The 72089-nt window shown below is 42.1% G+C and overlaps 3 protein-coding genes across 3 annotated transcripts in view; all 3 read right to left on the bottom strand.

Annotated features, from left to right (window-relative positions):
• Positions 1–26359: 26359 nt before the first annotated feature.
• Positions 26360–55318, bottom strand: LOC127696303 (PRAME family member 22-like). The gene is made up of 5 exons (XM_052198872.1): positions 55293–55318; positions 51310–51373; positions 50608–50897; positions 50020–50158; positions 26360–26410 (listed from the first exon to the last, which is right to left on the bottom strand). Exons 1-5 carry the CDS (start codon positions 55316–55318, stop codon positions 26360–26362), a joined length of 570 nt encoding a protein of 189 aa, XP_052054832.1.
• Positions 55319–59927: 4609 nt separating this feature from the next.
• Positions 59928–62617, bottom strand: LOC127696302 (PRAME family member 8-like). Its single transcript, XM_052198871.1, has 3 exons — positions 62331–62617; positions 61291–61881; positions 59928–60495 (listed from the first exon to the last, which is right to left on the bottom strand). Exons 1-3 carry the CDS (start codon positions 62615–62617, stop codon positions 59928–59930), a joined length of 1446 nt encoding a protein of 481 aa, XP_052054831.1.
• Positions 62618–71615: 8998 nt separating this feature from the next.
• The window catches only part of LOC127696301 (PRAME family member 12-like), a 17022-nt gene continuing 16548 nt past the window's right edge, over positions 71616–72089 (bottom strand). The window contains exon 2 of the mRNA XM_052198869.1: positions 71616–72089. This exon is cut by the window's right edge and continues 94 nt beyond it. Within this exon, the coding sequence (XP_052054829.1) occupies positions 71616–72089 (474 nt within the window).

Here is a 72089-nt window from a genome sequence, read left to right as displayed (position 1 = left end):
GAATACAATCTGCAGTATTTAAATAGCAATTTTAGCAAGGTTCCTTTTAGTGACTTTCAATCTGGCTCTTGTGGCATCTGATTTCTGATGTTTAACTAGCACTGTTTTTGATTAGGATGTAATTCCCTAGATTGGGAAAGAAGTAGCAATGATTGAGGCAGAAATGTGTACAATCAGCAATTGACAAACTGTCATCTGAAAGGACTTGGATAGTCCAAAATTTTGGGTCATTCCTTGTGTTTGTCTTACGAGAAAGTGAGTAGAACTTCCTGATAACCACACCTCCAAGAGTCCCATTCCTGCTTGCAGGCAGAAGGCCTGCAGGACCTGATTCAGCACATTTGTGTTCAGGACCAGATTGAGAGGATCCTTTTGAAATGAGGATTGGAGGGGGACTTCCAAATGCCTTGAAGTTGCTTGGTCTCCTAAGCTAATTATACCACCCTACCAAGCATGTAAAAGAGGAACTAAGCTCATGCAAAAAGAGTGGGATTCCCCTCTGGCTTGTGGTGGATTTCTTTGTCCTTTATTCTGAACATATCCTTTCTTCCTCAGTTCTTCTTTTCTATTAATCCTGTTGTCCCTTTCCCTATTTTAAAAATAAGCAATGCAAATGGTTAGGCTGTCCATCAACCATCCTGATGTATATACACTGTCTACTACTCCTGTTTGGCATACTGGAAAAGAGGCTGTAGTTTAGGATAAGGCATCCTGGGAGTTCTACTGAGAGAGCTCTATGACTCTGTAGAACTTCTTAGAGACAAATTGCTTCAGAGAGTTTCTGTGGACAGTGAACTAGTCGAAGTATCACACAGAGTATTCTATTGTCTTAAGGACAGTTAAAACCAAGTGAAAAATTTAAATGTAGAAGAATCTTGAGAGGGCTCAAGGAGCTTGCCTGAAGAAATCCAAGTAGCTCCTGAAACTCAGCAAGCAGCTTTTCCCATGCAAGTCCTTCTCTTGCATAATGCAAGCCTGTTTGTGTTTGGATGTTCCTATATTGTACCAGGTGACCTCTAGAGCAAATGGATGCATGGCCAAACAGAAAATTCTCAACTCATTTCTAGAATATCATCCCTACTCCAGTCTTCTGAGCACACTGACTAAGCGAAACTGAGTCAGGACCTTTGTATCATTCCTTTACATTTTTTCCCATTCCCATGAGTCAAATCTTTGGAGCAGAATTCTTTATGCCACAACAGGCTACTATGTGATATATATATATATACATAATTTATCTATTGGGGGTGGACAATTTGCTGAAATCAGTTCTCTTTTTCCACCATGTTTGCCGCAGAGTTGAAACTAATGTCAGCAGGTTGATAGGCTTGGTGGCAAGCACCTTTACCTGAAGAGCCACTTCTTCTATCCATAGTTAAAAAATGTTCTTATAAGAGAAAGTTTCCCAGCTGACATTAGACTGATCTTAACAGACTAATCCTGTATTCTCAGTCTTTGCTCCCCCCTCATTGTCTCCTGTCCCTATACCAGTCACTAGCCACAACAGGGCAACTAGCTGAAATGGGAGTCATCCCTTTGGCCTATTACAGAAGCATCTGCCCTTCAGTTTTTGAATAATTACTAATGTTGCTTTCCATCTGTCGTTATGCAAATTTATCTTCACAGAAATTGATCTTGACAGTTATTTTTTCTTGTTGAAAAAGACATTAATCTCTTCATCAATGGTTTCCTTATTTGTTTAAAAAGACAAGCAAACCAAAAAAGGACTCCTAGTAATGGTAAATATTGGCCATCTTCTGTAACCAAGCAAGGCTTCCAGTAGTGGGAATGGAACACCAACGTGACCATGAAACCTTCTACCTACTACAATCTGCCCTGCCTGCAAGATATGCTTGGGCAATAATGGTTCAAAACTAATGGGAATAGCCAACTGTTGACTGGTCTAACTTGAGGCCTATGCCATGATACGGAGCCCATACCCAACATGGTCTGGATAGCCCAAAAGCAGAAGCTAGATAGCCCAGAGACCTAGGTTAGAACTAAACACAACTAGCAAGAAAAATAAATGTCAGTGAAGTGATTCCTAATATTATTCTCCTATACTCATAGATCAGTGCCTAGTGCAATCATCATCAGAGAGGCTTCCTCTGGCAGCAGACAAGAACAGATGCAGAGACTCACAGCCAAACATGAGGTGAGGCTCAGGAAAGCCCACAGAAGAGAGGTATGAAGAGTTATAGAAGCCAGAGGTGCTGAGAACACCACAAGAACATGGTCTACAGAATCAACTAAGCAGGGCTCACAGGGGCTCACAGAGACTGAAACCTCATTCATGGAGCCTACGTGGGTCTGAGCTAGGTCCTTTACATATATGTCATGGTTGTTTAGCTTGGAGTTTTTATGTGATGCCTAACAGTAGGAATAGAGGTGTCTCTGACTTTTTACCTGCTCTTGGGACTCTTTTCCTCCTACTTCATTGCCTCATCCACACTTGATATGATGGTTTTTACCTAGTCTCATTGCATATTGTTATGGCATCTTCAGTTGATATGCTTGGGAAGCTCTTCTTCTCTGAAGGGAAATGGAGGAGCAATGGGTCTGTGGGAAGGGGGGGGGTGGAGAAGGGACTAGGAGTGGCTGGAGGGGAAACTGTGGTCAGGATGTATGGTATAAGAGAAGAATAAATACAGAGGGAAAAATAGAATGAGTTTTCCTGGTACCCAGCTGGAATTTCAAACCAAGAGATATTTCATTATAAAATCAGGATTCTGTCTGCTGCTTCACACTATCTTACTGCATCTAGATGATTGGATGGTCAGAATGTTTACCTCTAAAATATTTGTTTAAAGATAGTTATGATATTTAGTAAAAGATAATTTCAATTTATGAATGCTGTTAGCTGGTCATTTCCCAAACTGCATTTTTTTTTGCATTTTGTAGATTTTATGATTTCTGTGGTAACACCCTAACAGTCTGTCCCTGTGCTGGAGGACTCTCTGCTGGAGGAATTACCACCATCTCTGCTGTTGAGTCTAGTGTGGTTCTTCTCTTCCCTGTACCCATTCTCTGTCCAAACAGCCATCTTCTTTGTAACATATGCAAGAAACTTGTAGACCTTGGAATTGGCTTTCAATGCTTTTCACTTTCCATAATAACCATGTGACAGGAGAAAATGTGAACCTTAGACAAGGCTAGACTGAGATCTTGCTGCTGGACTTGGCAATCACTCAATATCCCTGTTACCCAGATCTGTGTAGAGCCACTCAATAGAAACCTCTGCTGAGCTCAATGCTGTGCATAGTGCTACCCAGCAGATAACTGTGCTGAGTCCATATCTGGGATGTCTTCATACCACGTGGCAGCATTTTCTCTTAGAACATTCTTTTCCCCAAGTTTTAGCAATGAGCTCCTGAAAGCTGAATTCACATCACAAAGTTATTTCCCATGACATTTTCACAGAGTTCCACCATTTTCTGATGCAGAAAAGATTCTACCTGATCTGAAAAGGACCAATCAGATATTCTCCAAGGAGGAAGCCTTGTCAGCACACTGGAGGACAGCATGAAATAGGGCATGTAGATGTAAGTGTGTGGTGGCTGTGTTCTGTCAATAGCCTGGGAGAGCAGAGGCAAATGGTCTGAATGTACAGAAACAGATGGGAAGGTTCTGGTAGTTTGCCAGAATCTAGTTCTTGTCGCTTTTTGAGGTCCAGCAGCTTGAGCATCCTTCTTCCTTTCTAAAAGAAAAAGAAAAAAGAATGGAAGAAGGAAGGAAGGAAAGACAGAAGGACAGAGGAAGAGAAAGAGAGAGGGAGAAAGAAAGAAAGAAAGAAAGAAAGAAAGAAAGAAAGAAAGAAAGAAAGAAAGAAAGAAAGAAAGAAAGAAAGAAAGAAAGAAAGAGAGGGGGGAGGGAGGCAAGGGAGGGAAGGAGGGAAGGGGGGAGGGAGGGAAGGGAGGGAAGGAGGGAAGGAGGGAGGGAGGGAGGAAGGAAGGAAGGAAGGAAGGAAGGAAGGAAGGAAGGAAGGAAGAAAGGAAGGAAGGAAGGAAAGAAAAATTCCTTTGGAGTTACTCTGCTTCACATTGGAGAGTCATAACTCATGGAGCCAGTTAGGTTTAGGCACAATTTTCCTCTTCATCTTTAATTTCCCATTGTCTTAGATTCCTGTCATCTTGCCAACTGCTGGAGTTGAAACCTTGAATGAAACTGATTTTTGCCCATTTGTTCACCCCAGTTTCCTTCTTGCCCTGCTTGCTTCCCCACCCTTTAAGATATAGTTTTGTCTAAAAATATTGCTCTGGTCACCATTTCTACTACCAGAGCAACTCCTTATATTTCTCTAAATAAAATTTTCTATGTATTTCATAACAAAATGAACCCTGACTGAATTTTCTTCCTTTGTTTGAACCAGAATGTGCTAATTTCTTGATTGCTCACTTGAGAAGAGCCTGTCCATTCTTCCAGAAGCCCTCAAGATTAAGAGTAAAGCTGTGTGGCCAACGCCAGGGTCTTTCCATATTGCCTGGCAGGCCATGAACCTTCGCCATCTTGAAATGCTTTTCCTAGGTCTTGTTACTCAAGGCCATCATTGCTCTCATCTTAAAACTACACTCACTCCAAGCTTAGTGGCTCTCACCTTTATTCCTAGCACTCAGGAGGCAGAGATGGGCAGATTTCTGAGTTCAAAGACAGCCTGGTCTAAAGAGTGAGTTCTAGGACAGTCAGGGCTACCTTGAGAAACCATGTCTTAGAAAATAAATAAATAAATAAATAAATAAATAAATAAATAAATAAATAAATAAATATCTCCTCCTCCTAACTCCTAAATATATTGAGGACTGGAGGACCCTAATTTGGCCATGACCTTTGACTCCAGTCATCTTAAGCATGTTCGGCATCTCACTGTCCTGTCTTCTAGTCCATCTGAGGGTTTTGTTTGCTTTCTATCCCCTGTGGCTTTCACTTGCACATTTGTGCCAAAATTCTCATTCATCTTTGAGGTAAATACTCTTCTCCCTCATTGTTTCACGATAGAAGCTGATCACACCAAATGTAGTTTCCCTACGTTTCTGCAAGCTAGCTTAAGGTAGCCAAGAAGATACAAAGAAAAGTATGGCAAATGTTTCCTTAACTGATAGAGAGAGGGCAATGAAGAGGCCCCACTCTATCGTCCCCACTACTGGATACCCTCATGTGAAGAAGTGGTTCTCCAAGCGCCAGAGATTCTCCTTTAGCTCTGTGTGATATCAAGATGTCCAAAGATGATAGAGGGATAGACAGTGTTCAGCCACTAAACAGTACTGTAGCTACCACCTCTGGGCTTCTTGAGGAAAGTATAACCTAAATGTCAATATCCTGATACTTGTAACTGGACATAAACTTGACATATAACACTGTCAATATAACAACAACCTCAATTAGAAATTAAAGATATGAGCTTTTGCCCTTAGTTTGCTGTAGTGAGAAACTAGCTGTCAAACTAACAGCCCATTGCCATATTGGATGGCATACTAGGCTGCTGGGTTCTGTGTAAGGAGGTTGCTAGCTGGTGTTACATCCCCAAAGCCTACGTCCATGCAAGCATGTAGTAGATGCTCAATAAAACAGAAAAAAAGAATGGCAGAGAGTGTGAGCTCAGCTCTTGAGTGTCTGAATGCAGAGGAGGGTGCACAAACTTTAGAAGGGTCATCAATTTTATGACTTATTTGTAACGTGAAATGTATAGTTATATTTAATTAGGAAATTAGCTTTCGGGTTGTTCTTTTGTGTTTTTTTTGTTTTTTTGTTTTTGCTTCTTTATGAAAAGCAGGTGTTTGTGAGTTACTATAAGTTTATGTGTATATGTAAGTGTGATTTTGTGTGTGTGTGTGTGTATGAGAGAGAGAGAGAGGGAGTGAGAGAGAGAGAGGGAGATGGAGGGAGAGGGGGAGGGATAGGGAGAGCAAGATAGAGAGGGACAGGGAGAAATAGACAGATAGAAACTCAGAATAATATCCTTAGTAACCAATTTCCACTGAATGAATGTCTGGTTTTCAAGATGTGATAAAAAAATTTCAATTAGAAATTAGCACATGTCATGAAGTTATTTTACACACATGTTACAAGATCTAGCATTTCCAGTAAAACTTTGAATTAAATGAAAACATCGCATATTTGTGATAACTCTATAAAACAGAAAGCTAAATCAAATTAATCCCCTATAGTGCTGGAATTCAATTGTTTAGCCAAATTACATACCAATGGTTTCAGCATTGGGAACATCTGGCTGCTGTGAGTGTTTAATGCTATTTGACTTCATTACACTAATGTGGTTAGATAATTCTTATTTTCTTTTGTTTACTTAACATTCACAGCAAACACTGAAATACCACTCTTTATCTAAATCTTAGGAAGAAAAACTGCTAGAGGAAAAGAGGTCTAAGTTGATCATTACTATGTTAACATTCTTGATGACACATGTTTGTGTCAAAGGATGAAGAAGACAGAAGTTGATGTCACATGTCACATGTCTGCTTCAATTGCCCCACCACCACCACCACCACCACCACTACTTTTTTTTTTTTTTGAGATGAGGTCTCTCACTGAATCTGGAACTCGCTGATTGTGCTAGACTGTCTGACCTGGCCAGCAAATCCCATGGATCTTTCTGTATCATCTTCTTCAACACTGAAATGACAGGCATGAACCAAAGTACCCAGGTTTTTTAAAACATAACTCAAACACAGGTCTTTGCACTTATGCAGCAAGTATTTTAATGACTGAGCCATTACCAGTTTTCCAAGATCTGAGCTTTCAAAACTATATAATATTCACAATAAAGTTGCAATTTCAAAATGCTGGCTGAGCAACAGCTCTCCTCAATGCTCCCTAATAACCAACTGCTTATGATAGACGTAGGATATATATGGGTTCATCCTACCAGGTCGTGGGTATAAGACATGGTGCATTTACATAGGCAGCAGCAACAACTGCACCAAGGGCCACAGAATCTCAAAGTAATATACATCAAAATATAAACATTGAGATGCTAATATCTTGATCATTTCCAAGACTAACTAACAAGATATATGAGCAGTGCAGCACAGAGAGCAGAGCATATCCACCTCTTTCCTGGCTGTCTGCAAACTGCCAGGTACAAAAGTGATTAGAAAACATCTGAGGACAGGTGACACACAGACATGTGAGGTATCACTTTGAGGTTTGTCTTTGATCTAGATAGAACACTTAACTTCAGAGGTATCTATTGACTGATTGGCCCCAGGATTCCACCACACTCCACTTTTATGTGGGTCGTACCTACTGATGCTTGCTGTACCAAAACTGAAACAGCCCTCCTTGCTACATATAACACATGCTCAAAGAAAGGAAGAAATATTGCATCCTTTCTCTCATTTGTACAATCTAGGTTTTAATATTTATGTGACAAGAACTCACAAGAGGGACTATTTAGAAGGCAGTAAGGAGCCCTGTCAGTGCTGAGCAAGAGAGATTGAGAGTAAGTGTGAGCATAGGACAGTGATATATAGGCATGTTGATGTAATAATGAAACCCATTATTTAGCTAACATTCTTATTCTAACTAAAACATAGAAAGGCAAGGTTATACTTCCCCTGATCCAAATTCAACAGTCTCTTCCAGCATATCCTTAAAATTAAAGGCTTCTCTCGGGGTGCAGGGAAAAGAAATACTTCCAACAGTCTCTAAGTGAAGGGCATTGTTACATGTTTAAAAGGAATTCTATAACTGTCCTCTGTAAGTTGGCACATGAATTCTGAGTTTTAAAATATCTAAGCACCCCATGGTCTTAGACTGTTATTTCACCAGTAGCATGCACAAACGAGCTCTCCTCCCTGTCCTGCTTCCATGTGAAGAGCTGGTAACCAAAGGAGAGAATAACTATTGACTTCAAACTGCATGCGGCCACCAAAATGTGTAAATGGCTTAGCCCAAGGGACACAGATTCTGTGACATGTGATTAGAAGTCACAGTTCGAGGGCAGCATGAGTGAAGGAAAGGAAAATGAATCCAGGGACTGGGAAGCATACACAAAGCCAACAGCCACTTGGTAAATTCCAGAAGCTGCTGCTTTGATAGAGAAGATGCCTCTGCAAAGGCCATTTGAGTGGTACTACTAGGCCTTGGAGGAACAGGAAGGGCCTGGAGCTTTCATCTCTCCTTCCCTTGTATCATGTTGCCTGACCCATCTTTGTACTATGGAGTAGAAGCATCACATGTCTGGTTGGGTTCATCTCTGGCCTTAGGGGCTATTGTGGCTGCTGCTCTGATGTTGGCCTAGGAGCTGGGTCCCTGGTGAGAATGAGACAACAGAGCCATTTCCATGGAAATTGCAATGGTGACAGGCAGTGAGAATTCACACCTCCAAAGATGTTCAGCTGAGGCTGGGAAAATATCATTCGATTAAAGGGAGAGTTCACACATGAACCTTGTGTCTGCAGAACATAGTGACTCCACTTATGTGCATCTAGGCATTTTCTACTTATCTTAAAAATACATAGAGATGAGGAGCTTAGATGAACTAACTAGGAGCCCATCTCAGTGCTATCTTTCCAGCAGCCTCCTTCAAAAGCTACGCTATTTTATTTTCTTTATCAAGAAACCTCCATTATACATTTTTGAAGTTTGGTGACAATAAGGATAAAAATGGATCATCATTTCCTTGAGTTTCTCTTACTATTTTTTTCAATAATTGGTATACTTAGGCCATTGTAGGACTCAAGAAAGGTTCTAAAGTTGGATGCACTCTGCATGGTGATTACTGGTCAAGAGACTCTGTCTCCCCCGTTGGTGGTCCATGAAACATCTTTGCTTTGTTGGATGCTTCATAACAGTGTTGACATTTAACTTAATAAGAGAGTTGGAAAATCCCCAAGTGTCATGATGCATCAGGATTTTCCATCTACATACTAGATTTTATAGATTGTAGACAAAGCAATGAGCTTTCTATGGATCCAGGATTCCATTTTTATGTCTGTTTAAAGTGCTTCTTTTATCTTGAAAAAATATGATAACCCTTCCAAATACAGCAACATGCCAGTTAGAACCTTCTCAAGAAAACCCCTTACCCACTGTTTTATTTTGCCTTAGTATACACCATGTTTCAGCATCTAGATTCTAATATAATAGAACATGCCACCTCATATTTATTAAATAGCGAGCAAGCATACATGGTCAAATGCCAATTCCCATGAGGCTATTTTTGTTGGCGCTTTGTGGGGTATGTGGCACATTGCTTCCAACTTCCTGTTTGCCTACTGCTCCATCCAATTCCAGCCTCCTTTAGATATTTCAACAAGACACATTATCAGATCAATTCTTTTCCATGCATGAAAGCACAACATCTGGCACGAGCATTGCCTTAGCTCTACTCTCCAGCACATTCCTGGCTTGAAGCTGATTACTCAGGCAGAGGATGGTCAGCAGGCCCAGAAGCTGCAGAGGTGGAGGAAACATCTGAAAAATGAGTATCTGACAGCTCCAAGCCTAGAGGCTCAAACTAGGAGGGCTTTACTTTGGTGACAGATGGTTTCCCAGGGAGAGACCTCCCAGCTGCACCAACTCCACCTGAAGCAAAGACCCTTCCCCCAGATCCATCAACTCTACCCTAAGGAGAACCCCCACACACACACACACACACTTCTTCAATAATTCTATCCCAAGGAGAGAATTGCATAGCTCCACCAATTCTACCCCTACAGACAAGCAACCTTCCCAATTGATGGTGTTACATCACAGATTCTTCATTTCCCCTTTTCAAAATGGAGGTGTCTACCAAGTAAGGGCTACTGATTCTGTCTGGTAATATTACTGGGATTCTAATCTTCTGTTCTTGTGAAGCTGCACACACCAAAAAGACCCTGAAACAATGTAAATGGTCCCGGATGAAGCAGGCCAAATCAGAGATCCAGAAAGGTCCATGCATGGTGAACAGTTAGGGTGAGATTCCAAAGTCACCTGAGGAGGTGTTGGAGAAGTAACTATGTTCTGTTTATCTTTAGGGCCTTGCTTAGAATCATCCTGAGTAACATAATTTATGAAGCTCGGGTCAGGAATTAAGACAAAACTAGTCCAGTCATCTCAGCCGCCTCTCTGCGAGTTTGTTTTAATGTCTTTGAGGTGAGACAGCCATCTCACCTCAAATACATTCATACAACCTATGTTGTCATTTTATGATGTCATTGTAATTTATTAGTGAGATACATAATGCAAATCTTCAACATTTTCCCTGGCTTGGACAATAATTTGAATGAAAATTTTGAATGGGGTGATGTTCTTCCTTTGTTTCAGACATACCTCTGGGAAAATGAGAGTACAATTACACACACCCTGGCCAGCACATAAACCTTTAACATTCTCACATTTGCCTATGGGGTGGCAGGTAAACTCTGTCCCTGTCCCATATTGCACCACATCTTCCAGGTCCAAGCTTTGTGACCTTCAGAGCATTATTTCCTGTCACTCCTTCATTTGTACATTTTTGCTGTTGTCGTAGCCAACTGCTATCCTCCCAACTGCGCTTTCCCTGCCTAAAATAAATATTTCTTCTAGTCTCTATTTTGGAATGCTCTACTTAATTATGCCCTGGCACAGGGTTATCTTTTTTCAGTAGGAGTCTCCAAGCAAGCTTTCCTCTGTGGTGTCACCCTGGCTCACATGGGTCCATCCTTCTAGGACATGTTCACATGTACACTTGCCCTAGTAACTTCCTTAGGCAGGAACTATCTTATTATCTCTGAATCCCAGGATTATCGCATAGCCTAATACAGAGAAGAAGCTCTTAGTTTTCCAATAAGGAGAGACAATAACCTATGCTGCCCCAACATTGGTTTTCTTACGTAGTTTTCCTTTGCCTCATCAGCAAAGGAATTAAGCCATAACCATCAATGCTTACTGAACCAGGGCTCACTGATGTGATCGGTGAATCACAACCAACCACTGAATCAGTGTGGATGGATGTATCTCAGCACGGCTGAGAATGAGAAGTTTATTTCAAGCAATTAGACTTTTTATAAACTTATTAAGACAATATAACGACAGTTGCCATGATATAATGGTGGTTGCAAGCCAAATAGGGTATACATGATTAATGTCTAGCACTATTTATTTAGCCAAGTCTAAATGCTTTGCTGACCTCTAAGGAACACAGAGGGACACATAGGTGGCCTGTATGCTTCATCATCTGAGGGAGTACCTCGGGTTCTTAGGAGATGAATGGCACATAAAATGTCCCAGGAGATTCATGCTCAAACTTTTAAAACACCATGATGCATGCCTCTCAATACAGCCAGACCAGGCCAACCCCATGATTCCCTGCTGCACAGTTCCAACTTTCTTCTATTTTCTTTTCCTGGAATGAGAGAAAACAGGAGGAGTTGGGTCCTGTAAGCTATAGTCTAAATGTTCATATGTTATGTAGAAAGCTCTTCCAAAGTAAAACAGACTCTCCTGGATGGAGGTTCATTAAAACCTTATAAGTAGGATTTATAAGTCCCAGGAAGTGAAGGTTTTCATTAATTCATTTGTGTATTCCCTTTACCACCTAATCACATCCTTACTTTGCTTTCTTCCCATACCTACCATGTGACATTTTCCCCCTCATTTCCTGCTCCCATTCTCCCCAGAGAAGAAGAGGCACACATCAACCATGATCAAGTAGGCTTGATCCCGGGAATGCAGGGTTGGTTCAATATACGGAAATCCATCAATGCAATCCACTACATAAACAAAATCAAAGAAAAAAACCACATGGTCATTTCATTGGATGCTGAAAAAGCATTTGACAAAATTCAGCATCCTTTCATGCTTAAAGTCTTGGAAAGAACAGGAATTCAAGGCCCATACCTAAGCATAGCAAAAGCAATATACAACGAACCGGTAGCCAGCATCAAACTAAATGGAGAGAAACTTGAAGCAATTCCACTAAAATCAGGGACTAGACAGGGCTGCCCCCTCTCTCCTTATCTTTTCAATATTGTACTTGAGGTACTAGCTCGGGAAATTCGACAGCATAAGGAGATCAAAGGGATACTAATTGGAAAGGAAGAAATCAAACTATCATTACTTGCAGATGACATGATAGTCTACCTAAGTGACCCAAAAAAACTCCACTAGAGAACTCCTACAGCTGACAAACAACTTCAGCAAAGTGGCAGGTTATAAAATCAACACAAGCAAATCAGTGGCCTTCCTATGCTCAAATGATAAGCAGGCTGAGAAAGAAATTAGGGAGATGACCCCCTTCAATTGTGAAAACAGTATAAAGTATCTTGGGGTGATTCTTACCAAACATGTGAAAGATCTTTACGACAAGAACTTCAAGAATCTGAAGAAGGAAATGGAAGAAGTCCTCAAAAAATGGGAAAACCTCCCATTCTCATGAATCGGCAGGACCATTATAGTTAAAATATTCTATTCCTATCATCTATTTGGTGGCTTGAAATGATCTGTGATTACAGTTCTAGCCAATCTGAAACCCCATTCTGACCTGCTAGGGCAGCAGGCCTGTGAGGGTTATCCATTCCTATTTGTACACAAGTACCACTACCCATAAAATCAATCATCTTAAAACAACAGCTATATCTTGGGTTTTGTGGCACACACCTTTAATCCATGCCCTCAGGAGTTCAAGGTTGACTGGGTCAGTGAGTTCAAGGCTACCCTCATCTAAATAAAATATTCAAAAACCAGTGAAGCCTATGGAGTGAGGATCTGTCTTATAATTAAACCAGAGCTGAGCAGGGTAGCACAGACCTAAATCTCAAGAGAGGCAGGGGCACCTTTGATGTTGAGGCCAAACTGGACCACAGAGTAGCTTATGGGACATCTAGGGCTCTTAAACAATGAAAACCTGCCCCAAAACAACAAAACAAAGAAACACATAAACAAAGTGTAGTTTACTAGATGGCACAGGTGCAATCCTTAAACTAGCATTAGGGAGGTAGTAGCAGGTGAATGACTAAGGTCAAGGTCAGCATGTTGTTCAGACTGAGTTCAGGAAGAAGGAGACATGTTAAACAGACCATCCCTTTAAAAACCAACCAATAAACAAAGAACCAAACAACCCAAAACCAGACAAGCCATCAGGCAAAGCAAAAATTACACAAAACCCAATTCTAAAAGAAAATCCTCAAGAGAGCTTAAGGTCCAGTGAGATGGCCCAAAGAGCAATAGCACTTGCCGCCCAAGTAAGTGCTGAGTTCAGTAATGGGGCACTCGGGCAGAGAGAAACCACTGCACTTTTGAGTCCTCCCCCATCTACATGCATGCTCTGCTGCTGATACACCAATACACAAATGAAGCAAGACAGTCATCAAGTACAGAAGAGCATGAGAGCTGATTCAGAACCAAGAGAGTCAGGGGCACCTTTGATGTTGAGGCCAAACTGGACCACAGAGTAGATTATGGGACATCTAGAGCTCTTAAACAATGTGGTGAAAGCTTCAGGAGACTGAAGAAGGATGGCTCCAAACTGACTCTAACCTAGACTATATAATGTGATTCTGTCTCACCCAACCAAATACCAATAATTGTAGCTCAGTGGTAAATAGGCAGCTCAGTCTCTTGTCCTAGTTTTCATGAATGAAACCCAGTGAAGGTTCTAATCCCTTTGGTCAAGAGAAAACAAGTTTCTCCAAAGGGCTAGGATGTCTCTTGGGAAAAGCAAGGAGAAATCCATACTGGAAAGAAAGAATTTCAGTGTAAATTGGGTCCAAGGAAAAAGAGACATTGACCTGGATGGCACTGATGCATAGGGAATTATGGAGCCTAGGGGCTACCACTGACCTTGATAAGTTACTCGGTACTATAGTTCTTAATGGAAGAGTTAAAAGTACCTCTGGTCAAAGATAAAGATAATGACTCATTTTTATTGAGCCTGAAAACTTTCCAGCCTTAGACACAATGTAGGCTTTTGCCAAAACACCCAAGGGCGGGAAAGGGGCTTTGTTCAGGTCCAGGCTTCTGACTCAGTGGGAGGGAATAAATTCCAGATCCTATTATATTCCTGCAAGCTTATTTGGAGAGATTTTTGGTGATTTTCCTGTGTCCCTCTGCGGAGCATGTCCTGGGTGTCCTTGAAGAAGTTCATGCACAGAGTAGGGCACAGTAGATTCTTATGCTTGGTCTGCATGGTTTCTCCAAGGTGCTAGTGGCCCTGTCCTGGTGACTTTGGCCTTCTGTTGCATGCTTGTCAGAGTAGGAGGTTGGAGAGACTGGCAGGTTTTCTTGTTTTGGTTTGTTTCTTGTTTGTTTGTTTATGTGACTTCTGACATTAAGGGTTTCCTCTGGACTTGACTGAGGATGAGATCCTGCTGATAAGCCCTGTTCTTTCTCTGGCCAACATAGTCCAGCCCCTTTGCTGATCTGGTGCTCTGAGATATTATTCTGGTAGCTTGCTGCCCTCTACCACCAATGAATGTGTAGCAGCTGCTTCACAGTTGTGACCTTAGTATTTAGCCACTCACATCTTCCTTGCACACACAATTCCTTTCTGTTGTCACCCCTGAGCTACACCTGTAGGTACTCGGAAGGAACATTGTGTGACTCAGAACACCTGATTGCTGCCCAAAGCTGCGAGTTACCATTATCTTCCTTGATTGTCAGTTGGATTTAAAAGGCAGAAGCCACAGACTACAGGCTTGGAATCCAATGGAAGTTCTGAGAATGGATTCTCCCATCATTTTCTCCAAAAAATTGGCTGTCACAGGACACTGGCAACAATTAGGCTTGATCCTCAACCTGTGAATATCTGGTAACTTTCTTCCAGATGTGCCTAGTGAGTAATCTCAGGAAAGTTCGTGTGAAATTTGCACCCGCAACATTCAAGAGTTGCTTCAGGCGAAAGGGAAAGGATTTGAAGAAGGAAGATTGGAGGAATTCTTGGACCAGATATATTCTTGCTGTCCTTGGTTCCAAGAAAAACGAACGTTAAATGAGAGAACTTGGAAAGAATTGGTAATTCGCTAATGGCAGCCAAAGCAGATAATATTACTCTCTGCCTCTGGACACTTATAAAGGATATTATAGATGAAGGAGGCTTGGAGTAATTAGATATTATTCAAGAACTTGAGGAATCTCAAGAAGAAAGCCTGCCGAAGAGGACTTCTGCAAAGGAGGACCCTCCCTACTCTAAGTTACAAAAACGCAGAGATAGTGCTGATGAGCCAATTGTAAAAAAGACAGCTCATCCCAAAAAGAGAGCAACTGAATCTCATGGGGAAGAATGGGCCCCTATCGTGCCATCTGCTCCGCCTATGACCTTGATGGCAGGAGACGAGATCCAGAGAGACATGCAGTTACAAAAGTTGGAGTTTGAAATTAAATTGCAGAAATTGACTAATGAATTACAGGAGCTAAAAAGGGTGTCAAATACTAGAGAGAACAATAATTCTGAGACCCACCAATCGCTACTAGAAAGAGTGATAAGCCAGGCTCGTGGAGAAGGGCAGGATACGTCAGAAATCTTAGCTTTTCCGGTCCTTGAGATAGAAGACCAGGAAAATGTGATTAGACAATATCAGACTTTGGAATTTAAAGTGATAAAAGAATTAAAGCTAGCTGTAGCTCAGTATGGCTCAACAGCTCCTTTTACACAAGCATTATTGGATACTGTGATAGAGTCAAATTTAACTCCACAGGATTGGAGAACCCTGTGTAAGGCTACCTTGTCGGGAGGAGATTTCTTGCTTTGGAGTTCTGAATGGCGTGAGGCTAGCAAAAGAACTGCCACCACAAATACTCAGGCAGGCCATCCAGAATGGAATGCTGATATGTTACTGGGAGAAGGTGTATATGAAGGGAATACTAACCAGATTGGGTTTCCCATCGCAGTGTATGCGCAGATTGCGGTGGCTGCCCACCATGCTTGGAATCTTTTACCATCAAAGGGAGATCCTAGTGGAAACTTAACAGGTGTCAAACAGGTTCCTGGTGAGCTTTTTCAGGATTTTGTGGATAGATTGCTAAAAACAGCTAATAGAATTTTTGGAAATTCTCAGGCAGAAAATCTGTTGGTTACTCAACTAGCCTATGAAAATGCTAATGTGGCCTGCCGGGAGGCGATCAGACCTCATAGGGAGAAGACAGACTTAGCTGGTTATATTCGTCTCTGTTCTGAAATTGGCCCCTCGTATAATCAGGGTCTAGCAATGGCTGCAGCGTTGCAGGGAACCACCATCCAGGGAATACTTTCGCAGAGACAAGGAAATAAAAGATGTTTTAAATGTGGCAGTCTGGGTCATTTTAAAAGTGATTGCCCTGATAACAGGAGTACTATAAACGGGCAATCAGGTTGTTCACCAGGAACATGTCCTAAGTGTAGAAAAGAAAATCATTGGGTTAAGGAATGCAAGTCCAAAACTAATATTCAAGGCAGACTCGTGTCGGGAAATGGGAGGAGGGGCCCACCCCAGGCCCCGATTCATCCAGGACAGACAGTCTGTGGGGCAACACAGCTGCTGCCGAGCCAAGAAAATCTATCTTCGAGCTCACCAGAGCAACACCAGGGAGCGCTGGACTGGACCTCTGCAGTATATTCCATGCTGTATTAACCCCAGAAATGGGCGTCCAGATCCTGCCTACAGGAGTTTTTGGACCATTACCTGAAGGAACTTGGGGATTACTGCTAGGATGAAGCAGTTCTACCATAAAGGGACTGCAGATTTATCCAGGTGTCATAGACAGTGACTATGAGGGAGAAATAAAAATTATGGCTGCTTCCCCTCATGGTGTTATAACTATACCTGCTAACCAAAGAATTGCTCAGCTTGTCTTGGTTCCTCTACATCTACTGCCTTCCAAATTCGTTAAAGATAAAAGAGGAAAAGAAGGCTTTGGCTCCTCCGGAGTGTATTTGGTTCAATCTATCACCAATAAAAGACCTAACCTTAAATTGACTATTGAAGGAAAGAGTTTTGAAGGATTAATAGATACGGGAGCTGATGTAACAATTATTAAAGGACAAGATTGGCCATGTAGCTGGCCATTGACGGAGACACTTACGCATCTCCAAGGCATCAGATATGCTAATAATTCAAAACAGAGCGCGAGACTTCTAACTTGGAAAGATGAAGAGGGAAATTCAGGGCAAAGCCGGCCTTATGTTATGCAAAACTTGCCTACTACCCTTTGGTGTAGAGACCTTCTGTCACAAATGAATTTGATTATGTGTAGTCCCAATGAAATTGTCTCTAGGCAAGAGCTAGAGCAAGAATCTTTGCCTGCTCAGGGGCTTGGGAAAGACCCCCAGCCAAACCCTAACTCTAGAAGTCTGGGGCATTTTCGGTAATGGCCACTATCTTGCCTGCATCCCACGCCGATAAAATTCAATGGCTTAATGATAATCCTGTGTGGGTTGATCAGTGGTCTTTATCTAAAGAAAAAATGGAAGCCGCCTCTTTGCTAGTGCAGGAACAATTGAAGGCGGGACATTTAAAAGAGTCTCTATCTCCATGGAACACACCAATATTTGTTATTAAAAAAAAATCCGTCAAGGAAGAAATAAAGAAATAAATTAAAGACTTATTAATAAATTAAATGAAAATGAAAACACAACATACCCAAATCTATGGGACACAATGAAAGCAGTGCTAAGAGGAAAACTCATAGCCCTGAGTGCCTCCAAAAAGAAAATGGAGAGAGCATACATTACCAACTTAATGACACACCTGAAAGCCCTAGAACAAAAAGAAGCTATTTCGCCCAGGAGGAGTAGAAGGCAGGAAATCATCAAACTCAGGGCCGAAATCAATCAAGTAGAAACAAAGAGAACCATACAAAAAATCAACAAAACCAGGAGCTGGTTCTTTGAGAAAATCAACAAGATAGATAAACCCTTAGCCAGACTGACCAAAGGGCACAGAGAAAGTATCCAAATTAACAAACTTAGAAATGAAAAGGGAGATATAACAACGGAAACTGAGGAAATCCAAAAAATCATCAGATCCTACTACAAGAGCCTGTACTCAACACAACTGGAGAATCTGGAGGAAATGGACAATTTCCTTGACAGATACCAAATACCAAAATTAAATCAGGACCAACTAGACAATCTAAACAGTCCCATAATGCCTAAAGAAATAGAAGGAGTCATAGAAAGTCTTCCAACCAAAAAAAGCACAGGACCAGATGGCTTCAGTGCAAAATTCTACCAGACCTTCAAAGAAGAGTTAACACCAATACTCTTCAAACTATTCCACAAAATAGAAACAGAAGGAACACTACCCAATTCCTTCTACGAAGCCACAATTACGTTGATACCAAAGCCACAAAAAGATCCAACAAAGAAAGAGAACTTCAGACCAATTTCCCTTATGAACATCGATGCAAAAATACTCAATAAAATTCATGCCAACTGAATCCAAGAACACATCAAAACGATGATCCACCATGATCAAGTAGGCTTTATCCCGGGAATGCAGGGTTGGTTCAATATACGGAAATCCATCAATACAATCCACTACATAAACAAACTCAAAGAACAAAACCACATGGTCATTTCATTGGATGCTGAAAAAGCATTTGACAAAATTCAGCATCCTTTCATGCTTAAAGTCTTGGAGAGAACAGGAATTCAAGGCCCATACCTAAACATAGTAAAAGCAATATACAGCAAACCGGTAGCCAGCATCAAACTAAATGGAGAGAAACTTGAAGCAATCCCACTGAAATCAGGGACCAGACAAGGCTGCCCCCTTTCTCCTTATCTTTTCACTATTGTACTTGAGGTACTAGCTCGGGCAATTCGACAACATAAGGAGGTCAAAGGGATACAAATTGGAAAGGAAGAAGTCAAACTATCATTATTTGCAGACGACATGATCGTCTACCTAAGTGACCCTAAGAACTCCACTAGAGAGCTCCTACAGCTGATAAACAACTTCAGCAAAGTGGCAGGTTATAAAATCAACTCAAGCAAATCAGTGGCCTTCCTATACTCAAAGGACAAGCAGGCTGAGAAAGAAATTAGGGAAATGACCCCCTTCACAATAGCCACAAACAGTATAAAGTATCTTGGGGTGACTCTTACCAAACATGTGAAAGATCTGTATGACAAGAACTTCAAGACTCTGAAGAAGGAAATGGAAGAAGACCTCAAAAAATGGGAAAACCTCCCATGCTCATGGATCGGTAGAATCAATATAGTTAAAATGGCCATTTTGCCTAAAGCACTATACAGATTCAATGCAATACCCATCAAAATCCCAACTCAATTCTTCACAGAGTTAGAAATAGCAATTACCAAATTCATCTGGAACAACAAAAAACCCAGGATAGCTAAAACTATTCTCAGCAACAAAAGAAAATCTGGGGGAATCAGTATCCCTGAACTCAAGCAATACTACAGAGCAATAGTGTTAAAAACTGCATGGTATTGGTACAGTGACAGGCAGGAGGATCAATGGAACAGGATTGAAGATCCAGAAATGAACCCACACACCTATGGCCACTTGATCCTCGACAAAGAGGCTGAAAACATCCAATGGAAAAAAGATAGCCTTTTCAACAAATGGTGCTGGTTCAACTGGAGGTCAGCATGCAGAAGAATGCGAATTGATCCATCCTTGTCTCCTTGTACTAATCTCAAATCCAAATGGATCAAGGACCTCCACATAAAGCCAGACACTCTGAAGCTAATAGAAAAGAAACTGGTAAAGACCCTTGAGGACATCGGTACAGGGAGAAAGTTTCTGAACAGAACACCAATAGCGTATGCTCTAAGAGCAAGAATTGACAAATGGGACCTCATAAAATTACAAAGTTTCTGTAAGGCAAAGGACACCATCAAGAGGACAAATCGGCAACCAACAAATTGGGAAAAGATCTTCACCAATCCTACATCAGATAGAGGGCTAATATCCAATATATATAAAGAACTCCAGAAGTTAGACTCCAGAAAACCGAACAACCCTATTAAAAAATGGGGTACAGAGTTAAACAAAGAATTCTCACCTGAAGAACTTTGGATGGCGGAGAAGCATCTTAAAAATGCTCAACTTCATTAGTCATTAGGGAAATGCAAATCAAAACAACCCTAAGATTTCATCTTACACCTGTCAGAATGGCTAAGATTAAAAATTCAGGAGACAGCAGGTGTTGGAGAGGGTGTGGAGAAAGAGGAACACTCCTCCACTGCTGGTGGGGTTGCAAATTGGTACAACCACTCTGGAAATCAGTCTGGCGGTTCCTCCGAAAACTGGGCACCTCACTTCCAGAAGATCCTGCTATACTACTCCTGAGCATATACCCAGAAGACTCCCCACCATGTAATAAGGATACATGCTCTACTATGTTCATAGCAGCCCTATTTATAATTGCCAGATGCTGGAAAGAACCCAGGTATCCTTCAACAGAAGAGTGGATGCAAAAAATGTGGTATATCTACACAATGGAGTACTATTCAGCCATTAGAAACAATGAATTCATGAAATTCTTAGGCAAATGGTTGGAGCTAGAGAATATCATACTAAGTGAGGTAACCCAGACTCAAAAGGTGAATCATGGTATGCACTCACTAATAAGTGGATATTAACCTAGAAAACTGGAATACTCAAAACATAATCCACACATCAAATTAGGTACAAGAAGAAAGGAGGAGTGGCCCCTGGTTCTGGAAAGACTCAGTGAAACAGTATTCGGCAAAACCAGAACGGGGAAGTGGGAAGGGGTGGGTGGGAGGACAGGGGAAGAGAAGAGGGATTACGGGTCTTTCGGGGAGTGGGGGGGCTAGAAAAGGGGAAATCATTTGAAATGTAAATAAATTATATCGAATAAAAAAATTAAAAAAAATCCGGTAAATGGAGATTGTTACAAGATTTAAGAAAGGTTAATGAAACTATGTTGCCCATGGGAACTTTATAAGCTGGTCTTCCATCCCCCGCGACTATTCCTAAATGATTCATAAAATAGTCATAGATTTAAAAGATTGTTTCTTTACTATTCCAGTGCATCCTGAGGATTGCAAAAGATTCGCGTTCAGCTTTCCTTCTATTAACTTCATAGAACCTATGAAAAGATACCAATGGACAGTTCTTCCTCAGGGCATGGCTAACAGCCCGGCTTTATGCCAGAAGTTTGTAGCACAGGCCATTCAGCCTGTAAGACAAAAATGGCCAGATATTTACTTTATCCATTTCACAGATGATTTTCTAATTGCAGGAAAAAATCCTCAGACTTTGCTTTTATGTTTTAAAGATTTACCACAAGCTTTAGCCGCTAAAGGATTGCAAATAGCACCAGAGAAGATTCAGACCCAGGATCCGTATAATTATCTGGGTTTTAAACTTACAGACCAAGCAATTTTTTCCCAGAAGATAATTATACGCAGGGACAATTTAAAAACTTTAAATGATTTTCAGAAGTTATTGGGTGACTTTAACTGGCTTCGGCCATATTTAAAGCTTACTACAGGAGAATTACAACCTTTATTTGATATTCTAAAGGGGAACGCTGATCCTACATCCCCTAGATTATTAACTTCAGAAGGACTTTTGTTACCTATATAGATTTTTCTTTACCTTTGCATCTGCTAACTTTTAATACGACTCACTCGCCTACAGGTTTATTATGGCAAAAGGCTCCTCTGATGTGGATTCATTAGAGGGTGTCTTCAAGGCGTAATATCTTGCCATATTATGAGGCAGTGGCCCAAGTAATTGTGCTTGGAAGAAAGCAGGCTCTAACTTATTTTGGCAAAGAACTAGATGTTATTATACAGCCCTACAGTGTAAATCAGGATGATTGGTTAAAACAGCATAGCACAGATTGGTTGCTTGCTCAACTAGGCTTTGAAGGGACTATAGATAACCATTATCCTCAAGACAAATTGATAAAGTTTTTAAATATGCATGAGGTTGTATTTCCTAAAATGACATCTTTACAGCTGTTGCATAATGCTCTCTTAATTTTCACAGACGGCTCTTCCAAAGGAAGAGCCGGATATCGTATTAATAATCAACAGATAGTCGTAGAGACCCCTGGGCTTTCTGCTCAGTTATCAGAGCTGACAGCGGTGTTGTGTGTCTTTCAATCTATAAATAGTACTTTTAATCTCTTTACTGATAGTGCTTATGTTGCATTTTCTTTACCACAATTAGAAACTTGTGGCACCTTTAATTTTAATACGCCAGCTGGATCCTTGTTTTCACAGTTGCAAAGTATCATTCTTGCTAGGAAAAATCCCTTTTATATTGGCCATATACAAGCCCACTCAGGTCTTCCTGGACCTTTGGCTCCGGGTAATGAGTGCATTGACAAAGCTCTCATAGGACAAGCTTTGGCTTTAACACCTATAGAACTGGCGAGACGTGATCATGATAAATTTCATCTTTCTAGCCATACATTGAGACTCCGTCATAAGATCACAAAGGAGCAAGCAAGAATGATTGTAAAACAATGCCCTAATTGTCTCACTTTAGCACCAGTGCCCCACTTAGGGGTTAATCCACGTGGCCTTATGCCCAATCAAATTTGCCAAATGGATGTAACTCACTTTGCAGAATTTGGGAAATTAAAATTTATACATGATTGCATTGATACGTGCTCAGGACTCATTTTTGCCTCCCTGCATTTGGGAGAAGCCTCTAAAAATGTAATTGATCATTGTTTACAAGCTTTTAATACCATGGGATTACCCAAAGTCATTAAGACAGACAATGGACCAGCCTATACTGGTAAGAACTTTATCTCATTTTGCAAGGAATTTAATATAAAACTTAAAATTGGAATTCCTTATAATCCAATGGGTCAAGGAATCGTAGAGCGTGCTCACCGCACCCTTAAAAACTGGCTTCTTAAAACTAAGAGGGGGAACCTATACCCCCCTAGGTCCCCTAAATCACATCTTGCCTTTGTCTTATCTGTTTTAAATTTTCTCCAAATGGATGCTAAAGGTCAGTCTGCAGCAGACCGACACTGGCACCCAGCTACTTCCAATTCCTACGCCATGGTTAAGTGGCGGGACCCTTTAACTAATACATGGAATGGTCCAGACCCCGTTTTAATCTCGGGGAGAGGGTCCGTCTGCATTTTTTCTCAGGGAGAAGATGGTGCACGCTGGCTGCCAGAGAGATTGGTCCAACAGGTAAACACACCCTAAAAGCTGCTGGTAAGTATAATTAATTCAAAAGGCTTTCCCTAAGCCGCTTCCCACTTACTTGCGAAGTAAGGTTACTTTGTTTTCGTGCAAATTAAGTTGCAAGCCAGGCTTCTTGCCTGAAGACACTAATTTTCAATCAAACTAAACGTCTTGGGCCTTCTGATACTGACAAAACAGGGTTTTTTTCTGTTAATCTCCTTTTATATTTCAAGCAGATAACACCCAGAAGATAAGCTCCTCCAGCAATGGCCGCCAGGTTGGGGATGGGTGGTTATTATAGCCAGCCAGCTCATATCCACAGAGCATTTACTTTACCAGTGGATCCTCAAAAATGAGGCTGCATAGTATTCGGAACTATGCATGTTTGTTAATATAACAAACATAGGCATCAGTTTGAGGCACGAGGCGAGGCACTGCAAGGGAAAAGGAAAAAATCCTTTCTCCGAATTTCCCTGAAAAGCACGTCCAGCTGCATGGCGGTTGACATTGAGAGACTGTCCTTAAATTATTAAGGCAGTCTATTCCCCCCCTTCCCGGAAAAGATGTCGTTAACGTTTAAGGGGGTTGGACCTCTGTTTTCCCTCACTGGTCTAAAAGCCCATCATCCATTGGATGAATATACTTATATCCACTGAGTTGTTAAAAATTAATAATTAAGGGGGAATTGTCTCTTCACCCAGAACATTAAGCTGGCTGGCAACCCCCACTCTTCTGATGGGTTACCTCCAGCCTTTGTTCCTTGGAACAATAAGGCACCTTCACCTTGACTACCAACATTGCCTCAAGGCGGTTTCATCTGGGACCCAGAAGAGACCCTGCCAGACTGGAAGCAGGCAACCCGCTGAGATTTGGAGCCAAAAACTTCTCAGCCTGCCTTTTGATGTGACCAGCTTCTGGGAGGAGTTGCGTTATTCCCCTAAGACTATAAATCTTGACATAGAAATATTAAAGTTAATCTTGACCAACACTGTCGCCTTGACTCAATCTCTCTTTACTCTCGCTTCCCATCACCCTCTGAATTCTCTTCCAGGTAACCCGGTTCATATGTGGCTGCTTACAATCAACAATTTTCCTTATCCACTCTTCAGTGAGAGACAGGTGATATGCTAACATTTTCTGGTTATTATGAATAAAAGTGCTATGAATGAAGTGGAGTAAGTGTCCTTGTGCTATGGCAGAACAAGCTTTGAGTTTATGGCCAGGAATTTTATAACTGGGCATTGAAGTAGAATTATTTGTGATAATCACCCAGCTTGATTTCCAAATATGGTGTGCAAATTTAAACACTCACCAGAAATGCAAGATTGTCTCCCTTGCTCCAAATACACACCTGCATGTGCTGTCATTTCAGTTTTTATCTTAGCCATGCTCATGTGTATAGGAAGGAATCTCAGACTCCTTACAATTTGCATTTTCCTAGGAATGTTGGATATTTCCTTAAGTACATCCTGGCAATTAGAGCTTTCCTGTTGAAAATTCTTTGTTGAATTCTGTACTCCGTTTTTATTTTACGTGGGTATTGGGAATTTGATGTCTAATTTCTTGAGGTATTTACATTGTTACATTGAGGTATTTACATTGTTTACTAAGCTTCTGAACTAATGCTCTAACAGTAACAGAGAAATCAATTTGCCTGTTTAACCTAAACTGGTAGTGGAAAGAGAGGCTCCCACAATGATAATGTGGAAGCCTTTATATCAAGCAAATATTCACATAATTGTCAGATCAAAATATTTTATGTAGGACCCTTTCTCAAAAACAAAATAAAATATCTCTAACCTATGCAAATAAAAAGAAACCGAGGAAACAAACATACCAATGTAAATCCATGAGTTATGGATCAAGATTAATTCCCAGAAAACAGAATGACTTGAGTGCATTTCTACAATATTGAATCTTACCTGTGTCTGGGAAGTAGAATATGTCCACAGAGCAAACGTGTGTGTAAAAGAGGCAATGGAAAAGCTAAGGCAAGACACATGAGTAAATCACATGTGTCATTTCAGCTATATGATGTGGAAGGATATCAAAGATACCTGGCTTACAGGTCTACAGTGTAATCCAGGGTCTCACAAAAAAATAAAGACCATTACAGTGAAGGGGAAACATGAGGGAGCATTTTAATCAAATTGTCTGATTTGGAGCTTACCTGGAGGCACATGGGCAGCTCTAAGAGCGTTGGAACAACATACAGAATCCTTGTCTCAAACAGCTATATCAGGCAAAGTAATGGAATATATACACAAGCTATCATGGGATATTATTGGTGATGATGCTAAAATTTCATTTGCAATGAAACCCAAGATCCTCAACATGTTCCTCTTAAGGAGTCTGAATTTCTCTATAGCAAACTGCATGACCCAAGGGAAAAAAAAATGGTTTACATACCAGTTGAGCAATGCAGATATGGTGCCAAATCCCAGCCGAATCAGGGAGATTTCCAAGATGCAAGCCTCTGACTGTGATATGTGGCTCCATGGAAGCCTTTATATACATCTCTGCTTGCCCCTCCCTATTGTAGCCACACCCTTCAAACCCAAACCGGAATTGGATTTCCTGGTCTAATCTCCACCCTTTAAATTATAGATCAATGCTGTAATCATTTCACTCATTGAATCAGAAGGACTTGTGATAACAAATTTCCCACTCATCGTCATTCACACACACAAACACACCCAAAAGTTTCTTGGATAAATAAAAAACATTCCATTTGTTAATACACCATATAACACCATGTGGGTACATTTATTCCTTCATTTGCATAAGATCTATTCAGTTTTCAAGTTGTACCAGTGACCATGTCATGCTCTGAATCCAAGGTTGTTTTAGAGGTCCAATTCTAGGAATCCTTCAGCCTCAGAAACCTTCTTATGGCTAGGATTATTGTTATGAATAACTATTTCTTGTTTGATTTTATTCATGTGACCAGAGTTTGCATCAGGTAAGGGTTTAATCAGTTTTTGATGAGAGACACGACATAATTGGAAGATATTCTTTTTCACTGGATTTGGAACAGATTGCTATGTCAGAGACAGGAATATACATTGAAGCTCAAGGAATGAAGTGGATGCTCGGTCAATAAATTTCAGCATCAACCACTCTAGAGGTGGTGCCGGAGCATAGCTTGACCCCATTACTATACCAGCCAGGGTTCTGCATGTACTCAGATGGTCGGGAGCTACCCCACATACAGGAATTCTCCCTACAACTCTCTTTGCAGCAGACAAGATGGGGCATGCAGCAAGGATGCTGGGACATCCCTGAGATAGGATGCTCAGTTCATGGTCATGTTCATCGAAATTGTAAGCCGTAGTATTGTGTGATCTCTACAAAGCCTGCTTCCTAAATGGACGAAAGCAAACAGAAAAAGGAGGGTGTGAGGGAGATGGTGCCCTTGGCTCACAAGGAAGCAGAGAGTAAGTCAACTAGGATCAGCCAAAAAGCCTTCCTCAAGGAGATGTAATCTAGAGTGGGACGTGGGCTGAAGGGTTGCTTTAGAAAGTGTGAGCACCTGTCAATCTTCTATTCCTATCATCTATGTGGTGGCTAGAAATGATCTGTGATTACAGTTCCAGGCAATCTGAAACCCCATTCTGACCTGCTAGGGCAGCAGGCCTGTGAGGGTTATCCATTCCTATTTGTACACAAGCACCACTACCCATAAAATCAATCATCTTAAAACAGCAGCTCTATCTTGGGTTTTGTGGCACACACCTTTAATCCATCCCCTCAGGAGTCCAAGGTTGACTGGGTCAGTGAGTTCAAGGCTACCCTCATCTAAATAACTAATTCAAAAACCAGTAAAGCCTATGGAGTGAGGATCTGTCTTATAAATAACCAGAGCTGAGCAGGGTAGCACAGACCTAAATCTCAAGAGAGGCAGGGGCACATTTGATGTTGAGGTCAAACTGGACCACAGAGTAGCTTATGGGACATCTAGGGCTCTTAAACAATGAAACCCTGCCCCAAAACAACAAAACAAAGAAACACATAAACAAAGTGTAGTTTACTAGATGGCGCAGGTACAATCCTTAAAACTAGCATTAGGGAGGTAGTAGCAGGTGAAGGACTAAGGTCAAGGTCAGCATGTTGTTCAGACTGAGTTCAGGAAGAAGGAGACATGTTAAACAGACCATCCCTTTCAAAAACCAACCAAATAACTAAACAACCTAACAACCCAAAACCAGACAAGCAATCAAGCAAAGCAAAAATTACCCAAAACACAATTCTAAAAGAAAATCCTCCAGAGAGCTTAAGGTCCAGTGAGATGGCCCAAAGAGCAATAGCACTTGCCGCCCAAGTAAGTGCTGAGTTCAGTAATGGGGCCCTCGGGTGGAAGGAGAGAAACCACTGCAGTTTTGAGTCCTCCCACATCTACACGCATGCTCTGCTGCTGATACACCAATACGCAAATGAAGCAAGACAGTTCTCAAGTACAGAACAGCATGAGAGCTGATCCAGGAAGGTGGTGAAAGCTTCAGGAGACTGAAGAAGGATGGCTCCAAACTGACTCTAACCTAGCCGACATAATGTGATTCTGTCTCACCCAACCAAATACCAATAATTGTAGCTCAGTGGTAAATAGGCAGCTCAGTCTCTTGTCCTAGTTTTCATGAATGAAACCCAGTGAAGGTTCTTATCCCGTTGGTTGTAGTGAGCCACCCTTTGTTCTTCTCTGTTACAAGATGGCGCTGGCCACATGCTACTCCCTGGTAGTAAATCACTGGAACACATGCGCAGTGTGCTGCATCCCTTATCTCACTTACATGCTAATGAAGAACTCACTGAGTTCACCTATGAGAATACGGCTGGTTATCTCCCTGGGCAAATGAGGCTAGCTAGGGTACTTAAGGTCAGGCTGGGAGAGGGCCCGGGGCCGCCAATACAAGAATAAACTTAAGTCAAGGTTTCCCGAATAAACCATTACAGGAAGAAACTCTTTGTGTCGTGTAATCTTTGCTGGCGAAGGTGGACGTGACATAATTGGTGGCCCGTAAACGGAGTCTTCAGAACCTGTTAATGGTCGGGGTTAAAGTTCAGCGCGCTGGTAAGTTCCCGGTGTTTGGGACGAGTGAGGTTAAAAGTTCCCGGTGTTGGGACGAGTGAGGTTTAAAGTTCCCGGTGTTTGGGACGAGTGAGGTTTAAAGTTCCCGGTTTTTGGGACGAGTGAGTTTAAAGTTCCCGGTGTTTGGGACGAGTCTTATATTATAAAATAAAATTTAATCTATAATACAGGCCACGGGTCTCCCGTCCGTAGGATAAAGGACGGAGGAGATGGTGGCTAGTTAGCTCTGCCCTGCAAAGTAAACAGAGCAGGAAGAGTTCAAGGTGGAGCAAAAGAAAAGAGGATTTACATAGTAATCAGCTAAGAGCTAACTCAGTGGTTGAGAACTGTGGGAATTTTAAGTAAGAAGTTCTCACGCCTGTTTTTAAAGCGACAGGCACCTTATTAATCTGCCTGGTTAATTAAGCCCGCTTTGAAAAGAAAGACAGGAGAGGGTCGCTATATCCTAGCCTCAGGGGCTTGAGACAAACAGAATCTAAAGATTTCCCACAGCGAAAAAGAAATTCAGGCTATCATAGGCAAGTTAGAGACTGCGGTATGTAAGAGAACAAAGAGATTCAGAAACAAAGGGCGAATTCCCGCCAAGCGGCAGAGGCATTCCCTCAGAGCACCCTTTCCCCTTTCCCCTCCCGCACTTTGGGGGCGTTACTTTTGCCCAGAAGTTTGGGGGCTTGGGCGGGCCTGCCCGGGCTTGCTATTTCTTAAAGGAGCTACGAGATTTAAAAGAAAAATTTAAAAAGTACTTCGAATCTTCCACGGAAGGCTGGATCACACCTGAGGAATTTATGCAGCCTACCCGAGCTAAATTCTCTGGAGAAAAATTTATTCTTTACAAGTCAAAGGCAGTTAAAATGACTGGACAAAGAAATTCCTGGGCTCTCCTCCCCCTCCTACCTCTCTTCTTGGGCATGGCCAAGATACCGTGTCTCACATTTTTTAAACCTTTCTCTCTTTTTATAAACTTAATATGGGTTAAAAAAGCAAGACACTATACAATAACTATCAAGGGTTGCCTCTATTTCTTTCCTTCCTTCTCCAGCAGAACTCCCAGAAGAAAAAAGAAGATAAGAAGCTAACTCTTAAACAAGAGAAAAAGCAGGTTTCTGGAAAGCAGTTTTTCCATGTACAGGACATAGAATCAAATAGTGTAATAGTAATGATACTACTACTACTAATAATAATATAGTGATAATAATAATAATAATTATAATTATAATGGTTAAAAGCTAATTTCAAAACTCTCCAGGAAACAGAAGAAAATGGGAGACGTCCTATTTTCTCTCTGAATCCTTATGGAGATATTCTTAGTTCTGGTTAAGGTATTTGAGATCTTTTTGGGACATCAAGTTCCATTTCTGTCTGTTGTGTATCTTTGGTGCACCAAACTTGTCTATATGTGTGTCAATTCATGTTGTCTATTGTTTGAGTGGCTGAATGATTGTTGTGTTTATGTTATGTGTTTAAAAGAGAAAATAAAATGGTAAAAAAGGCGTGATCTGCTGGCAATCCTGCCAGTCTGCAATTTACACAGAAGAAGATGATTAAAGGTGCTTCACATTCTTATCTATGAGTTAAACATAGCTGGAGAAAAAAAGCTACTTTTAAGAGGCCAACAGCCTCAAACTTAATGGTTAATTTTCCTGGAAGAAAAAATTTCTACCATGGTGATGGTTGGGTTCAAGGTGTTTTATTCCCCTAAAATTACAGCTGGAAAAATATATATACTTGGTTTAAATTAATGAGATTTGTGTAATTGCTTCATCCTTATTCCTAATTGGTCTTAAAGGTATAAATGTTTTACATGCCTTGACTATAGAGTAATGACTCATAAGTTATTGGACATGATTTAAAAAATATAAAGAGGGTAATAAAAGGTAAGTTTAAAGCTAACAATTTAAGGTTAAAGCTATCTTAAGCAACACATGGCATGACAGAAGCCAAGAAAATTAGGTCTTTAAGGTATTCCTAAATTGACATAATGTTTTATGTGATTCTTATCCTAGAACTCAGACTTATAAAAAATAAGACTTAAAGTAATGTCTCTTCAATAAGTTACATTGTCATACAATCAAACATACAAGCTGATAGACAAACTTTGCAATATAAAAATAATGTGTTTGCTATTATTTTAAGGAGAAAAGATTGTTTAAAACTGGGTTTTGCTTTCAAAAAATTGCAGTTATGCTTTGATATTACAGGTTCCTTTTGTTATTTGACCTTCATACAATGGGGTCTGGTTACAGGCTACTCCTTGCAAGATTGATGGGTATAGGTCTGGCCTTATCTTACAGGCTTCACCTAGAGAGTTATGGCCAAAAGAACATTTTTAACAGATTCATACAGATGTGGTTCAAAACAAATTTTTAAACTTAGATCCATAAAACATTAATAAGGCTATATAGAAGTTATAAAGGCATTAAAATTTGGCCTTAGATTCACCCCAAATATTAACACAGGAGGCTAAAGTAGCCCTCAAAAGAATAGAACAAGGGTTACAAGACACAATATTGTTTCATTACAAGGAAAGAGAGAAAATTGTTTTATATATTTTGTCTACACTTTTGCAGCCTACAGGCCTGCTTTGGCAGGAAAGTCCCCTGTTGTGGGTACATCCTAGAGCTTCACCAACAAAATCTATTGATCGTTATCCTACTGCAATTGCTAAATTGGCCCTTCTAGGGATACAACAATGTCTACAATTTTTGGAAAAAATCTTGCATCACTGATCGTTCCCTACACTGCCTCTCAGATGCAGGTTTTGTGTGGGACGATTGATGACCAGGGCCATACTGCCACTGACCCACACTGTTCAGAACCTGATAGGCCAAAAGAAATGGTCAAATGGAAAGATGTGTTGTCTGGTCAATGGAAAGGCCCGGATCCTATTTTAATAAGATCCAGGGGAGCTGTTTGTGTTTTCCCACAGGGGGAAGATAACCCATTCTGGCTGCTGGAGCGACTGACGCGGAGAATTCTGACACCTGAAGATGACACCTGGACGGATCCCACAGAAACTACTCCTGGCCCTTGTGCTGTCTCTTTGGATTTGGGTTCCTAGTATATTGGGAGAATACAGATGGGCTATCTTGTCGGCCTTCCCAAAGCCAATACCTGTCCGTCATGATGCAGTTGTTTTCCCAAAGTTTTTTACAACTAACAAAACCTTAGAATTGCCATACTTGCCCTATGATCCCACCCGAGCACCTTTAGGGGAGAGTCGCTCTCTACTAGAGCGAGGTTCTCTCTGTTTTGAATTTGATGGGGCAGGAGAATGCATCAAGCTCACGGGCCGGACCTTGGGAATGTTTGACAAGCAGAAGGGAGGCTGGCTGAAGCAGACCCGGGATACCTCTAACCCAGTTAAAACAGTTACAAAACGGGTCTTCTGGCAAGAGGCAATCTGGATTAATGGCACATTTCTATCGCCCAATTTTCTAAACAAGGAGCGTCCTCGTCAACCCAGGATAGCTCCTCATTGTAGTTGGGAGGACGAAGGGATAATTCCACCCTGGTCTGATTGTCAATCCTCTATTACTCGTTGGGCAGACCAAACTAAAACCTTTTCCTTTTCCCCCAATATGATGGTAGACCAAGAGGAAGAATTCGCTATGAAACAGGGACTCTTTATACAGGACATTAGAATGCACCCGTTCCGTAAGTGGGTACTTTGTGGAGTTAATGGCAGCTGTTCAGATCTTAATTCCTTGGCTTTTATCTGAGGAGGAGCTGCTGGAAAGGCCTCTTTTACTGGTGCTTCAAAATTTTTTCAGTTCCGGGGATTAAGTGCTGCTATTCCGGGAAAGGATAGAATTACACAAAAATATACTAATTCTACCATAGAAATCACTAGATTCAATAAAACCCTGGTGAATCAAATTGACTACCCACCTATCCCGGTATGCGTCTATCCCCCTTTCTTGTTTATTCTCTCAAATAAGTCATTTGAGAAGTGTTCCAATGACACTTGTTGGATGTCACAGTGTTGGGATTCAGAGTGGGCTACCCGTGCCATGGTAGCCAGGGTTCCGCGGTGGATTCCTGTCCCCGTGGAAGTCCCTTCTACCTTATCCCTGCTCAGACAGAAAAGAGATTTCGGTATCACTGCAGCTATTGTTGTGGCCATCTCTGTTAGTGCAGTTGATGCTACAACTGCTGGGATTGCTATGGTAACCAAAGTTCATACAGACAGAGCCCTGAACCAATTGTCGGCCAAAGTGGCGGATGCTGTCAATGTCCATACTTCTGCTAGTGTTCAGCTAAAGGGCGGGATAACGATTAGTAACCAACGCCTCGACCTGGTGGAAGAAAGACTACATATTCTTTTTCAACTTGCTCAATTGGGATGTGAAAGAAAACTGAGTGCGCTCTGCATTACCAGTGTACAGTATGAAAATTTTAGCCGCGCGGCGAATTTGTCTAGGCAATTGTCATTATATCTTGCAGGAAATTGGTCTCAAGGCTTCGATGAAACACTCGAATCCTTGCAGGCAGCAGTGTTGGCTATCAATTCGACTCGAGTGGACCTGTCGCTGACAGAGGGACTCTCTTCCTGGACCACTTCAGCTTTTTCTTACTTTAAGGAGTGGGTGGGGGTGAGTCTTTTTGGCGCAGTCTTAAGCTGTGGATGCGTGTTCACGCTTTGGCTGGTCTGCAAAATCAGATCTCAACAAAAACGTGACAAGGTTATGATTGCTCAAGCACTTGCAGCTATTAATCAAGGCGCCTCCCCAGAGATCTGGGTATCCATGTTATAATAATCTTACAAGCATTGGACTGTTCGGCTCTTGTACCCCTAAGGACGGCATAGAATTTGCCCTCTTCTGGTGTGTCTGAAGACAGCTACAATATACTTATCTATAATTTAATCTTTAAAAAGGTGCTTGGTCAGGACCCTTTGGGACAAGACACATAAAGTGTGTATCCCAAAGAGGATATATAGAAACATCCAGACATACAAGCACGTTTATTATTCATATCATCAAAAGGTTTATGGCTTAAAAAACAATTTTACATTTTTGTATACATCAAATCATAAAGATTTGTTCTTGATGTACCACATTATGATGTTGATTCTAAAGGACTTAATTAGCTTTTGCAGATGGTTGATACTCATATTTCTAATTTAAAAAATCAATATATGTGCATATAGCCATGATTCATCTTGGGACATCATTTTCATAAATGGCTTTTCTGAAGGAAGAGCTAGATATCTTGTTTATAATCAACAGGTGGCTATAAAAACACATGGGCTCAGCTCAGTTAGCAGAGCTGACAATGATCAACTTATAGATTATGCTTTTAATCCTTTTACAATTTGCCAAAGGGCTCATGCCCTGAGTAATCTGTCATCTAGTGTTGCTCATGCAATTGATGTACAAGTGTGCCTTTATGGTCAACTGAAAAGAGGCTTAATGGTTATAAACCAAAGAATTGATTTAGTACAAGAAAAAATTAAGACCTTGTGGCAGCTAGCCCAAGTGGGATGCCAGTGGAAGTATTCTAGTTTATGCACTACCAACATTCATTATGAAAATTTTACAAGAGCTACTAATTTGTCTAAACAAATGTTTAAGTATCTTTTAGGAAATTGGACTGGTGAATTTGACGCCCTGATGGACCAACTCCATATGGCTATCATGGCTGTGAATTCCACTCCAGTGGATGTGTCTTTGGCTGAAGGACTGTCATCATGGATCAGTCCATCGGTGTATCATCTGAAGGAGTGGGCGGGACTTAGAGTCCTTGCTGTTCTCATGATTTTAATAGTATTTGCTTGCCTGTGGTGTATCTGTAGGATAGGTTTGTCCAACAGAGACAGGCCGCAATGATAGTACAGGCACTCACAGCTATTAAAGCTGGACAGTTCCCCCAGGCCTGGCTGACAGCCTTAAATACTCTCACCTGATAGCATGTTTAATAATAAAAGAGGGGGAACAAACAGGAGTGCAGAATACATGGCCATGGTATGATTAGATCTTGTCAATTTGCAAAAATGCTTTTACCTCAAGAATTTTTCTCTTTTATAATATATCTGCTGTTAGAAACGTTAACAGAAGGGCAGTCAGACTTCTTCAAACCACCCTTTTTCTTCTTTATTAGTACCGATGTGTCTAGTGATCACCTAGATTGTAACAGTACCCACACACAATGCTATCTATCAGAATGTTGGGATGGCGGCAACGATACTGCCTTGGTAGTTCATCTACACATGTTTGTGCCCATTCCAGTTATAGAAGACCCAGACACTTTTCTTGTAGGACAATTGTTCCATGTTAAGAGAGATTTTGGTATTACTGCTGCCATTATTACAGCCATTACTATATCTGCAGCAGCCGCTGCTACTGCTGCAGTTGCCATGGCATCTCAAGTGCAGACTACAGAGGTAGTGAATAGTATAGTTGAGCAGTCTGCACGAGCCTTACAGACTTAAAATCAATATAATTCCCATTTAGAAGCTGGAATACGACCTTTGAATCAGAGAGTAGATATTCTACAAGAAGAAATTGATGCACTTGTAAAAATGGTGGAGGTATCTTGCGTTAAACATACCCCAGGATTGTGTATTACTCCCCTCCAGGTGAATATGACAGCTCTAAAAGAAAGTTAGTACAATATCAGTGAATTCCTTAGAGGAAATTAGTCTCTTGAGGGAGAATCATTAACCAAACAGCTTGTATTTCAGATAGCTTCACTTAATGACACAAGACTGAAGCCAATCACCGTGGAGGACCTGACCTCGTGGATCTCCAGTGCCTTTCCTTGGATCAAAGAGTGGGCTGGGTTGTTAGCTATAGCCGCCCTTATGTGCCTAGCAGCCTTCATCTGCCTTTGGTGCTTCTGCCGTATTAGACAAGATCATGTAGCTCATAGAGCCGTAGTTTATCAGGCTCTTGTAGCTTTGGACGCTCAGGAGTATGTCTCTGTGTGGCTGGCCTCTCTAAAATCTTAGAAGCCTTCGCTCCAGGGTACACTGAGCATATAGTACTGTACGTGCTATACTGTCTGGAATCCAATGACATCCAAGGACGGGCAACTTCTCGGCACTTAGATCAACCTAAGACATGGGGCCCGGTGGGCGATAGGGTAACCCTTTGACGGGTCAGACTAAGTGTGGCAGAGATGACCCAAGTCAGGGTTCATTGGTCAGCAGGATGCCAGTGACCCGATTAGCCCTGACATGGGACGGCTTCTATTAAAACAAAAAAGGGTGATATGTAGTGAGCCACCCTTTGTTCTTCTCTGTTACAAGATGGCGCTGGCCACATGCTACTCCCTGGTAGTAAATCACTGGAACACATGCGCAGTGTGCTGCATCCCTTATCTCACTTACATGCTAATGAAGAACTCACTGAGTTCACCTATGAGAATACGGCTGGTTATCTCCCTGGGCAAATGAGGCTAGCTAGGGTACTTAAGGTCAGGCTGGGAGAGGGCCCGGGGCCGCCAATACAAGAATAAACTTAAGTCAAGGTTTCCCGAATAAACCATTACAGGAAGAAACTCTTTGTGTCGTGTAATCTTTGCTGGCGAAGGTGGACGTGACAGTTGGTCAAGAGAAAACAGGTTTCTCCAAAGAGCTAAGGATGTCTCTTGGGAAAAGGAAGGAGAAATCCATACTGGAAAGAAAGAATTTCAGTGTAAATTGGGTCCAAGGTAAAAGAGACATTGAGTTGGATGGCACTGATGCCCAGGGAATTATGGAGCCTAGGGGCAACCACTGAGCTTGATAAGTTACTCAGCACTATAGTTCTTAATGGAAGAGTTAAAAGTACCTCTGGTCAAAGATAAAGATAATGACTCATTTTTACTGCGGCTGATAAATTTCCAGCCTTAGACACAATGTAGGCTTTTGCCAAAACACCCAAGGGTGGGAAAGGGGCTTTGTTCAGGTCCAGGCTTTGTACTCAGTGGGAGGGAATAGATTCCAGATCCTATTATATTCCTGCAAGCTTATTTGGAGAGATTTTCTGTGATTGACCTGTGTCCCTCTGCGGAGCATGTCCTGGGTGTCCTTGAAGAAGTTCATGCAAAGGGTGGGGCACAGTAGATTCTTATGTTTGGTCTGCATGGTTTCTCCAAAGTGCTAGGAGCCCTGTCCTGGTGACTTTGGCCTTCTGTTGCATGATTGTCAGAGTAGGAGGTTGGGGAGCCTGGCAGGTTTTCTTGTTTTGGTTTGTTTCTTGTTTGTTTGTTTATGTGACTTCTGCCCTTGAGGGTTTCCTCTGGACTTGACTGAGGATGCGATCCTGCTGCTAAGCCCTGTTCTTTCTCTGGCCAACATACTCCAGCCGCTTTGCTGATCTGGTGCTCTGAGATATTATTCTGGTAGCTTGCTGCCCTCTACCACCAATGAATGTGTAGCAGCTGCTTCACAGTTGTGACCTTAGAATTTAGCCACTCACATCTTCCTTGCACACACAATTCCATTCTGTTGTCACCCCTGAGCTACACCTGTAGGAACTTGGAAGGAACATTGTGTGACTCAGAACACCTGTTTGCTGCCCAAAGCTGTGAGCTACCATTAACTTCCTTGATTGTCAATTGGATTTAACAGGCAGAAGCCACAGACTACAGGCTTGGAATCCAGTGGAACTTCTGCGAACGGCTTCTCCCAACATTTTCTTCAGAAATTTGGCTATCACAGGACACTGGCAACAATTAGGCTTGATCCTCAACCTGTGAATATCTGGTAACTTTCTTCCAGAAGTGCCTAGTGAGTAATCTCAGGGGCAGGCTTGCCAGTTCTAAGGTTGTGAAGAAACTGTCCTTAAGACTGGGGCTCACCTTAAGGAGTCACTGGCCTTCTCCATGTTGCAGGTGCTCTCATAATCAAGAGTGATACAGCTCACAACCTTCAAGTTTCTAGGACTGTACTATATTATTTCTCACATTTGGATACTGAGATCCTTTCCTGTATTGAACCCCAGCACTAATTTTATGGCTGCCTAGATGAAAGAGTTTCCATCTATAACCTAGGCTACATGCAAAGTAAAGAGTCCATACCTCTGCATCCTTGTGTGGTAAGAGCCTTTTACCTGTCTAGCTCCTGTCTTGTTGGCTTATCTGTAGACTATGTGCCAAGCTGATCCTTGATCATGTTTACCTCATATTTACTGAATGTATGGTTCAGCAGTTAAGAGCACTGGGGATACAGGACACAGAAGCTGCAACATATAAGCAGGCAAATGAACCTGATGTATTCGTTAGAGAATCCAGTACTCTAAAATGCTCAGTTATATCTCCATCCCCTTTCCATTGCTTTTCCTTTACTGAAAATAATTCTTTCATAAAATGTGTTGTAACCCAAGGAGAATGAAGGAGAAGGCCCTGGTCCTGGAAAGGCTCAATACAGCAGTGTAGGGGAATATCAGGACAAGGATAAAGGAGGGCTTCGATAGGGGAACAGGGGGAGGGAAGAGGTCTAATGGGACTTTTGGGAGGGGGTGATCCAGGCAAGGAGAAAACATTTGAAATTTAAATAAAGGCCAGACAATGATGGAGCACTCCTTTAATCCCAGGACGTGGGAGGCAGAGGCAGGCAGATTTCTGAGTTCTTGGCCAGCTTGGTCTTCAGAGTGCATTCCAGGACAGCCATGGCTCTACAAAAAACCCTGTCTTGAAAAAAACAAATCCAAAGCCCTCCCCCAAAAAGAAATGTAAATAAAGAATACATCTAATTTTAAAAAAAGAAAAGAAAAGAGAGGAAAAAGAAAATAATGTGCAGTGGGCAGAGAGTAAAATAAAATAAATATAAACTTAGCTATTTATATATGTAGCATGATGTCTGACTGAAACAACATTGTTTGAATAATTTACATATGTTAATTATCAGGTATAAGTATATACTAACAGTAGCCACAAAGCTTCACAATCCTCATTACTTTACTGTATATCAAAATTAGCATATTTAATGATTTTTAATGTAAATATGAGGCTTAAGAAAACATGTTGCTATCATCTTTCAGATAGAATGTGTTTCTATTTAGTTTGCAGTAGGCAACATTTAACTGTGAAACATATCTAGCTCCCTATCTATCATTTCTTTGGGTTTTCATTAATTCATTTGTGTATTCGCTTTACCACATGATCACATCCTGAAGTTGATTTCTTCCCATACCTACCCTGTGACCCTTTCCCCCTCATTTCCTGCTCCCATTCTCCCCCGAGAAGAGGCACACATGCCCTACCCCCAGCAGTTTCCACAATGCCCTGGCACACCAATTTACATCAGCTCTAAATACATCCATGCCCACTGGAGCCAGACAAGGAAGCCCAGCTAGGGAAAAAGTTTCCCATGGAAGGCCATGAAGTTGAATAAGAGAAACACTGCTGTCTGGTTTTTATGAGACATGCAATAAGTCCAAGATTCGCATCTGCTCCATATGTCCAGGGAGCCTAGGTCTAGACCTTGCATGCTCTTTGATGGTGGGTGGTTCAGTCTCTGATAAACCCCAATGAGTCCAGGAAACTTGCTTCTCTTGATCTCCTTGTGGTAAATTGACACCATCTGACTCCCTCAATCCTCCTTTTGACTTTTCCCCAACTCTATCTGAATTCTGCCTAATGTTTTGCTGTGCATATCCTTCTGGTGCCACCAGATGCTGGTTGAAGATTCTTGTATGACAGTTATGCTAGGATTCTGTTCTTAAGCACAACCAAGTATCATTAAGAGTGTCAGAGTTTGGCTTTCTGACATGGGTTAATCCTCATGTTTCTCCAGTCTATAGTTGGCTATTCTTTCAAACTCAGCTCCAGGTTTATACCTGCACATATTGTAGGCAGGGAAAATTTCAGATGGAAGGTTTTGTTGGTGGGTTGGTGTTACCTTCCCCCCACTGGAAATCCTGCCTGACTACAGGAAGTGGCCACTTTCAGTCTCCCTATCCCCAGCTCCCGAGTTTCCAGCCAAGGTCACTCCCATATACTCCCAGGAGCCTGCCCCATCCTGTGTGTCTGTCTTGTACCTGAGATGCCCCCAAATGGATTGTATTTCTCTCTCCCAGCACAGTGGAGGCGGCTCCTCCCAACACACTTGATTTCCATACCTCTCTTTGTGTCCCATACCAGCACCCATACAGTTCCCTCTGATCAACTGCTAGTAATATACATTCTATTTACCTTACCTAGTGAGATTCAATCATCTTACCTAGGGCACTAATCTTACTTAGTTTCTTTGAGTGTTTGGATTGTAGCATGCTTTTCCTGTAGTCTATGGGTAATGTCCATGTATTAGTGAGTACATAGCATGCACATTCTTCTGGGTCACAATGACCTCACTAAGAATGGATATTTTCGAGTTCTATCTATTTGCCTGAAAATTGCATTATAATCCTTATTTTTAATATATGATTAGTATTCTATGACAGAAATGTACATGATTTTCCTTATCCACTCTTCAGTGAGAGACAGGTGGTGTGCTAACAGTTTCTGGTTATTATGAATAAAGGTGCTGGAGGGCTGCGGGGCGGCGGCGGCGGCGGCGGCGGCGGCAGCAGCAGCAGTAGTAGCTGGTCCAGCTGAAGGGCCATCAGCGGTGGAACCAAGGCGACACAGGGTCCAGTTAGGCCCTGCGCCCACGACCACTGATTTCGCTGACCAGCCAGGGGGCAAGCAGCTGCGGTTCTGCAGAGCCTTTCGCTGCAGGGAAGCCACTTCAGAACTCGGCTTCCCGCCAGTCAGGAGAGACTCACCTCCATCTTGATTCTCTGCTCCAGAGATCGGACAGACTGAGGTACACAAACATAATCCTAGGCCCAACGACGCAGGGGTCTGAGCCTGACGGGCGTTGGCCTGCACCCAGGCCCTGGGCTGTTCGAGTGGCCATCGGGGCGCCAACCCAGCCAGGAGTTTTTTTTTTTGCCCTGGCCGGCGCATGTGCCTCCATTTTGCCTACAGGACCCAGAGTGCTCGGGAGGGCAGAGACCGCTAACAAGCATAGCCTGAAGCTAACAAAACGGGGGTCTAGGCTCCAAAAGGCACAGGACTGACCCCAAGAACTGGGCGGCTTGGTGGGCCATCTGTGTGTCAACCCGCCCAGTAGGTTATTAGCACAACAGACTCTCCCGGTGCTTTCGGGGAGCGTGGACACGCACGCCTGCCATCCGGGTCACCTGGCAGACCCAATTAACAGTCATAGCCCTAGGGGAACTTTGCTTGGACCTTGGCCTCCCAGGCTTTTGCCTGGACTCAGGGCCTGGGCGACAAGGCTAACCTAGGGTGCGCCAGCACGGTTGGGGAAATCGGCTGCCCAGCGGAGTGAGAGGAACACAGGGGAGGTCACAGCAGCATACACCTTCGGAGCTCCCTGGGGGTGCACACGGGTTCCATCTGGTCCACAGACACAATCTGGGGCAAGGCCTCAGGCAGAAGCCCTCAGGTCAACTGTCTCCGCTTCAGATCAGCCTGGGCGGCCGCACCACATCTCCAGGTCCCTCAAGAGGCTAGCGGGGGCTTCCGGGTGGCCAGCTGGGAGAAGTCGGTGTGCTCCAATAAATCCTGCGGGCCCCAGCGGGAGCCTTCAGGTGCCTGCTTTGGGATCTGAACAGCCTGGACAGCAGCACCCTGTCTACAGGCAGTGCAGGGTGTAAGCTGTGCACCAGAGGCCAACGGGGAAGGGGCAGCTTGCACTGGTGAGTCCAGCACTGACAAGACCAAGTAACACCAGTGAGAGCTAGATGGCAAAAGGCAAACGCAGGAACGTCACTAACAGAAATCAAGGCAATATGGCAACATCTGAACCCAATTCTCCTCTACCAGCATGTCCTGGATACCCCATCACACCAGTAAAACAAGATTTGGATTTAAAATCACTGGTCATGATGCTGGTACAGGAACACATGAAGGACATACTTAAAGAAATTCAGGAGAAAATTGATCAAAAGTTAGAAGCCCTTGCAAGGGAAACACAAAAATCATTGAAAGAAATCCAGGAGAATACAAAAGCCAACAAGGAGGAAATGCAAAAAACACTTAAAGAAATACAGGAGAACTTTGGTCAACAGGTCGAGGTCATGAAAGACGAAACACAAAAATCTCTTAAAGAAATACAGGAGAACTTTGGTCAACAGGCTGAGGTCATGAAAGAAAAAACACAAAAATCTCTTAAAGAATTACAGGAAAGCACAAACAAGCAAGTGAAGGAGCTAAGCAAAACCATCCAGGATCTAAAATCAGAAGTAGAAACAACTAAGAAATCTCAAAAGGAGACAACTTTGGAGATAGAAAGCCTTGGGAAGAAATCAGGGGACAGAGATGCAAATATCAACAACAGAATACAAGAAATAGAAGAAAGAATCTCAGATGCTGAAGATTCCATAGAAACCATGGACTCAACAGTTAAAGAAAATGCAAAATGCAAAAAGCTTGTAACCCAAAATATCCAGGAAATCCAGGACACAATGAGAAGACCAAACCTAAGGATTATAGGCATAGATGAGAGTGAAGATTTACAACTTAAAGGGCCAGCAAATATCTTCAATAAAATTATGGAAGAAAACTTCCCTAACCTAAAGAGAGAGATGCCCATGAATATACAAGAAGCCTACAGAACTCCAAACAGACTGGACCAGAACAGAAATACTTCCCGTCACATAATAATCAAAACACCAAATGTTCTAAACAAAGAAAGAATATTAAAGGCAGTAAGAGAAAAAGGCCAAGTAACATATAAAGGAAGACCTATCAGAATCACAGCAGACTTTTCACCTGAGACTATGAAGGCTAGAAGGTCCTGGGCAGATCTCATGCAGACTCTAAGAGAACACAAATGCCAACCAAAACTACTATACCCAGCAAAACTCTCAATCACCATAGATGGAGAAACTAAGATATTTCACGACAAAACCAAGTTTACCCAATATCTATCCACAAACCGGGCCATAAAAAGGATAATAGGAGGACAACACCAATACAAGGAGGGAAACTTCACCCTGAAAAAAGCAAGATAGTAACCTTTCATCAAACCCAAAAGAAGTTAAGCAATCAAATTTAAAAAATAACGTCAAAAATGATAGGAAGTAACAATCACTATTCCTTAATATCTCTTAACATCAATGGACTCAATGCCCCAATAAAAAGACACAGACTAACTGACTGGATACGTAAAATGGACCCTACATTTTGCTGCTTACAGGAAACACACCTCAGGGTCAAAGACAAACACTACCTTAGAGTAAAAGGCTAGAAGACAATTTTACAAGCAAATGGTCTCAGGAAACAAGCTGGAGTAGCCATTTTAATATCAGATAAAATTAACTTTCAACCCAAAGTCATCAAAAGAGACTCTGAGGGACACTTCTTGCTGGTCAAAGGAAAAATACAACAAGAAGAACTCTCAATCCTGAACATCTATGCTCCAAATGCAAGGGCACCCTCTTTCATAAAAGAAACTTTATTAAAACTCAAAGCACACATTGCACCTAACACAATAATTGTGGGTGACTTCAACACTGCACTTTCCTCAATGGACCGATCAGGAAAACAGAAACTAAACAAGGACACAATGAAACTAATTGAAGCTTTGGACCAATTAGATATAACTGATATATATAGAACATTCTATCCTAAAACAAAAGAATATACCTTTTTTTCAGAACCTCATGGTACCTTCTCCAAAATCGACCATATAATTGGTCACAAGACAGACCTCAACAAATATAAGAAGATCGAACTAATCCCATGCCTCCTATCTGATCACTATGGAATAAAAGTGGTCTTAAATAGCAACAGAAACAATAGAAAACCCACATACACGTGGAAATTGAACAATACTCTGCTCAATGATACCTTGGTCAAGGAAGAAATAAAGAAAGAAATTAAAGACTTTTTAGAACACAATGAAAATGAAAACACAACATACCCAAATCTATGGGACACAATGAAAGCAGTGCTAAGAGGAAAACTCATAGCCCTGAGTGCCTCCAAAAAGAAAATGGAGAGAGCATACATTACCAACTTAATGACACACCTGAAAGCCCTAGAACAAAAAGAAGCTATTTCACCCAGGAGGAGTAGAAGGCAGGAAATCATCAAACTCAGGGCCGAAATCAATCAAGAAGAAACAAAGAGAACCATACAAAAAATCAACAAAACCAGGAGCTGGTTCTTTGAGAAAATCAACAAGATAGATAAACCCTTAGCCAGACTGACCAAAGGGCACAGAGAAAGTATCCAAATTAACAAACTTAGAAATGAAAAGGGCGATATAACAACGGAAACTGAGGAAATCCAAAAAATCATCAGATCCTACTACAAGAGCCTGTACTCAACACAACTGGAGAATCTGGAGGAAATAGACAATTTCCTTGACAGATACCAAATACCAAAATTAAATCAGGACCAACTAGACCATCTGAACAGTCCCATAAAGCCTAAAGAAATAGAAGGAGTCATAGAAAGTCTTCCAACCAAAAAAAGCACAGGACCAGATGGTTTCAGTGCAGAATTCTACCAGACCTTCAAAGAAGAGTTAACACCAATACTCTTCAAACTATTCCACAAAATAGAAACAAAAGGAACACTACCCAATTTCTTCTACGAAGCCACAATTACGCTGATACCAAAGCCACACAAAGATCCAACAAAGAAAGAGAACTTCAGACCAATTTCCCTTATGAACATCGATGCAAAAATACTCAATAAAATTCTTGCCAACCGAATCCAAGAACACATCAAAACGATCATCCACCATGATCAAGTAGGCTTTATCCCGGGAATGCAGGGTTGGTTCAATATACGGAAATCCATCAATATAATCCACTACATAAACAAACTCAAAGAACAAAACCACATGGTCATTTCATTAGATGCTGAAAAAGCATTTGACAAAATTCAGCATCCTTTCATGCTTAAAGTCTTGGAGAGAACAGGAATTCAAGGCCCGTACCTAAACATAGTAAAAGCAATATACAGCAAACCGGTAGCCAGCATCAAACTAAATGGAGAGAAACTTGAAGCAATCCCACTGAAATCAGGGACCAGACAAGGCTGCCCCCTTTCTCCTTATCTTTTCAATATTGTACTTGAGGTACTAGCTCGGGCAATTCGACAACATAAGGAGGTCAAAGGGATACAAATTGGAAAGGAGGAAGTCAAACTATCATTATTTGCAGACGACATGATAGTCTACCTAAGTGACCCAAAAAACTCCACTAGAGAGCTCCTACAGCTGATAAACAACTTCAGCAAAGTGGCAGGTTATAAAATCAACTCAAGCAAATCAGTGGCCTTCCTATACTCAAAGGCTAAGCAGGCTGAGAAAGAAATTAGGGAAATGACCCCCTTCACAATAGCCACAAACAGTATAAAGTATCTTGGGGTGACTCTTACCAAACATGTGAAAGATCTGTATGACAAGAACTTCAAGACTCTGAAGAAGGAAATGGAAGAAGACCTCAAAAAATGGGAAAACCTCCCATGCTCATGGATCGGTAGAATCAATGTAGTTAAAATGGCCATTTTGCCTAAAGCACTATACAGATTCAATGCAATACCCATCAAAATCCCAACTCAATTCTTCACAGAGTTAGAAAGAGCAATTATCAAATTCATCTGGAACAACAAAAAACCCAGGATAGCTAAAACTATTCTCAGCAACAAAAGAAAATCTGGGGGAATCAGTATCCCTGACCTCAAGCAATACTACAGAGCAATAGTGTTAAAAACTGCATGGTATTGGTACAGTGACAGGCAGGAGGATCAATGGAACAGGATTGAAGATCCAGAAATGAACCCACACACCTATGGCCACTTGATCCTCGACAAAGAGGCTGAAAACATCCAATGGAAAAAAGATAGCCTTTTCAACAAATGGTGCTGGTTCAACTGGAGGTCAGCATGCAGAAGAATGCGAATTGATCCATCCTTGTCTCCTTGTACTAAGCTCAAATCCAAATGGATCAAGGACCTCCACATAAAGCCAGACACTCTGAAGCTAATAGAAAAGAAACTGGGGAAAACCCTTGAGGACATCGGTACAGGGAGAAAGTTTCAGAACAGAACACCAATAGCGTATGCTCTAAGATCAAGAATTGACAAATTGGACCTCATAAGGTTACAGAGTTTCTGTAAGGCAAAGGACACCATCAAGAGGACAGATCGGCAACCAACAAATTGGGAAAAGATCTTCACCAATCCTACATCAGATAGAGGGCTAATATCCAATATATATAAAGAACTCAAGAAGTTAGACTCCAGAAAACCGAACAACCCTATTGAAAAATGGGGTACAGAGTTAAACAAAGAATTCTCACCTGAAGAACTTCGGATGGCGGAGAAGCATCTTAAAAAATGCTCAACTTCATTAGTCATTAGGGAAATGCAAATCAAAACAACCCTAAGATTTCATCTTACACCAGTCAGAATGGCTAAGATTAAAAATTCAGGAGACAGCAGGTGTTGGAGAGGGTGCGGAGAAAGAGGAACACTCCTCCACTGCTGGTGGGGTTGCAAATTGGTACAACCACTCTGGAAAGCAGTCTGGCGGTTCCTCCGAAAACTGGGCACCTCACTTCCAGAAGATCCTGCTATACCACTCCTGGGCATATACCCAGAGGATTCCACACCATGTAATAAGGATACATGCTCTACTATGTTCATAGCAGCCCTATTTATAAATGCCAGATGCTGGAAAGAACCCAGGTATCCCTCAACAGAAGACTGGATGCAAAAAATGTGGTATATCTACACAATGGAGTACTATTCAGCCATTAGAAACAATGAATTCATGAAATTCTTAGGCAAATGGATGGAGCTAGAGAACATCATACTAAGTGAGGTAACCCAGACTCAAAAGGTGAATCATGGTATGTACTCACTAATAAGTGGTTATTAACCTAGAAAACTGGAATACCCAAAACATAATCCACACATCAAACGAGATACAAGAAGAAAGCAGGAGTGGTCCCTGGTTCTGGAAAGACTCAGTGAAACAGTATTTGGCAAAACCAGAACGGGGAAGTGGGAAGGGGTGGGAGGGAGGACAGGGGAAGAGAAGGGGGCTTACGGGACTTTCGGGGAGTGGGGGGGGGCTAGAAAAGTGGAAATCATTTGAAATGTAAATAAATTATATCGAATAAAAAATAACAATAAAAAAAGAGAAAAAAAAAGAAAAAAAAGAAAAAAAATGAATAAAGGTGCTGTGAATGAAGTTGAGCAAGTGTCCTTGTGCTATGGCAGAACAAGTTTTGAGTTTATGGCCAGGAATTGTATAACTGGGCCTTGAAGTAGAATTATTTGTGATAATCACCCAGCTTGATTTCCAAATATGGTGTGCAAATTTACACACTCACCAGAAATGCAAGATTGTCTCCCTTGCTCCAAATCCTCACCTGCATGTGCGCTCATTTCCGTTTTTATCCTAGCCATGCTCATGTGTATAGGAAGGAATCTCAGACTCCTTACAATTTGCATTTTCGTAGGAATGTTGGATATTTCCTTAAGTATATCCTGGCAATTAGAGCTTTGCTGTTGAAAATTCTTTGTTGAATTCTGTACTCCATTTTTATTTTAAATGGAGTATTGGGTTTTTGATGTCTAATTTCTTGAGGTATTTACATTGTTTGATATCAACCCTCTGTCGAATGTACAGCTGGTGAAGATATTTTTGCCATTATTTAGGGTACTGCTTTGACCTACTGATGCTGTATTTGCCTTACTGAGGATTTCTACTTTCTTGAGGTCACACTTGAAAAGTATTGGTCTTAGTGCCTGATCTATGGGTGTTCTGTTCAGGAAGTGTCACCTTTTACAATGAGTTCAAGAGCCCTGACATTATTAATGATATTCTCTAAATAGAATCCTAGAATAACTATCTTTTGAGACGTTTCACCCAGCCACCGACAAAAACAGATGCAGAGACCCACAGACAAATATTAGACAAAGTTCAGGGAATCTTGTGGAAGACTAGAGGGAATATTGAAGGAGTCAGAGAGTTCACGGACACCAGAAGAAAACCTACAGAATCAACCAACCTAGTCTCATAAGGGCTCAAGGAGATTGAACCACTGGAGCCCAACACTAGCTAGGCTGCTGCTCAACAACTAAGCTCAATTAATACACCTGAAACTTCACATATTGTCTTCACAGTGTGCTGTAGGGGAAGATCAATGGAGACACACACAACTCAAGCAACTTCAGTTTAATAAATTAGTTCATTTTGTGAAATATTTGTGAAATGGAGGGCTTTTTAAGACTTTTTCATTTTGGTGTATATGCATATGTATTGTGCATAATGTATAAAAGCCAGGATCCACAGATATCTGAAGAGATGGACCTACGACCTGATGCTTGAGTTCCAGCTGGAGGCATCTGATGATAAAAGTGCTGAAACCAAACTTTGGCCCTCTTTTCTAGCAAAATGTACTATTAAAACAGGAGTCACCTCCTTTAATACGTGGGGTTTGGCTTCTTTGATTGGTTGTCTGTCTGTAGAGCATGAAAGGAGTTTGCTGTGGGCAAGCATGGAGCAAGCTCAAAGGTTCAAAGCAACAAGGCCTGTGAAGTTGAATAGCAGGCAGGGAGAGGAGGGATGGGAAGGAATAAAAAAGAAGTGTGAGAGACATGTAGGTTGTTCTTATGAATTCTTCTTTAGCACATGCTAACCTAGAGATCCATATGTGAATCACCTTAGCTTATAACATTATCCATGTACCCAGGATTTTGAATCATTACATGTCTGGCATCCATGTGTTCATTTTGACTCTCTCCAGAGGGTATTTGTTGCAGAATGATTAAAGGTAGAGACTTTATGCTAGTTACACACCAGGAATGAAATCTAAAATAAGAACCCTGGTTCTGTTTATTGACTTGACATTACAGTTCAGAACAAAAGTTGGCAAGTCCATTACAAAGCATCTCTTAATCTGTCCTGGCAGAAGTCACTCAAAACAGCCAAGTTGTCATCCTGACTCCACAAGTCCTCTCTTCACACAGTCCAACAGATTGTTTCCCATGCCAAGCTCAGCTTCCAGGATCTCAGTTCTTGTACAGTCTTTTGTTTCCATGCATGTATAAAGTGTCTGAAGTCACAGTCTCTGACCACCATGCATGAGAGATGTGTCCCAGTCCTGCCCGTTATTCACATCAGGAAGTCCTGTATCCATGCTCAGTGCCAGCAAAAACAAAATCTCGCACCTTGGCCATAGACACAGCGCTCACCACATTTAGGACAATTATCTGTAGCAAAGGAGATGTTCTTGGGCTGCCTTATTGCCCTGAGAGTTTCCAGGAGCTGCAGACAAAGTTGGGCAAATCTTACTCTGTAGACATGAGCCAACCTATCATAGCACTCCAGAGGGACAGGGTATTGTTCCACATTCATCTTGCTCCAGTTGACTGTGTGCTCCAAAAGGTCCTTCAGGATGGGCATGGAGAAGCAATTGTTGTAGAAGTTGATCTTGGTGAGCTGAGAGCAATGTGTGAGGGCAGGTAGGAGGGCAATGAGCTGGGAGTCCTTCACCCTACATCCCTGAAAATCCATAGTTTCTAGAGTATCTGCCACCTTTTGGAGGAGACATTTCATAGGCATCAGATCCAAATCTGTTAGAACCACACCTCTCATTTCCAGATGTTTTAGCTGAAAGACACTCTGGCAGTGGGAGAAGGAATCCAAGTCTGACTGTGAAAGTTGGTAGTGAGTGACAGAAAGGGAGCTCAGTGGCGTCATCAGGTGCCTAGAGATGAAGGGGACCAGAGGGTTAGTTCTGGCAAATGGTGATGGAGAGCATGGGGTGGGTTTTTCAATGTCTTAGAAGGGAACAGGGACCCCAAGCTGAGTGTGAGCAAATGATCAAAGATATTATCTGAGATGCTTCCTTTTGGAATCAGCTTAGTGAAGTCAAACCCACACTTGATCTGCTGGCCATAGTCTCAAGCAGAAAACCACTATACCCTATAAAACCCAGGATAACAAGGAGGAAGTTTCATGCCAGGAGAGTCCTGACAGGATCTAAGGACATGACCTGTGGCCTCAGTCAATGCTGCATTGCACCCTGACCTCTCCACAGTCACTCATGCTATCATGTAGATGCCCACACTCCCTCTTGTCTCATGCACTCAGCCCTACTGAGGGTCAAGCATTTCACTCACGGAGAAGTAGGGGGAGAGGGAAGGCTGTGCCCACAGATCTAAGCAGACAGCTCACCATCTCACATTGCTGCTGAGTCCCTCAAGATCTAAGTACATTCAACTCTTCCTGTCCCCTTTTTGATGGATTGTTTGCCTATGATTCCAAGAAGAATTTCAAGCCCTCCTGACCATATCTGACCTACTCCTTATCTCCCTTTTGTCCTGTGCTTCAGGCATGCTCATTTAAGACATGGAATCACTACACATTACTTACATATTCTAAGGAGCGCCTAAATGTTTGTTCCCAGTGACTGACAGACAGGCATCCTGGACCACTAATCTTTAAAATGGAAGAGGAAAATTTGCTCTGCTAGCTGACCCAGTCCTCCATCCTTGCTCACCTGAGGACCTGATTCATGGAGAGATGCTGGAGACAATTGAATTTGGAGAAGACAGATATGAACTCCTGGATATACTGCTCTTCTCTGTCTCCTGTCCTATTGGCAATCTTGAAGACGTTCTTGTAGAGGGGTGCCAGGAAGAGTTTGCAAAGATTTCTCATCTGCCCAAAGCAGGAAGCAAATTCGGCCAGCTTGTACAAATTCCACTGAGTGTTCAGTTTCAATTCCTCAATATGCTCTGGGTGAAATATATTCAAGATCTTGCTGATAAAGTCCATGGGCATAGCCCAGATCTTCATCTTTGCACAACACAAATGTAGGGAGTCCTTTCTCTGCTGGGCCCACTTCAAGAAGGCTGCTTGTGGTTCATCAAGGCGTGGCCTGAGGCACAACTCAGCTACCACCTTCAGCTGCCTCCTCACTGCATATCTGGGAAGGACCTTTACTACTGGCTTCTCATCCAAGGGCTCTGAAGAACAGCTATCGTCCTCTGTACCAGCCCATATGTTCCAAAAGGCATGGTGCACATTCCTCAGGTCCAGAACCTGAAGTTTTCCCCTGCTGAGGGTGAACACATGTCAAGTATCAGCAGCCGCGATGACCCTCAGTAAGGGTTCACTAAGTGACTCTATAGTGAAATACCCCTCAGCCTGCCAAGCTGTATATTTTTTAAACAACAGTGCAATGTGCACACATGCATGTTGCACAATTTTCTCTGAGCTGCATGTGTGGCCCTGACCACTTTCCTTCCTCTAAGTTACTCATTATTTCTCCCTAGTCCCATTATTAATGGTTTTAGGAATGGCAGGGATAGATAGGCACATTCTACTGTGAGGCTGCTTGGATCAAAGCCCTAATCCACTGATAACTGTCATTAGTCCAAGCAGACAATAGCTATAAGGTTCCTGAATCACTGTCTGGTGATCCCATCAGAAGCCATTCGCAATGACCCCACAATCTCTACTGTGTACCCCACATGGTCTCTTATATAATACTTGACCTTTGCTCACCTGGGGTGAAACCCTTTAGTCAGTCGCATGTCTATTCTATGTAGCACAGCTTGCAACATTTCCAGTTTAGGCGTCTTCATCAATGCCCCCACAGGGAGACAGGGGAAAGGCCAGGCTGCCAACATTGCCTTTATGAGCTTGGTTTGTCTGCCACTGAAAGCCTCCTTGAACAGTGCTGGGAAGAGTACAGAGGGGAGATCCTCCAGAGAGGATATGGCCAAAGCCTCATCTCTCACCAGAGACTGAATTGCCAGCTTCTTGAGTGTGGCTGCGGTCTGAATACTTATCTTCTAAAGTCTCGAGTCAAAAGACTCCTGCCAAGAAGTCAGAAAGGAATACACGTTCAAGACAAACTTAATACAACTTCCTCAACATTATATCAACCACTAAGCTTCTGAGCTAATGCTCTAACAGTAACAGAGAAATCAATTTGCCTGTTTAACCTAAACTGGTAGTGGAAAGAGAGGCTCCCACAATGATAATGTGGAAGTCTTTATATCAAGCAAATATTCACATAATTGTCAGATCAAAATATTTTATGTAGGACCCTTTCTCAAAAACAAAATAAAATATCTCAAACCTATGCAAACAAAAAGAAACCGAGGAAAAAAACATACCAATGTAAATCCATGAGTTATGGATCAAGATTAATTCCCAGAAAACAGAATGACTTGAGTGCATTTCTACAATATTGAATCTTACCTGTGTCTGGGAAGTAGAATATGTCCACAGAGCAAACGTGTGTGTAAAAGAGGCAATGGAAAAGCTAAGGCAAGACACATGAGTAAATCACATGTGTCATTACAGTTATATGATGTGGAAGGATATCAAAGATACCTGGCTTACAGTTCTACAGTGTAATCCAGGGTCTCACAAAAAAATAAAGACCATTACAGTGAAGGGGAAACATGAGGGAGCATTTTAATCAGATTGTCTGATTTGGAGCTTACCTGGAGGCACATGGCCAGCTCTAAGAGAGTTGGAACAACATATAGAATCCTTGTCTCAAACAGTTATATCAGGCAAAGTAATGGAATATATACACAAGCTATCATGGGATATTATTGGTGATGAGGCTAAAATTTCATTTGCAATGAAACCCAAAATCCTCAACATGTTCCTCTTAAGGAGTCTGAATTTCTCTATATCAAACCGCATGACCCAAGGAGAAAAAAAAATGGTTTACATACCAGTTGAGCAATGCAGATATGTTGCCAAATCCCAGCCGAATCAGGGAGTTTTCCAAGATGCAAGCCTCTGACTGTGATATGTGGCTCCATGGAAGCCTTTATATACATCTCTGCTTGCCCCTCCCTATTGTAGCCACACCCTTCAAACCCAAACCTGAATTGGATTTCCTGGTCTAATCTCCACCCTTTAAATTATAGATCAAAGTTGTAATCATTTCACTCATTGAATCAGAAGGACGTGTGATAACAAATTTCCCACTCATCGTCATTCACACACACAAACACACCCAAAAGTTTCTTGGATAAATAAAAAACATTCCATTTGTTAATACACCATACAACACCATGTGGGTACATTTATTCCTTCATTTGCATAAGATCTATTCAGTTTTCAAGTTGTACCAGTGACCATGTCATGCTCTGAATCCAAGGTTGTTTTAGAGGTCCAATTCTAGGAATCCTTCAGCCTCAGAAACCTTCTTATGGCTAGGATTATTGTTATGAATAACTATTTCTTGTTTGATTTTATTCATGTGACCAGACTTTGCATCAGGTAAGGGTTTAATCAGTTTTTGATGAGAGACACGACATAATTGGAAGATATTCTTTTTCACTGGATTTGGAACAGATTGCTATGTCAGAGACAGGAATATACATTGAAGCTCAAGGAATGAAGTGGATGCTCGGTCAATAAATTTTAGCGTCAACCACTCTAGAGGTGGTGCCGGAGCATAGCTTGACCCCATTACTATACTAGCCAGGGTTCTGCATGTACTCAGATGGTCGGGAGCTACCCCACATACAGGAATTCTCCCTACAACTCTCTTTGCAGCAGACAAGATGGGGCATGCAGCAAGGATGCTGGGACATCCCTGAGATAGGATGCTCAGTTCATGGTCATGTTCATCGAAATTGTAAGCCGTAGTATTGTGTGATCTCTACAAAGCCTGCTTCCTAAATGGACGAAAGCAAACAGAAAAAGGAGGGTGTGAGGGAGATGGTGCCCTTGGCTCCCAAGGAAGCAGAGAGTAAGTCAACTAGGATCAGCCAAAAAGCCTTCCTCAAGGAGATGTAATCTAGAGTGGGACGTGGGCTGAAGGGTTGCTTTAGAACGTGTGAGCACCTGTCAATCTTCTATTCCTATCATCTATGTGGTGGCTAGAAATGATCTGTGATTACAGTTCCAGGCAATCTGAAACCCCATTCTGACCTGCTAAGGCAACAGGCCTGTGAGGGTTATCCATTCCTATTTGTACACAAGCACCACTACCCATAAAATCAATCATCTTAAAACAGCAGCTCTATCTTGGGTTTTGTGGCACACACCTTTAATCCATCCCCTCAGGAGTCCAAGGTTGACTGGGTCAGTGAGTTCAAGGCTACCCTCATCTAAATAAATAATTCAAAAACCAGTAAAGCCTATGGAGTGAGGATCTGTCTTATAATTAAACCAGAGCTGAGCAGGGTAGCACAGACCTAAATCTCAAGAGAGGCAGGGGCACCTTTGATGTTGAGGCCAAACTGGACCACAGAGTAGCTTATGGGACATCTAGGGCTCTTAAACAATGATACACTGCCCCCAAAACAACAAAACAAAAAACACATAAACAAAGTGTAGTTTACTAGATGGCGCAGGTACAATCCTTAAAACTAGCATTAGGGAGGTAGTAGCAGGTGAAGGACTAAGGTCAAGGTCAGCATGTTGTTCAGACTGAGTTCAGGAAGAAGGAGACATGTTAAACAAACCATCCCTTTCAAAAACCAACCAAATAACCAAACAACCAAACAACCCAAAATCAGAAAAGCAATCAAGCAAAGCAAAAATTATCCAAAACACAATTCTAAAAGAAAATCCTCCAGAGACCTTAAGGTCCAGTGAGATGGCCCAAAGAGCAATAGCACTTGCCGCCCAAGTAAGTGCTGAGTTCAGTAATGGGGCCCTCGGGTGGAAGGAGAGAAACCACGGCAGTTTTGAGTCCTCCCCCATCTACACGCATGCTCTGCTGCTGGTACACAAATACACAAATGAAGCAAGACAGTTCTCAAGTACAGAACAGCATGAGAGCTGATCCATGAAGGTGGTGAATGCTTCAGGAGACTGAAGAAGGATGGCTCCAAACTGACTCTAACCTAGCGGACATAATGTGATTCTGTCTCACCCAACCAAATACCAATAATTGTAGCTCAGTGGTAAATAGGCAGCTCAGTCTCTTGTCCTAGTTTTCATGAATGAAACCCAGTGAAGGTTCTTATCCCGTTGGTCAAGAGAAAACAGGTTTCTCCAAAGAGCTAAGGATGTCTCTTGGGAAAAGCAAGGAGAAATCCATACTGGAAAGAAAGAATTTCAGTGTAAATTGGGTCCAAGGTAAAAGAGACATTGAGCTGGATGGCACTGATGCCCAGGGAATTATGGAGCCTAGGGGCTACCACTGAGCTTGATAAGTTACTCAGCACTATAGTTCTTAATGGAAGAGTTAAAAGTACCTCTGGTCAAAGATAAAGATAATGACTCATTTTTACTGCGGCTGATAAATTTCCAGCCTTAGACACAATGTAGGCTTTTGCCAAAACACCCAAGGGTGGGAAAGGGGCTTTGTTCAGGTCCAGGCTTTGTACTCAGTGGGAGGGAATAGATTCCAGATCCTATTATATTCCTGCAAGCTTATTTGGAGAGATTTTCTGTGATTGACCTGTGTCCCTCTGCGGAGCATGTCCTGGGTGTCCTTGAAGAAGTTCATGCAAAGGGTGGGGCACAGTAGATTCTTATGTTTGGTCTGCATGGTTTCTCCAAAGTGCTAGGAGCCCTGTCCTGGTGACTTTGGCCTTCTGTTGCATGATTGTCATAGTAGGAGGTTGGGGAGCCTGGCAGGTTTTCTTGTTTAGTTTGGTTCTTGTTTGTTTGTTTATGTGACTTCTGCCCTTGAGGGTTTCCTCTGGACTTGACTGAGGATGTGATCCTGCTGCTAAGCCCTGTTCTTTCTCTGGCCAACATACTCCAGCCCCTTTGCTGATCTGGTGCTCTGAGATATTATTCTGGTAGCTTGCTGCCCTCTACCACCAATGAATGTGTAGCAGCTGCTTCACAGTTGTGACCTTAGAATTTAGCCACTCACATCTTCCTTGCACACACAATTCCTTTCTGTTGTCACCCCTGAGCTACACCTGTAGGAACTTGGAAGGAACATTGTGTGACTCAGAACACCTGTTTGCTGCCCAAAGCTGTGAGCTACCATTAACTTCCTTGATTGTCAATTGGATTTAACAGGCAGAAGCCACAGACTACAGGCTTGGAATCCAGTGGAACTTCTGCAAACGGCTTCTCCCAACATTTTCTTCAGAAATTTGGCTATCACAGGACACTGGCAACAATTAGGCTTGATCCTCAACCTGTGAATATCTGGTAACTTTCTTCCAGAAGTGCCTAGTGAGTAATCTCAGGGGCAGGCTTGCCAGTTCTAAGGTTGTGAAGAAACTGTCCTTAAGACTGGGGCTCACCTTAAGGAGTCACTGGCCTTCTCCATGTTGCAGGTGCTCTCATAATCAAGAGTGATACAACTCACAACCTTCAAGTTTCTAGGACTGTACTATATTATTTCTCACATTTGGATACTGAGATCCTTTCCTGTATTGAACCCCAGCACTAATTTTATGGCTGCCTAGATGAAAGAGTTTCCATCTATAACCTAGGCTACATGCAAAGTAAAGAGTCCATACCTCTGCATCCTTGTGTGGTAAGAGCCTTTTACCTGTCTAGCTCCTGTCTTGTTGGCTTATCTGTAGACTATGTGCCAAACTGATCCTTGATCATGTTTACCTCATATTTACTGAATGTATGGTTCAGCAGTTAAGAGCACTGGGGATACAGGACACAGAAGCTGCAACATATAAGCAGGCAAATGAACCTGATGTATTCGTTAGAGAATCCAGTACTCTAAAATGCTCAGTAATATCTCCATCCCCTTTCCATTGCTTTTCCTTTACTGAAAATAATTTTTTCATAAAATGTGTTGTAACCCAAGGAGAATGAAGGAGAAGGCCCTGGTCCTGGAAAGGCTCAATACAGCAGTGTAGGGGAATATCAGGACAAGGATAAAGGAGGGGTTCGATTGGGGAAGAGGGGGAGGGAAGAGGTCTAATTGGACTTTTGGGAGGGGGTGATCCAGGCAAGGAGAAAACATTTGAAATTTAAATAAAGGCCAGACAATGATGGAGCACTCTTTAATCCCAGGACCTGGGAGGCAGAGGCAGGCAGATTTCTGAGTTCTTGGCGAGCCTGGTCTTCAGAGTGCATTCCAGGACAGCCATGGCTCTACAAGGAAACCCTGTCTTGAAAAAAACAAATCCAAAGCCCTCCCCCAAAAAGAAATGTAAATAAAGAATACATCTAATTTTAAAAAAAGAAAAGAAAAGAGAGGAAAAAGAAATAAATGTGCAGTGGGCAGAGAGTAAAATAAAATAAATATAAACTTAGCTATTTATATATGTAGCATGAAGTCTGACTGAAACAACATTGTTTGAATAATTTACATATGTTAATTATCAGGTATAAGTATATACTAACAGTAGCCACAAAGCTTCACAATCCTCATTACTTTACTGTATATCAAAATTAGCATATTTAATGATTTTTAGTGTAAATATGAGGCTTAAGAAAACATGTTGCTACCATCTTTCAGATAGAATGTGTTTCTATTTAGTTTGCAGTAGGCAACATTTAACTGTGAAACATATCTAGCTCCCTATCTATCATTTCTTTGGGTTTTCATTAATTCATTTGTGTATTCGCTTTACCACCTGATCACATCCTGAAGTTGCTTTCTTCCCATACCTACCCTGTGACCCTTTCCCCCTCATTTCCTGCTCCCATTCTCCCCAGAGAAGAAGAGGCACACATGCCCTACCCCTAGCAGATTCCACAATGCCCTGGCACACCAATTTACATCAGCTCTAAATACATCCGTGCCCACTGGGGCCAGACAAGGAAACCCAGCTAGGGGAAAAGTTTCCCATGGAAGGCCATGAAGTTGAATAAGAGAAACCCTGCTGTCTGGTTTTTATGAGACATGCAATAAGCCCAAGATTCGCATCTGCTCCATATGTCCAGGGAGCCTAGGTCTAGACCTTGCATGCTCTTTGATGGTGAGTGGTTCAGTCTCTGATAAACCCCAATGAGTCCAAGAAACTTGCTTCTCTTGATCTCCTTGTGGTAAATTGACACCATCTGACTCCCTCAATCCTCCTTTAGACTTTTCCCCAACTCTCTCTGAATTCTGCCTAATGTTTTGCTGTGCATATCCTTCTGGTGCCACCAGATGCTGGATGAAGATTCTTGTATGACAGTTATGCTGGGATTCTGTTCTTAAGCACAACCAATTATCATCAAGAGTGTCAGAGTTTGGCTTTCTGACATGGGTTAATCCTCATGTTTCTCCAGTCTATAGTTGGCTATTCTTTCAAACTCAGCTCCAGGTTTATACCTGCACATATTGTAGGCAGGGAAAATTTTAGATGGAAGGTTTTGTTGGTGGGTTGGTGTTACCTTCCCCCCACTGGAAATCCTGCCTGACTACAGGAAGTGGCCACTTTCAGTCTCCCTATCCCCAGCTCCTGAGTTTCCAGCCAAGGTCACTCCCATTTACTCCCAGGAGCCTGCCCCATCCTGTGTGTCTGTCTTGTACCTGAGATGCCCCCAAATGGATTGTATTTCTCTCTCCCAGCACAGTGGAGGCGGCTCCTCCCAACACACTTGATTTCCATACCTCTCTTTGTGTCCCATACCAGCACCCATACAGTTCCCTCTGATCAACTGCTAGTAATATACATTCTATTTACCTTACCTAGTGAGATTCAATCATCTTACCTAGGGCCCTAATCTTACTTAGTTTCTTTGAGTGTTTGGATTGTAGCATGCTTTTCCTGTAGTCTATGGGTAATATCCATGTATTAGTGAGTACATAGCATGCACATTCTTCTGGGTCACAATGACCTCACTAAGAATGGATATTTTCGAGTTCTATCTATTTGCCTGAAAATTGCATTATAATCCTTATTTTTAATATATGATTAGTATTCTATGACAGAAATGTACATGATTTTCCTTATCCACTCTTCAGTGAGAGACAGGTGGTGTGCTAACAGTTTCTGGTTATTATGAATAAAGGTGCTATGAATGAAGTTGAGCAAGTGTCCTTGTGCTATGGCAGAACAAGTTTTGAGTTTATGGCCAGGAATTGTATAACTGGGCCTTGAAGTAGAATTATTTGTGATAATCACCCAGCTTGATTTCCAAATATGGTGTGCAAATTTACACACTCACCAGAAATGCAAGATTGTCTCCCTTGCTCCAAATCCTCACCTGCATGTGTGCTCATTTCCGTTTTTATCCTAGCCATGCTCATGTGTATAGGAAGGAATCTCAGACTCCTTACAATTTGCATTTTCGTAGGAATGTTGGATATTTCCTTAAGTATATCCTGGCAATTAGAGCTTTCCTGTTGAAAATTCTTTGTTGAATTCTGTACTCCATTTTTATTTTAAATGGAGTATTGGGTTTTTGATGTCTAATTTCTTGAGGTATTTACATTGTTTGATATCAACCCTCTGTCGAATGTACAGCTGGTGAAGATATTTTTGCCATTATTTAGGGTACTGCTTTGACCTACTGATGCTGTATTTGCCTTACTGAGGATTTCTACTTTCTTGAGGTCACACTTGAAAAGTATTGGTCTTAGTGCCTGATCTATGGGTGTTCTGTTCAGGAAGTGTCACCTTTTACAATGAGTTCAAGAGCCCTGACATTATTAATGATATTCTCTATATAGAATCCTAGAATAACTATCTTTTGAGACGTTTCACCGAGCCACCGACAAAAACAGATGCAGAGGCCCACAGACAAATATTAGACAAAGTTCAGGGAATCTTGTGGAAGACTAGAGGGAATATTGAAGGAGTCAGAGAGTTCACGGACACCAGAAGAAAACCTACAGAATCAACCAACCTAGTCTCATAAGGGCTCAAGGAGATTGAACCACTGGAGCCCAACACTAGCTAGGCTGCTGCTCAACAACTAAGCTGAATTAATACACCTGAAACTTCACATATTGTCTTCACAGTGTGCTGTAGGGGAAAATCATTGGAGACACACACAACTCAAGCAACTTCAGTTTAATAAATAAGTTCATTTTGTGAAATATTTGTGAAATGGAGGGCTTTTTAAGACTTTTTCATTTTGGTGTATATGCATATGTATTGTGCATAATGTGTAAAAGCCAGGATCCACAGATATCTGAAGAGATGGACCTACCACCTGAAGCTTGAGTTCCAGCTGGAGGCATCTGTTGATAAAAGTGCTGAAACCAAACTTTGGCCCTCTTTTCTAGCAAAATGTACTATTAAAACAGGAGTCACCTCCTTTAATACGTGGGGTTTGGCTTCTTTGATTGGTTGTCTGTCTGTAGAGCATGAAAGGAGTTTGCTGTGGGCAAGCATGGAGCAAGCTCAAAGGTTCAAAGCAACAAGGCCTGTGAAGTTGAATAGCAGGCAGGGAGAGGAGGGATGGGAAGGAATAAAAAAGAAGTGTGAGAGACATGTAGGTTGTTCTTATGAATTCTTCTTTAGCACATGCTAACCTAGAGATCCATATGTGAATCACCTTAGCTTATAACATTATCCATGTACCCAGGATTTTGAATCATTACATGTCTGGCATCCATGTGTTCATTTTGACTCTCTCCAGAGGGTTTTTGTTGCAGAATGTTTAAAGGTAGAGACTTTATGCTAGTTACACACCAGGAATGACATCTAAAAAAAGAACCGTGGTTCTGTTTATTGACTTGACATTACAGTTCAGAACAAAAGTTGGCAAGTCCATTACAAAGCATCTCTTAATCTGTCCTGGCAGAAGTCACTCAAAACAGCCAAGTTGTCATCCTGACTCCACAGGTCCTCTGTTCACACAGTCCAACAGATTGTTTCCCATGCCAAGCTCAGCTTCCAGGATCTCAGTTCTTGTACAGTCTTTTGTTTCCAAGCATGTATAAAGTGTCTGAAGTCACAGTCTCTGACCACCATGCATGAGAGATGTGTCCCAGTCCTGCCCGTTATTTACATCAGGAAGTCCTGTATCCATGCTCAGTGCCAGCAAAAACAAAATCTCGCACCTTGGCCATAGACACAGCGCTCACCACATTTAGGACAATTATCTGTAGCAAAGGAGATGTTCTTGGGCTGCCTTATTGCCTTGAGAGTTTCCAGGAGCTGCAGACAAAGTTGGGCAAATCTTACTCTGGAGACATGAGCCAACCTATCATAACACTCCAGAGGGGCAGGGTATTGTTCCACATTCATCTTGCTCCAGTTGACTGTGTGCTCCAAAATGTCCTTCAGGATGGGCATGGAGAAGCAATTGTTGTAGAAGTTGATCTTGGTGAGCTGAGAGCAATGTGTGAGGGCAGGTAGGAGGGCAATGAGCTGGGAGTCCTTCACCCTACATCCCTGAAAATCCAGAGTTTCTAGAGTATCTGCCACTTTTTGGAGGAGACATTTCATAGGCATCAGATCCAAATCTGTTAGAACCACACCTCTCATTTCCAGATGTTTTAGCTGAAAGACACTCTGGCAGTGGGAGAAGGAATCCAAGTCTGACTGTGAAAGTTGGTAGTGAGTGACAGAAAGGGAGCTCAGTGGCGTCATCAGGTGCCTAGAGATGAAGGGGACCAGAGGGTTAGTTCTGGCAAATGGTGATGGAGAGCATGGTGTGGGCTTTTCAATGTCTTAGAAGGGAACAGGGACCCCAAGCTGAGTGTGAGCAAATGATCAAAGATATTATCTGAGATGCTTCCTTTTGGAATCAGCTTAGTGAAGTCAAACCCACACTTGATCTGCTGGCCATAGTCTCAAGCAGAAAACCATTATACCCTATAAAACCCAGGATAACAAGGAGGAAGTTTCATGCCAGGAGAGTCCTGACAGGATCTAAGGACATGACCTGTGGCCACAGTCAATGCTGCATTGCACCCTGACCTCTCCACAGTCACTCATGCTATCATGTAGATGCCCACACTCCCTCTTGTCTCATGCACTCAGCCCTACTGAGGGTCAAGCATTTCACTCACGGAGAAGTAGGGGGAGAGGGAAGGCTGTGCCCACAGATCTAAGCAGACAGCTCACCTTCTCACATTGCTGCTGAGTCCCTCAAGATCTAAGTACATTCAACTCTTCCTGTCCCCTTTTTGATGGATTGTTTGCCTATGATTCCAAGAAGAATTTCAAGCCCTCCTGACCATATCTGACCTACTCCTTATCTCCCTTTTGTCCTCTGCTTCAGGCATGCTCATTTAAGAATTGGAATCACTACACATTACTTACATATTCTAAGGAGCGCCTAAATGTTTGTTCCCAGTGACTGACAGACAGGCATCCTGGACCACTAATCTTTAAAATGGAAGAGGAAAATTTGCTCTGCTAGCTGACCCAGTCCTCCATCCTTGTTCACCTGAGGACCTGATTCATGTGGTCTTTGAGGAAATGGACACCACTCATGGAGAGATGCTGGAGACAATTGAATTTGGAGAAGACAGATATGAACTCCTGGATATACTGCTCTTCTCTGTCTCCTGTCCTATTGGCAATCTTGAAGATGTTCTTGTAGAGGGGTGCCAGGAAGAGTTTGCAAAGATTTCTCATCTGCCCAAAGCAGGAAGCAAATTCGGCCACCTTGTACAAATTCCACTGAGTGTTCAGTTCCAATTCCTCAATATGCTCTGGATGAAATATATTCAAGATCTTGCTGATAAAGTCCATGGGCATAGCCCAGATCTTCATCTTTGCACAACACAAATGTAGGGAGTCCTTTCTCTGCTGGGCCCACTTCAAGAAGGCTGCTTGTGCTTCATCAAGGCGTGGCCTGAGGCACAACTCAGCTACCACCTTCAGCTGCCTCCTCACTGCATATCTGGGAAGGACCTTCACTACTGGCTTCTCATCCAAGGGCTCTGAAGAACAGCTATCGTCCTCTGTACCAGCCCATATGTTCCAAAAGGCATGGTGCACATTCCTCAGGTCCAGAACCTGAAGTTTTCCCCTGCTGAGGGTGAACACATGTCAAGTATCAGCAGCCGCGATGACCCTCAGTAAGGGTTCACTAAGTGACTCTATAGTGAAATACCCCTCAGCCTGCCAAGCTGTATATTTTTTAAACAACAGTGCAATGTGCACACATGCATGCTGCACAATTTTCTCTGAGCTGCATGTGTGGCCCTGACCACTTTCCTTCCTCTAAGTTACTCATTATTTCTCCCTAGTCCCATTATTAATGGTTTTAGGAATGGCAGGGATAGATAGGCACATTCTACTGTGAGGCTGCTTGGATCAAAGCCCTAATCCACTGATAACTGTCCTTAGTCCAAGCACACAATAGCTATAAGGTTCCTGAATCACTGTCTGGTGATCCCATCAGAAGCCATTCGCAATGACCCCACAATCTCTACTGTGTACCCCACATGGTCTCTTATATAATACTTGACCTTTGCTCACCTGGGGTGAAACCCTTTAGTCAGTCGCATGTCTATTCCATCTAGCACAGCTTGCAACATTTCCAGTTTAGGCGTCTTCATCAATGCCCCCACAGGGAGACAGGGGAAAGGCCAGGCTGCCAACATTGCCTTTATGAGCTTGGTTTGTCTGCCACTGAAAGCCTCCTTGAACAGTGCTGGGAAGAGTACAGAGGGGAGATCCTCCAGAGAGGATATGGCCAAAGCCTCATCTCTCACCAGAGACTGAATTGCCAGCTTCTTGAGTGTGGCTGCGGTCTGAATACTCATCTTCTAAAGTCTCGAGTCAAAAGACTCCTGCCAAGAAGTCAGAAAGGAATACACGTTCAAGACAAACTTAATACAACTTCCTCAACATTAAATCAACCACTAAGCTTCTGAGATAATGCTCTAACAGTAACAGAGAAATCAATTTGCCTGTTTAACCTAAACTGGTAGTGGAAAGAGAGGCTCCCACAATGATAATGTGGAAGTCTTTATATCAAGCAAATATTCACATAATTGTCAGATCAAAATAATTTATGTAGGACCCTTTCTCAAAAACAAAATAAAATATCTCAAACCTATGCAAACAAAAAGAAACCGAGGAAAAAAACATACCAATGTAAATCCATGAGTTATGGATCAAGATTAATTCCCAGAAAACAGAATGACTTGAGTGCATTTCTACAATATTGAATCTTACCTGTGTCTGGGAAGTAGAATATGTCCACAGAGCAAACGTGTGTGTAAAAGAGGCAATGGAAAAGCTAGGGCAAGACACATGAGTAAATCACATGTGTCATTTCAGCTATATGATGTGGAAGGATATCAAAGATACCTGGCTTACAGGTCTACAGTGTAATCCAGGGTCTCACAAAAAAATAAAGACCATTACAGTGAAGGGGAAACATGAGGGAGCATTTTAATCAGATTGTCTGATTTGGAGCTTACCTGGAGGCACATGGCCAGCTCTAAGAGAGTTGGAACAACATACAGAATCCTTGTCTCAAACAGTTATATCAGGCAAAGTAATGGAATATATACACAAGCTATCATGGGATATTATTGGTGATGAGGCTAAAATTTCATTTGCAATGAAACCCAAGATCCTCAACATGTTCCTCTTAAGGAGTCTGAATTTCTCTATATCAAACTGCATGACCCAAGGAGAAAAAAAAAATGGTTTACATACCAGTTGAGCAATGCAGATATGTTGCCAAATCCCAGCCGAATCAGGGAGTTTTCCAAGATGCAAGCCTCTGACTGTGATATGTGGCTCCATGGAAGCCTTTATATACATCTCTGCTTGCCCCTCCATATTGTAGCCACACCCTTCAAACCCAAACCGGAATTGGATTTCCTGGTCTAATCTCCACCCTTTAAATTATAGATCAAAGTTGTAATCATTTCACTCATTGAATCAGAAGGACTTGTGTTAACATATTTCCCACTCATTGTCATTTACACACACAAACACACCCAAAAGTTTCTTGGATAAATAAAAAACATTCCATTTGTTAATACACCATACAACACAATGTGGGTACATTTATTCCTTCATTTGCATAAGATCTATTCAGTTTTCAAGTTGTACCAGTGACCATGTCATGCTCTGAATCCAAGGTTGTTTTAGAGGTCCAATTCTAGGAATCCTTCAGCCTCAGAAACCTTCTTATGGCTAGGATTATTGTTATGAATAACTATTTCTTGTTTGATTTTATTCATGTGACCAGACTTTGCATCAGGTAAGGGTTTAATCAGTTTTTGATGAGAGACACGACATAATTGGAAGATATTCTTTTTCACTGGATTTGGAACAGATTGCTATGTCAGAGACAGGAATATACATTGAAGCTCAAGGAATGAAGTGGATGCTCGGTCAATAAATTTTAGCGTCAACCACTCTAGAGGTGGTGCCGGAGCATAGCTTGACCCCATTACTATACTAGCCAGGGTTCTGCATGTACTCAGATGGTCGGGAGCTACCCCACATACAGGAATTCTCCCTACAACTCTCTTTGCAGCAGACAAGATGGGGCATGCAGCAAGGATGCTGGGACATCCCTGAGATAGGATGCTCAGTTCATGGTAATGTTCATCGAAATTGTAAGCCGTAGTATTGTGTGATCTCTACAAAGCCTGCTTCCTAAATGGATGAAAGCAAACAGAAAAAGGAGGGTGTGAGGGAGATGGTGCCCTTGGCTCCCAAGGAAGCAGAGAGTAAGTCAACTAGGATCAGCCAAAAAGCCTTCCTCAAGGAGATGTAATCTAGAGTGGGACGTGGGCTGAAGGGTTGCTTTAGAACGTGTGAGCACCTGTCAATCTTCTATTCCTATCATCTATGTGGTGGCTAGAAATGATCTGTGATTACAGTTCCAGGCAATCTGAAACCCCATTCTGACCTGCTAGGGCAACAGGCCTGTGAGGGTTATCCATTCCTATTTGTACACAAGCACCACTACCCATAAAATCAATTATCTTAAAACAACAGCTCTATCTTGGGTTTTGTGGCACACACCTTTAATCCATCCCCTCAGGAGTCCAAGGTTGACTGGGTCAGTGAGTTCAAGGCTACCCTCATCTAAATAAATTATTCAAAAACCAGTAAAGCCTATGGAGTGAGGATCTGTCTTATAATTAAACCAGAGCTGAGCAGGGTAGCACAGACCTAAATCTCAAGAGAGGCAGGGGCACCTTTGATGTTGAGGCCAAACTGGACCACAGAGTAGCTTATGGGACATCTAGGGCTCTTAAACAATGAAACCCTGCCCCAAAACAACAAAACAAAGAAACACATAAACAAAGTGTAGTTTACTAGATGGCGCAGGTACAATCCTTAAAACTAGCATTAGGGAGGTAGTAGCAGGTGAAGGACTAAGGTCAAGGTCAGCATGTTGTTCAGACTGAGTTCAGGAAGAAGGAGACATGTTAAACGGACCATCCCTTTCAAAAACCAACCAAATAACCCAACAACCAAACAACCCAAAACCAGACAAGCAATCAAGCAAAGCAAAAATTACCCAAAACACAATTCTAAAAGAAAATCCTCCAGAGAGCTTAAGGTCCAGTGAGATGGCCCAAAGAGCAATAGCACTTGCCGCCCAAGTAAGTGCTGAGTTCAGTAATGGGGCCCTCGGGTGGAAGGAGAGAAACCACTGCAGTTTTGAGTCCTCCCCCATCTACACGCATGCTCTGCTGCTGGTACACCAATACGCAAATGAAGCAAGACAGTTCTCAAGTACAGAACAGCATGAGAGCTGATCCAGGAAGGTGGTGAAAGCTTCAGGAGACTGAAGAAGGATGGCTCCAAACTGACTCTAACCTAGCCGACATAATGTGATTCTGTCTCACCCAACCAAATACCAATAATTGTAGCTCAGTGGTAAATAGGCAGCACAGTCTCTTGTCCTAGTTTTCATGAATGAAACCCAGTGAAGGTTCTTATCCCGTTGGTCAAGAGAAAACAGGTTTCTCCAAAGAGCTAAGGATGTCTCTTGGGAAAAGCAAGGAGAAATCCATACTGGAAAGAAAGAATTTCAGTGTAAATTGGGTCCAAGGTAAAAGAGACATTGAGCTGGATGGCACTGAGGCCCAGGGAATTATGGAGCCTAGGGGCTACCACTGAGCTTGATAAGTTACTCAGCACTATAATTCTTAATGGAAGAGTTAAAAGTGCCTCAGGTCAAAGATAAAGATAATGACTCATTTTTACTGCGGCTGATAAATTTCCAGCCTTAGACACAATGTAGGCTTTTGCCAAAACACCCAAGGGTGGGAAAGGGGCTTTGTTCAGGTCCAGGCTTTGTACTCAGTGGGAGGGAATAGATTCCAGATCCTATTATATTCCTGCAAGCTTATTTGGAGAGATTTTCTGTGATTGACCTGTGTCCCTCTGCGGAGCATGTCCTGGGTGTCCTTGAAGAAGTTCATGCAAAGGGTGGGGCACAGTAGATTCTTATGTTTGGTCTGCATGGTTTCTCCAAAGTGCTAGGAGCCCTGTCCTGGTGACTTTGGCCTTCTGTTGCATGATTGTCAGAGTAGGAGGTTGGGGAGCCCGGCAGGTTTTCTTGTTTTGGTTTGTTTCTTGTTTGTTTGTTTATGTGACTTCTGCCCTTGAGGGTTTCCTCTGGACTTGACTGAGGATGCGATCCTGCTGCTAAGCCCTGTTCTTTCTCTGGCCAACATAGTCCAGCCCCTTTGCTGATCTGGTGCTCTGAGATATTATTCTGGTAGCTTGCTGCCCTCTACCACCAATGAATGTGTAGCAGCTGCTTCACAGTTGTGACCTTAGAATTTAGCCACTCACATCTTCCTTGCACACACAATTCCTTTCTGTTGTCACCCCTGAGCTACACCTGTAGGAACTTGGAAGGAAATTGTGTGACTCAGAACACCTGTTTGCTGCCCAAAGCTGTTAGCTACCATTAACTTCCTTGATTGTCAATTGGATTTAACAGGCCGAAGCCACAGACTACAGGCTTGGAATCCAGTGGAACTTCTGCGAACGGCTTCTCCCAACATTTTCTTCAGAAATTTGGCTATCACAGGACACTGGCAACAATTAGGCTTGATCCTCAACCTGTGAATATCTGGTAACTTTCTTCCAGAAGTGCCTAGTGAGTAATCTCAGGGGCAGGCTTGCCAGTTCTAAGGTTGTGAAGAAACTGTCCTTAAGACTGGGGCTCACCTTAAGGAGTCACTGGCCTTCTCCATGTTGCATGTGCTCTCATAATCAAGAGTGATACAGCTCACAACCTTCAAGTTTCTAGGACAGTACTATATTATTTCTCACATTTGGATACTGAGATCCTTTCCTGTATTGAACCCCAGCACTAATTTTATAGCTGCCTAGATGAAAGAGTTTCCATCTATAACCTAGGCTACATGCAAAGTAAAGAGTCCATACCTCTGCATCCTTGTGTGGTAAGAGCCTTTTACCTGTCTAGCTCCTGTCTTGTTGGCTTATCTGTAAACTATGTGCCAAGCTGATCCTTGATCATGTTTACCTCATATTTACTGAATGTATGGTTCAGCAGTTAAGAGCACTGGGGATACAGGACACAGAAGCTGCAACATATAAGCAGGCAAATGAACCTGATGTATTCGTTAGAAAATCCAGTACTCTAAAATGCTCAGTTATATCTCCATCCCCTTTCCATTGCTTTTCCTTTACTGAAAATAATTCTTTCATAAAATGTGTTGTAACCCAAGGAGAATGAAGGAGAAGGCCCTGGTCCTGGAAAGGCTCAATACAGCAGTGTAGGGGAATATCAGGACAAGGATAAGTGAGGGGTTCAATTGGGGAACAGGGGGAGGGAAGAGGTCTAATGGGACTTTTGGGAGGGGGTGATCCAGGCAAGGAGAAAACATTTGAAATTTAAATAAAGGCCAGACAATGATGGAGCACTCCTTTAATCCCAGGACCTGGGAGGCAGAGGCAGGCAGATTTCTGAGTTCTTGGCAAGCCAGGTCTTCAGAGTGCATTCCAGGACAGCCATGGCTCTACAAAGAAACCCTGTCTTGAAAAAAACAAATCCAAAGCCATCCCCCAAAAAGAAATGTAAATAAAGAATACATCTAATATTAAAAAAAAGAAAAGAAAAGAGAGGAAAAAGAAAAAATGTGCAGTGGGCAGAGAGTAAAATAAAATAAATATAAACTTAGCTATTTATATATGTAGCATGATGTCTGACTGAAACAACATTGTTTGAATAATTTACATATGTTAATTATCAGGTATAAGTATATACGAACAGTAGCCACAAAGCTTCACAATCCACATTACTTTACTGTATATCAAAATTAGCATATTTAATGATTTTTAGTGTAAATATGAGGCTTAAGAAAACATGTTGCTACCATCTTTCAGATAGAATGTGTTTCTATTTAGTTTGCAGTAGGCAACATTTAACTGTGAAACATATCTAGCTCCCTATCTATCATTTCTTTGGGTTTTCATTAATTCATTTGTGCATTCGCTTTACCACCTGATCACATCCTGAAGTTGCTTTCTTCCCATACCTACCCTGTGACCCTTTCCCCCTCATTTCCTGCTCCCATTCTCCCCAGAGAAGAAGAGGCACACATGCCCTACCCCCAGCAGTTTCCACAATGCCCTGGCACACCAATTTACATCAGCTCTAAATACATCCGTGCCCACTGGGGCCAGACAAGGAAGCCCAGCTAGGGGAAAAGTTTCCCATGGAAGGCCATGAAGTTGAATAAGAGAAACCCTGCTGTCTGGTTTTTATGAGACATGCAATAAGCCCATGATTCGCATCTTCTCCATATGTCCAGGGAGTCTAGGTCTAGACCTTGCATGCTTTTGATGGTGGGTGGTTCAGTCTCTGATAAACCCCAATGAGTCCAGGAAATTTGGTTCTCTTGATCTCCTTGTGGTAAATTGACACCATCTGACTCCCTCAATCCTCCTTTTGACTTTTCCCCTACTCTCTCTGAATTCTGCCTAATGTTTTGCTGTGCATATCCTTCTGGTGCCACCAGATGCTGGATGAAGATTCTTGTATGACAGTTATGCTAGGATTCTGTTCTTAAGCACAACCAAGTATCATCAGGAGTGTCAGAGTTTGGCTTTCTGACATGGGTTAATCCTCATGTTTCTCCAGTCTATAGTTGGCTATTCTTTCAAACTCAGCTCCAGGTTTATACCTGCACATATTGTAGGCAGGGAAAATTTTAGATGGAAGGTTTTGTTGGTGGGTTGGTGTTACCTTCCCCCCACTGGAAATCCTGCCTGACTACAGGAAGTGGCCACTTTCAGTCTCCCTATAACCAGCTCCTGAGTTTCCAGCCAAGGTCACTCCCATATACTCCCAGGAGCCTGCCCCATCCTGTGTGTCTGTCTTGTACCTGAGATGCCCCCAAATGGATTGTATTTCTCTCTCCCAGCACAGTGGAGGCGGCTCCTCCCAACACACTTGATTTCCATACCTCTCTTTGTGTCCCATACCAGCACTCATACAGTTCCCTCTGATCAACCACTAGTAATATACGTTCTATTTACCTTACCTAGTGAGATTCAATCATCTTACCTAGGACCCTAATCTTACTTAGTTTCTTTGAGTGTTTGGATTGTAGCATGCTTTTCCTGTAGTCTATGGGTAATATCCATGTATTAGTGAGTACATAGCATGCACATTCTTCTGGGTCACAATGACCTCACTAAGAATGGATATTTTCGAGTTCTATCTATTTGCCTGAAAATTGCATTATAATCCTTATTTTTAATATATGATTAATATTCTATGACAGAAATGTACATGATTTTCCTTATCCACTCTTCAGTGAGAGACAGGTGGTGTGCTAACAGTTTCTGGTTATTATGAATAAAGGTGCTATGAATGAAGTTGAGCAAGTGTCCTTGTGCTATGGCAGAACAAGTTTTGAGTTTATGGCCAGGAATTGTATAACTGGGCCTTGAAGTAGAATTATTTGTGATAATCACCCAGCTTGATTTCCAAATATGGTGTGCAAATTTACACACTCACCAGAAATGCAAGATTGTCTCCCTTGCTCCAAATCCTCACCTGCATGTGCGCTCATTTCAGTTTTTATCCTAGCCATGCTCATGTGTAAAGGAAGGAATCTCAGACTCCTTACAATTTGCATTTTCCTAGCAATGTTGGATATTTCCTTAAGTATATCCTGGCAATTAGAGCTTTCCTGTTGAAAATTCTTTGTTGAATTCTGTACTCCATTTTTATTTTAAATGGAGTATTGGGTTTTTGATGTCTAATTTCTTGAGGTATTTACATTGTTTGATATCAACCCTCTGTCGAATGTACAGCTGGTGAAGATAATTTTGCCATTATTTAGGGTACTGTTTTGACCTACTGATGCTTTTTTTGCCTTACTGAGGATTTCTACTTTCTTGAGGTCACACTTGAAAAGTATTGGTCTTAGTGCCTGATCTATGGGTGTTCTGTTCAGGAAGTGTCACCTTTTACAATGAGTTCAAGAGCCCTGACATTATTAATGATAATCTCTTCACCCAGCCACTGACAAAAACAGATGCAGAGACCCACAGACAAATATTAGACAAAGTTCAGGGAATCTTGTGGAAGACTAGAGGGAATATTGAAGGAGTCAGAGAGTTCCCGGACACCAGAAGAAAACCTACAGAATCAACCAACCTAGTCTCATAAGGGCTCAAGGAGATTGAACCACTGGAGCCCAACATTAGCTAGGCTGCTGCTCAAAAACTAAGCTCAATTAATACACCTGAAACTTCACATATTCTCTTCACAGTGTGCTGCAGGGGAAAATCATTGGAGACACACACAACTCAAGCAAACTCAGTTTAATAAATTAGTTCATTTTGTGAAATATTTGTGAAATGGAGGGCTTTTTAAGACTTTTTCATTTTGGTGTATATGCATATGTATTGTGCATAATGTGTAAAAACCAGGATCCACAGATATCTGAAGAGATGGACCTACCACCTGAAGCTTGAGTTCCAGCTGGAGGCATCTGATGATAAAAGTGCTGAAACCAAACTTTGGCCCTCTTTTCTAGCAAAATGTACTATTAAAACAGGAGTCACCTCCTTTAATACGTGGGATTTGGCTTCTTTGATTGGTTGTCTGTCTGTAGAGCATGAAAGGAGTTTGCAGTGGGCAAGCATGGAGCAAGTTCAAAGGTTCAAAGCAACAAGGCCTGTGAAGTTGAATAGCAGGCAGGGAGAGGAGGGATGGGAAGGAATAAAAAAGAAGTGTGAGAGACATGTAGGTTGTTCTTATGAATTCTTCTTTAGCACATGCTAAACTAGAGATCCATATGTGAATCACCTTAGCTTATAACATTATCCATGTACCCAGGATTTTGAATCATTACATGTCTGGCATCCATGTGTTCATTTTGACTCTCTCCAGAGGGTATTTGTTGCAGAATGATTAAAGGTAGAGACTTTATGCTTGTTACACACCAGGAATGACATCTAAAAAAAGAAGCCTGGTTCTGTTTATTGACTTGACATTACAGTTCAGAACAAAAGTTGGCAAGTCCATTACAAAGCATCTCTTAATCTGTCCTGGCAGAAGTCACTCAAAACAGCCAAGTTGTCATCCTGACTCCACAAGTCCTCTGTTCACACAGTCCAACAGATTGTTTCCCATGCCAAGCTCAGCTTCCAGGATCTCAGTTCTTTTAAAGTCTTTTGTTTCCAAGCATGTATAAAGTGTCTGAAGTCACAGTCTCTGACCACCATGCATGAGAGATGTGTCCCAGTCCTGCCCGTTATTCACATCAGGAAGTCCTGTATCCGTGCTCAGTGCCAACCAAAGCAAAATCTCGCACTTTGGCCATAGACACAGCGCTCACCACATTTAGGACAATTATCTGTAGCAAAGGAGATGTTCTTGGGCTGCCTTATTGCCCTGAGAGTTTCCAGGAGCTGCAGACAAAGCTGGGCAAATCTTACTCTGGAGACATGAGCCAACCTATCATAGCACTCCAGATGGGCAGGGTATTGTTCCACATTCATCTTGCTCCAGTTGACTGTGTGCTCCAAAAGGTCCTTCAGGATGGGCATGGAGAAGCAATTGTTGTAGAAGTTGATCTTGGTGAGCTGAGAGCAATGTGTGAGGGCAGGTAGGAGGGCAATGAGCTGCGAGTCCTTCACCCTACATCCCTGAAAATCCAGAGTTTCTAGAGTATCTGCCACTTTTTGGAGGAGACATTTCATAGGCATCAGATCCAAATCTGTTAGAACCACACCTCTAATTTCCAGATGTTTTAGCTG

The sequence above is a fragment of the Apodemus sylvaticus genome, chromosome 11 (assembly GCF_947179515.1).
Source record: "Apodemus sylvaticus chromosome 11, mApoSyl1.1, whole genome shotgun sequence".
Taxonomy (NCBI): domain Eukaryota; kingdom Metazoa; phylum Chordata; class Mammalia; order Rodentia; family Muridae; genus Apodemus; species Apodemus sylvaticus.
Note: the sequence above shows the minus strand (reverse complement) of the source record. Positions and strands in the feature narration are given on the sequence as shown.

Coding starts and splice junctions, on each gene's coding strand:
- LOC127696303 (XM_052198872.1), bottom strand. CDS start 55,318: ATGGAGAAGGCCAGTGACTCCTTAAG. Junction 51,374..55,292: donor AAGGCCAGTGACTCCTTAAG/GTGAGCCCCAGT, acceptor GTCTTGCCTTAG/CTTTTCCATTGCCTCTTTTA. Junction 26,411..50,019: donor AGGTCCTTCCCAGATATGCA/GTGAGGAGGCAG, acceptor TCGTCCATTTAG/GAAGCAGGCTTTGTAGAGAT.
- LOC127696302 (XM_052198871.1), bottom strand. CDS start 62,617: ATGAGTATTCAGACCGCAGCCACACTCAAGAAGCTGGCAATTCAGTCT. Junction 61,882..62,330: donor ACTAAAGGGTTTCACCCCAG/GTGAGCAAAGGT, acceptor GTTCACCCTCAG/CAGGGGAAAACTTCAGGTTC. Junction 60,496..61,290: donor CACATGAATCAGGTCCTCAG/GTGAACAAGGAT, acceptor CTTCATCTCTAG/GCACCTGATGACGCCACTGA.